Here is a 71,259-nt window from a genome sequence, read left to right as displayed (position 1 = left end):
CTGGGTGCTGGCACAGCCCTGCAGTTTCCACAGTAACTGGGACCAAAAATAGCAACCCAAACCAGCGGCCATTCCGCACAGGATACTATTTATATACTCTAATGGTATCCACGTGAGAAAAGCAGACGCATTCCTCGGCTAGCTGTCCAATTACTTTCAAAAAGATGAGCAGGACAGAGTCTTTGCAAATCCAATTACATGTCCACATTAATTTCACCTCTTTGAGCAATCGATCCTTGTGTTTGGAACAGTACATCCGAGAACTTCAAGGCTAGATACCAAGTTAACTAGCATACTAAACAGGCCTATTAATGTAACTCAGAATAGTGATTACACCCCCCCCCCCATGAGTTATTTTTTTAAAGACAAAAGCTTCTCCCTCATAGTACTTGATCATTATGCCATTGCTACACAGCACCTTGCTGTGAAAGATTTATTCAAATGGGCAAAATTTGCTTTTCAGTAGGGATGTCCCGCTTTCCCTTTCAAGACGATTAGATTCGTATCTATATACATGGACTCTGATACAATACAGGAACGATATGTTTTGATTGAAACGATTCAATGCGATTCGGTTTGATTAGAGGAACTAATCGATGCGATTTGGTTCGATGTGATACATTTGTTGCATGAACATGTCAGGTGTTAGTTGTGCAGAGGTGAGAACGGAGTCAGGCGCAGGACACAGAACTGAATAAAATAACGAACTTTACTCGGGAAAAATAATCAGGAAAATAAATCCACGCAGGGATCACAAACCCTAACACAAAAGACTAACACAAACCAGGAACAATCACGCAAGAAACATAATGGGAACCAGAGGGTTAAATAGGGAAATAATAATAACGTAATGGGAACCAGGTGTGTACACTCAAGACATAACAAATGGAAAACAGAAACATGGATCGGTGGCAGCTAGAAAGCCAGCGACGACGAGCGCCGAACGCCGCCCGAACAAGGAGAGGCACCAACTTCGGCGGAAGTCGTGACAGGACATTAATTTTCCATTCTAAATTCAAATCTGCTGCTGATGGAGCTCATGAGTTGGGCTTCTCTGAGCTGGATATGTCTGAGCTGACTTTTCTTTCTGTGTGTGTGTGTGTGTGTGTGTGTGTGTGTGTGTGTGTGTGTGTGTGTGTGTGTGTGTGTGTGTGTGTGTGTGTGTGTGTGTATTACGTGCATGTGTGGTGCATGCATGTGTCGTGCGTGCATGCGTATGTGAGTGCTTGCCTGTGTGCGTGTGTGCTGGCACGTGTGTATGTGCATGCATGACTGGGTGATATATACAGTAAGACGGGACGTATTGTTTCACCATGGTAACCGTAGCATCACACTGCTACAGAGAGCCAGAGAGGTTGAAGATGAAGACAGCACGGATTGGCAAAAAAAAGACAGAGATGACTTAATGACTTAATGGACTGGTGTTCATTGACAGGTTTACCCTGTTGATGGCTGCCGGTAGGTCAGGTTTACATTACATATACACTATGAGTTCATTCCTTCCTCTCATCATCTTCCCCTCTCTTCAGACCACGGCATCTAACTCTCTCTAACAAATCTAATTTGTGCATCTAATTGTAGCCTAATTGTGATAATGTACCGATATATGATTTTATGTGATGACATTGGATTTGTGCATCTAATTGTAGCCTATGATATTTGTTTGTGTGATAATGTACTGATATGTGATTTTAAGTGATTTTCAATTGGTTATGTATTTTCTTTCTTTCCGTTTGTTTCCATAAAAGCCCATCTAGGGGCAGCTGTTGAAAATGAGCGTAAGCTAAACACAATAGAGCAGTACATTGGACGACTGTTTGTTCGATGTGTTTGTACTTGTCCCTATCCAAATAAGACGAATAGAAAATGTTATGAGATTACAGTGGCTCTGCTTGTGCATCGATCTAGATGCAGCAGCCTGTGTCTCTAAATAAATAGACTTGAGAGAGATTCAAATAACCCTGAACATTGAAAATGATAACTGTTTTTTTTTTTTATTCTCATTCCTTATTGTTTGTCATAGAATAAACACAAATGAATCTAGGACTACATCAACAACAACAAAAATCAGGACAGTCTGAAAATAACTATCCACATAGCCTATTGATTGATGTGAAGGCAAGTGCCTATTCCAACTCAGTGCAATACAATATAGGCCTGTATTACCTGCATGTGGAGACAGGTAGACATATGCCATTGTTAGTGGTGATGATGATGATGATGATGATGACTTGGATTCTAAAATTTAAAAAAAAATCCCAGGCTACTCAAATATACATTATCTAGCCCTGTTAAAAGTTCTGTCTTCCAAAGAAAAATGCATTATTCTCATCAAACCAGGGTTGCCATGTCCGTGGTTTTCCTGGAATTGGAATTACTATGAAAACAATGTCGCTGGTGAAAATGTATTGGTCACGGTTTGCGAGTTTTTGGGCTACTTCTAAGTTGCACCACGGCCGCCATCAAAAGTTTGGACACACAAACTCATTCAAGGGTTTTTCTTTATTTTTACTATTTTCTACATTGCAGAATAATAGTGAAGTCATCAAAACAATGAAATAACACATATGGAATCATGTAGTAACCAAAAACGTGTTAAACAAATTAAATTATATTTTTACTTTGATATTATTCAAAGAGGCCACTAGGGTTGCAAAGGGTCGGAAACTTTCCGGTAAATATCCGGAATTATTGCTTAAATTGGGAATGGGAATATTGCTTAAATTCCTCAGAAAGGTTAGCTTATAACAGTGAACCTTTTTTTGTGAAATACACATAAGGCAATTCTTGGTCTTGTGGCATATTTTGGTTAAACTAACCCAGATTCAATGGAATTGCAACCCTCTGCATGCCCACTGCACTCTTCCATCACATGTACAGCTGATTCTCAAGATCTGCACACTAATGAGATGCTATTGAGCCCACACTACTACACTGTCTGAGCCAAGGACTACATGCTTTCTGGTAAGTTTTGATTACAATACTGGGTGGGGTGAATATATTTTATATGACATACATGATTTTTGTTAAAACTTCTTACGTATTCGGAAGTTCGGATGACTGACGTGCCCAAAGTAAACTGCCTGGTACTCAGGCCCAGAAGCTAGGATATGCATATAATAGAAAACACTCTGAAGTTTCTAAAACTGTTAAAATAATGTCTGTGAGTATGACAGAACTGATATGGCAGGGAAAAACCTGAGGAGAATCCATCCGGAATTTCTTTTTTTTTAGGTCACCACCAATTCAAACACTTGTCTATGGGATATTCAAAGGAAATCCTCCCAGATTGCAGTTCCTATGGCTTCCACTAGATGTCAACAGTCGTTAGAAAGGGTTTCAGGCTTGTTTTTTGAAAAATTAGCTAGAATTTGTAGTTTTTCAAGATGGCTCTCATTTGGACTGTAGTCTTGTGGCGTGCGTGGTTGAGGGTGCGCTCTTTGTTATTTATCTCCGGTATTGAACATACTATTCTCCGTCTTAAATGTAATTGTTTATCTACATATTAGGGTACCTGAGGATTGATTAGAAACGTTGTTTGACTTGTTTGGACAAAGTTTATTGGTAACTTTTGGGATTGCTTTGTCTGCATGTTGAACGACTGGAACGGGTGGATTACTGAATCAAACGCGCCAAATAACCAGACTTTTTGGGATATAAAGAAGGACTTTATCGAACAAAACGACCATTTGTTGTGTAGCTGGGACCCTTGGGATTGCAAACAGAGGAAGATCTTCAAAGGTAAGTGATTTATTTTATTGCTATTTCTGACTTTTGTGACGCCTCTGCTGGTTTGGAAAATGTTTTTAAGGATTTTGCATGCGTGGGCGCTGTCCTCAGATAATCGCATGGTATGCTTTCGCCGTAAAGCCTTTTTGAAATCTGACAAAGCGGCTGGATTAACAATAAGTTACGCTTTTAAATGATGTAGGACTATTTTCATGAATGTTTAATATTACAATTTTTATTTTGAATTTCGCACTCTGCAATTTCACCGGATGTTGTCGAGATGGGGCGCTAGCGTCCCACCTAGCCTTAAGAAGTTTTAACTAGTAAATAGTAGCCTACAGCAAAGTGTGTTTAAATATTCTCTAACTTGTTAACAATTTCTGCTAGTTAGTTTTTGCTATCATGTGGGTTTTAGCTTGCTTGAGCCTGCTAACTGAGGGGGGTTAATTCACCTGTTTCCATCATGTTTCATTTTAAAACATGTATCTTACAAAGGAGTTGTTTAATATAACTGCTTAACTATTTATCTGTACATGGAATTGTATTTGTTTTTTTCCCCCTTTTTTTCCCTAATCTTTACAGGAAAATGACACGGGCACTATCTGATGTGTGGAGACATTTCACTGCAGCAAATGGAGAAGGAAAAACTGTGCACATTTGCAAATACTGTGCCAAATCATATGTGAAGAATGCAACAAAGATGCAGAATTATCTGGCCAAGTGCATAAAGTTCCCTTAGCACTCACAACAAGCAACGTCTGACAAAGGTCCCTCTACTTCTATTCGAGGTGAAAATGATGAATCAGACACCTTATCGATAGCAACAGCTCATTGTCCTCCTGGAATCAGAAGTTTTTTTGACTTAATGGAGGAACGTAGTCAGAGAAATGCTGATGAATGTCTTGCTCAAGCTGTGTATGCAAATGGTTCAGCTCTGATGCTCACAGGCAATGTGTACTTCGCCCAGCATACACCCCACCATCCAGACAAGCTTCATCTACTAATTTGCTGGATGCAGAGTTCAACAGAGTTCAACTGAAGGTCAAGCAAATCATAGAGAAAGCAGACTGTATTGCAATCATCTCTGATGGGTGGTCGAATGTTTGTGGGCAAGGAATAATTAACGACATCATCTCCACCCCTCAACCAGTATTCTACAAGAACACAGACACAAGGGACAACAGACACACCGGTCTCTACATTGCAGATGAGCTGAAGGCAGTCATTCATGACCTTGGACCACAGAAGGTATTTGCACTGGTGACAGACAATGCTGCGAACCTGATGGCTGCTTGGTCTAAAGTGGAGGAGTCCTACCCTCACATCACACCCATTGACTGTGCTGCTCATGCATTGAATCTGCTCCTCAAGGACATCATGGCACTGAAAACATTGGATACACTCTACAAGAGAGCCAAGGAAATGGTTAGGTATGTGAAGGGTCAACTTGTTATAGCAGCAATCTACCTCACCAAGCAAAGTGAGAAGAATAAGAGCACCACATTGAAGCTGCCCAGCAACACCCGTTGGGTTGGTGTTGTCATCATGTTTGACAGTCTCCTGGAGGGGAAGGAGTCTCTCCAAGAAATAGCCATACCACAGTCTGCCGATATGGACAGCCCCATCAAGAGGAACCTCCTGGATGATGTATTTTGGGAGAGAGTGGTAAGCAGCCTGAATCTCCTGAAACCTATAGCAGTAGCCAATGCATGGATTGAGGGAGACAATGCCATCCTGTCTGATGTTCAGACTCTGCTCGCAGATGTAAGAGAAGAAATCCGTACTGCCCTGCCCACTTCACTGTTGCTCCAAGCAGAGGAGACTGCAGTTCTGAAATATATCAAAAAGCGTGAAGAGTTCTGCCTGAAGCCCATACACGCAGCAGCGTACATGTTGGACCCCAAGTATGCTGGCAAGTATCCTGTCTGGTGCAGAGATCAACAAGACCTATGGTGTCATCACTACCGTCTCTCGCCACATTGGCCTGGATGAGGGCAAGGTTCTTGGCAGTCTGGCGAAGTACACTTCCAAGCAAGGGCTTTGGGATGGAGATGCAATATGGCAGTTATGCCAACATCTCATCAGCCACCTGATGGAAGGGATTTTGTGGATCTGAGGCACTTTCCCCTGTTGCCTCCATCCTCCTCCAAATCCCACCAACATCAGCCGCCTCAGAGCGCAAATGGTCCTTTTTTGGGAACACACACACACACCAAAGCATGCAACAGGCTGAAACATTGGTGTTCATCCGGGCAAAATTGAGCCTGACAACAAGCCATCCTCAACAAGGTTGGAAAGTCACAGTGAAGATGAGGCCTCAGAGGCTGATGTTCAAGAGGTGGACATTTTTATCCTTTATTTAACTAGGCAAGTCAGTTATGAACAAATTATTATTTACAATGACAGCCTGGGAACAGTGGGTGAACTACCTTGTTCAGGGGCAGAACAACATATTTTTACCTTGTCAGCTCAGGGATTCAATCTAGCAACCTTTCAGTTGCTGGCCCAATGCTCTAACCACTAGGCTACCTGCCGTCAACATAAAGGAGGTTCAGGGAGAAGACTTGGAAGCCTGAGAGGAACACAACCAAAGCTTTAGTTTCTAGACTATAATTTTACAGATGTATGTTGAAAACGTATTTGGGAGATGTGATGGATCATTGGGGACCATTCAATATTCCCTTTCTTTTGTTGTTCAGTGAAATCATCCCATGTGAAGAGTCAACTCATTTAATTAAAGTTCAATTAAATGTTTTTTTTATTTCTATTGGAAGGATTTAATCATTTGTAATTATGTCTACTTATGATAAGTTAAAAGGTGTCACGTTCTGACCTTAGTTTCTTTTTTATGTCTTTGTGTTATGTTGGTCAGGGCGTGAGTTGGGGTGGGCAGTCTATGTTATTTTTTCTAGGTTGTTTGTTTTCTATGTGTTTGGCCTGGTGTGGTTCCCAATCAGAGGCAGCTGTTTATCGTTGTCTCTGATTGGGAGCCATATTTAGGTAGCCTGTTTTCCATTGTGTGTTGTGGGTGGTTGTTTCCTGTTTAGTTTCACCTTTCAGGACTGTTCGTTTGTCGTTTTTGTTGTTTGTCAAGTGTTTTCGTATTTTATAAAAAAATATGACCACTTACCACGCTGCACCTTGGTCCAACATTTCCTACTCCTCCTCAGACGAAGAGGAGAATCGTTACAGAACCACCCACCAGAAAAGGACCAAGCAGTGTGGTAACCAGGATCAGAGGGTTCTGGACTCCTGGACATGGGAGGAAATTTTGGACGGCAAAGGACCCTGGGCACAGCCGGGGGAGTATTGCCGTCCGAAAGAGGAGCTGGAGGCAGCTAGAGCGGAGTGGCGCCACTACGAGGAATTGGCGCGAAGTAACGGGCACGAGAGGCAGCCCCAGATTTTTTTTGGGGGGGGTGTCGTGGTAATTTCCTGTATTACTCAATAAAGAGAGAGAGAGAGCCAACCACACACAAGTCAGAGTTAAATTATATATTCCATCTTTAATATATATACAAGCTTCACCAAAGCCCTTTTTGACTCTCAGATCAATTCAGTGTCTATAAATGAATTCTCTGAGAGTGCTTACAAAACAATTCTTAGTTTCATTTATAGCCAAGATACACCCCTCTCAACTTACAAAGAATCCTTTACCCGAAAGAGGAGTATCCTATCGCTAGACAGCATCAGCTATAAATCATCGTTCAGTTTGATCTCCCAAGACAAGGTTTCAATCTCATGCTTGATACTTCACTGTCTACCAAAACATTACCTCATCCAATGGCATATATCAATTGTCATTTCTAGATACTCCCAAACCTGGACAAACTCAAAATCAGACAGTGAGCTTCTTAGGTCAAATACTAGGTCAAGATAAGGGCAACCTCAGAGGGGAAATACAATGGTTCCAAACACTGCCAAACTCCTTCCCCCTATGAGAAAAGTAGGGAGTGACTGGCGTACAGACATTGTATGAGATAACTAACTGGTTCCCCAATTAATAACGCCATCCCGTCACATGGTTTAACATATACATTGACATATGAAGGCAAGCCTGACCTCTCCACTCTCTGGCCCCATTTTAATGACAAGTATCTCACAAGCATATGATGAAAATAACATCTTATCTATCTATGTTACTTAGCTAAATCTGATTCTGCCACGACAGGGGGCACACGGGTAGATTGGCGGACTCAGGTAGGAGGCCTGAGCCAACTCCCCGTGCTTACCGTGGCGAGAGAGTGACTGGGCAGGCACCGTGTTATGCGGGGGAGCGCACAATGTCCCCAGTGCGCACACGTAGCCCGGTGCGTTACATCGCAGCTCCTCGAATTGGCCGGGCTAGAGTGGGCATCGAGCCAGGAGGGATGATGCCGGCTCAGCGCATCTGGTCTCCAGTACGTCTCCTCGGCCCGGGGTATATTGCACCAGCCCTACGCACGGTGTCTCCAGTTCGCCAGCACAGCCCAGTGCGGCCTGTTCCAACTCCCCGCACTTGCCGGGCTACAGGGGGAATCCAGCCAGGACGAGTGGTGCTAGCTCTACGCTCGAGACCGCCAGTGCGCCTCCACGGTCCAGTGCATCCGGTGCCAAGGACAAGGCCTCCTGCATGTCTCCCCAGCCTGGTGAGTTCTGTGCCTGTGCTAAACACTAACCCTCCTGCATGTCTCCCCAGCCTGGTGAGTCCTGTGCCTTCTCCCAGAGCCAGGCCTCCTGTGTGTCTCTCCACTCCAGTGGGGATCCATGGCAAGAAGCCTCCAGTGGTGATCCATGGCACAAAGCCTCCAGTGATGATCCATGGCACGAAGCCTCCAGTGATGATCCATGGCACGAAGCCTCCAGTGATAATCCATGGCACGAAGCCTCCAGTGATGAACCATGGCACGAAGCCTCCAGTGATGATCCATGGCACGAAGCCTCCAGTGATGATCCATGGCACGAAGCCTCCAGTGATGATCCATGGCACGAAGCCTCCAGTGATGATCCATGGTACGAAGCCTCCAGTGATGATCCATGGTACGAAGCCTCCAGTGATGATCCATGGTACGAAGCCTCCAGTGATGATCCATGGCAAGAAGCCTCTAGTGAGGATCCATGGCACGAAGCCTCCAGTGAGGATCCATGGCACGAAGCCTCCGGTGAGGATCCATGGCACGAAGCCTCCGGTGAGGATCCATGGCATGAGGCCTCCAACAAAGGATGTCAGTCCGGAGCCTCCAGCGACGCCCTCTAGTCCGGAGCCTCCAGCGACGCCCTCCTGTCCGGAGCAGCCGGAGTCTCCCTCCTGTCATGAGCTGCCGGAGCCGCCCGTCAGTCAGGAGCTGCCGGAGCCGCCCGTCACTCTGGCGCTGCCGGAGTCTCCCGCCTGTCCGGCGCTGCCGGAGTCTCCCATCTATTCGGGGCCCGCTGCAAGGGTCCCCAGTCCAAGGTCGGCGGCGAGGGTCGCCGCTCCAAAGGTGCCACTTAAGCGGGCAAAGACTATGGTGGAGTGGGGTCCACGTCCCGCGCCAGAGCCGCCACCGCGGACAGACGCCCACCCAGACCCTCCCCTATAGGTTCAGGTTTTGCGGCCGGAGTCCGCACCTTTGGTGGGGGTACTGTCACGTTCTGACCTTAGTTTCTTTTTCTATGTCTTTGTGTTAGGTTGGTCAGGGCGTGAGTTGGGGTGGGCAGTCTATGTTCTTTTTTCTAGGTTGTTTGTTTTCTATGTGTTTGGCCTGGTGTGGTTCCCAATCAGAGGCAGCTGTTTATCGTTGTCTCTGATTGGGAGCCATATTTAGGTAGCCTGTTTTCCATTGTGTGTTGTGGGTGGTTGTTTCCTGTTTAGTGTTTTGTTTTTACCTTTCAGGACTGTTCGTTTGTCGTTTTTGTTGTTTGTCAAGTGTTTTCGTATTTTATTAAAAAATATGACCACTTACCACGCTGCACCTTGGTCTCCTCTATACGACGATCGTTACAAAAGGTTTATGTTTCTGTCTCCATATGGTAAATATATCCAATGCAAAAAAACATCTACATTTAAATGGTATTAATATTAATTCCCATATATTCCTGTTAATTCCCACGGAAAGTTTCCACCTCTGAATATTCCCCAAAATGAGTAAACCCTAGTAGCCTTGATGACAGCTTTGCACACTCTTGGAATTCTCTCAACCAGCTTCATGAGGCAGTCAATTAACAGGTGTGCCTTGTTAAAAGTCAATTTGTGGAATTTCTTTCATTCTTAATGCACTTGAGCCAATCAGTTGTGTTATGACAAGGTAGGGGTGGTATACAGAAGATAGCCCTATTTGGTAAAAGACCAAGTCCATATTATGGCAAGAACAGATCAAATAAGCAAAGAGAAACGACAGTCCATCATTACTTTAAGACATGAAGGTCAGTCAATCCGTAAAACATTTCAAAACTTAGAAAGTTTCTACAAGTGCAGTCGCAAAAACCATCAAGAGCTATGATGAAACTGGCTCTCATAAGGACCGCCACAGGAAAGGAAGACCCAGAGTTACCTCTGCTGCAGAGGATAAGTTCATTAGAGTTACCAGTCTCAAATTGTAGCCGAAATAAATGTTTCACAGAGTTCAAGTAACAGACACATCTCAACATCAACTGTTCAGAGGAGACTGCGTGAATCAGGCCTGAATCAGGCTGCAAAGAAACCACTACTAAAGGACACCAATATGAAGAAGAGACTTGCTTGGGCCAAGAAAAACGAGCAATGGACATTAGACCGGTAGAAATCTGTCCTTTGGTCTGATGAGTCCTAATCTGAGATTTTTTGTTCCAACCGCCGTGTCTTTGTGAGACGTAGAGTAGGTGAACGGATGATGTCTGCAGGTGTGGTGGAGGAGCATGGAGGAGGAGATGTGATGTGATGTTGTGGGGGTGCTTTGCTAGTGACACTGTCTGTGATTTATTTAGAATTCAAGGCACACTTAACCAGCATGGCTACCACAGCATTCTGCAGCAATACGCCACCCCATCTGGTTTGCGCTTAGTGTGACTATCATTTGTTTTTCAACAAGGCAATGACCCAACACACTTCCAGGCTGTGTAAGGACTATTTAACCAAGAAGGAGAGTGATGGAGTGCTTCATCAGATGACCTGGCCTCCACAATCACCCGACCTCAACCCAATTGATATGGTTTGGGATGAGTTGGACCACAGAGTGAAGGAAAAGCAGCCAACAGATGCTCAGCATATGTGGGAACTTCTTCAAGACTGTTGGCAAAGCATTCCAGGTGAAGCTGTTTGAGAGAATGCCAAGAGGGTTCAAAGCTGTCATCGAGGCAAAGGGTGGCTATTTTGAAGAATCTAAAATATGTTTTGATTTGTCTAACACTTTTTAGGTTACTACATGATTCCATATGTGTTATTTCATAGTTTTGATGTCTTCATTATTATTCTACAATGTAGAAAATAGTAAAAATAAACAAAAACCCTTGAATGAGTAGGTGTGTCCAAACTTTTGACTTGTACTGTACATATTATTAATATTTAATTCAGGGATTGAAATTACAACCCCATGCTCAGTAGTCTATTCCAGCAGGCTATTGGGGAACACAAGCACTTCTTACCTCGAAATCTCTTTGCTATTCATGTTGAATAAATTATTCTGTCAATCGTTCAGTTTACATCTTGCCTACATCTTGCCTAGGCTATCTCACATTAGATGTAGTTCTATCGGGGGCTATAAGATACCTGCATCTAGCGAAGCAATCCATTGCAAAGTTGAATTACAATCATAAACCCAGATTTTAGTCTGTAGCCTATGCCTATTGAAATGACAAGTCAATCTCACAAATGTGCCATTTACAGCTGTAGTCTTAACATCTGGCACATAATAGTGTCACAATTGCCAGAAAATAGCCCAACATTAGATTTTTAAGTTCGTCCCAGTGTTTCTTGCTCAGAGATTTTGCTCAGAGATTCTCTGTCCAACTTTCATGACTCAAACTCTCCTGTCGGATTTATAGTTATGCACATGTGCAAAAGGGATTTATTTAAGAAATAAGGCAGTAGGGGGTGTGGTATATTGCCAATATACCACGGCTAAGGGTATGTGTGTGTCTCTCAGAAACAGGGCACCTCTCAAGGAGGTTATATGCACAATATATTTTCTTATGCCAGGATACAGTCCTTAGCTGTGGTATATTGGCCATATACCACAAACCCATGAGGTGCCTTATTGCTATTATAATCTGGTTACCAATGTAATTAGAGCAGTAAAAATTAATATTTTGTTATACCTGTGGTATACGGTCTGATATACCACGGCTGTCAGCCAATCAGCATTCGGGGCTAGAACCACCCAGTTTATAATTGTAATGTTTTTCCTTTGTCATTATGTGGTATTGTGTGTAGATTGATGAGGGAAAAAAACATTTAATACATTTTAGAATAAGGCTGTAACAATAGTTTCCGAATGCACTTTACCATACCCTCTCCTGCTTTACTGCTTAATCATAGCAGTCAAACAAGGAAAATTATGGGAAAGGATCTGTCGAGTTTAGGGCAAATTATATTTTATCTGGAGTCATATTCAAATTCCTTTATTATGTCACTTCATAGCTTGCAATAATTATTATTTTGATGAAAACTCAATTTTGCTTCTAGCATCGTTACAAGTTATGGACGTTATGGAAAAAGGGTATATTGTATAAATGTGGCAAGTCCTCTCTTGCTGTAGGAAAAATTTGCTTGGCTAGTTTCAGGCCTTTTGTGCTGGTTTTCAGTATTCATTGGGCAAGAAATGTTGTTTGATCTGGCAACCCTGTCATCAGCTGCTCAGCCAGGAGGTGATTGAGGGGAAAGATGGCGAAGGCGGATGATGAAGTGGATTCTGAATCTAATGGCGGTAGAATCAAGGAGAATTGGAATATTGTCCAAAAGAAAGGAAAATGGAGCAAAGTAGAGTACAGTGATGAGAACGTTACTACGTATCTTGTAGGAGTACGGTTTGTAAATGAGGAGCAGCTGATTGAATTACCAATCTTGAGGAATCCATTTGAGATATCCAAACTGGTGGAGAGAGTGCTGGGTAGAATGAAGGCTGTGAGGATCACGAGAGGCAGGCTGGTTTAGATTTTTTGTGCTTCTGAGGATCAGAAGAAACGTGTGTTGTGTCTCACCCGATTTGATAAGTTTGAAGTGTTGTGTGTGTCTCTCAGAAACAGGGCACCTCTCAAGGGGGTTATATCTGGAGTCTCGTGGGAAGTAGATGTTGAAGAGATGAAAAATACTCCTGAGTGATTGATGCACGTCGGATGAATTGTGTGGTGAATGAAGCAAAAGTGAAGAGTCTGTTCTTTTATTTTTTGATATGGAGTCAGTTAGGGTGTATTAACTACAGAGTCGGAGCATTCATCCCAAGACCAATGCAGTGTGATCATTGTAAAGCTGTTGGTCATGTTTCAAGTGTTTGCAGAAAGGAGAAGTCGAGATGTCCAAGTTGTGGAAAAGATCATATTATGTTGTAAAAGTGAAGAAAATGTGATATGTTGCAATTGTGGTGGGAATCATGAAGCCTTGTCTTTCGAATGCCCCATAAGGGTGAAAGAAAATGAGGTGGCCAAAGTCAGGGATATCCAGAGCATATCATATGCAGCAGCTGTTAAACGGGTTGACGGTTTGAATGGTGCACTTGAAGAGTCCATGGTGCCTTCACTGCAGGCTGCAGCGGTTGCCTTTCACCCTAGAGGCCCTAGAGCCCAAGAAGGGAGATATGAGGAATTGAAAGAAGGAAGAAGTGGGAGTTTTGTTTTGTCAGTGTACTATTTTTATTTGGGTGGATTAAGTTAGTTTCCCTATCACGTATGGATTTTATTTGTACCTTCTTTTGGTTTCAACCCGTCCAGTAGGTGACAGCAATACACCTTTAGGGGTTGTAGTCCGCCATAAAAGCCACAGAAGAAGAAGAAGCTGCTCAGCCAGCAGACAGACTTGCATTAACTGCAGACCATTTCACCCTGTCACTCACGTTTGTCGAACCCGTACTGGTACAACGAATCGCGACGATGGATTTTGCTGACCGGGAGGAGGGATGGTTGGTCGGTCGTGGTAGTCATCGAATTTAGGGCTGGAAGTTCAACTCATGTGTAATTATCTTGGCTAGCAGAACTCGCTTTTGGTCTTTCTCAAGCCCACATTGTGACATTGTGGTTTCAATGATGGAGCAGGACGATTTAGTCTGCGTGTATGATTCGACGTGGGACACAGAGAGTGATGGAGACGATCCAGGAGAGAACCAAACGCGTCGCTCAAGCCAGGACAAAACTAAATCATGGACATCTGGTTTAGTACGTTGCATTTTAATTTTTATCTCTTGTGTAACCAACTATACAAATGTCGGCGTTAACACGGCGAACGAGTACGCGAAAACTAATGTTAGCATTAGGCCACTACTAGCACACATTAGCTTGCTAGCTAACGTTAGCAGCTGTTCAACTAATGGAATCTTAACGACCTAACGTTACCTCCAAATTTGGAATATTGTTTGCAGGAGAATGTAATAGTTTTAAGTGAGTTGGTAACTGCCATTATATTTGACAAGTTTCATCTATAATGCCTCGTTTAGTTTTTGGTTACAAAGCTAGCTACTATGCTAACTAACGTTAGCGTTTTATCTAGCCTTTAACCTGCTAACGTGCCTTTAGCCTGCTAACGTTAGCTTTTCATCCCCACTTTGTCTTGAGCTAGTCATTGCATTATAGCCTGCAGTGGCGATTTTAGCATGTGAATCTTGGTGGGGCAAACTCAGCTATTTTTTTTAGATGCATGCCAGCGAAGCCACTACGCAAGATTAAACAATACATTCAATGCACTATAACTGTGACTAACGGTGCCAACAAACAGTTAGGCCCTATAAAACCACTAGATATGTATTTAATTATATTTTTGTCAACAATCTACACAATACTATGTCAAATTGGAATAAGAATGTTAACATTTGTAAAACATTTACGATAAATAAAACTATATTACATAACTATTCGACCCCCGAGTCAATAGGCCTACATGTTGAATGACATTTGGCACCAATTACAGCTGTTTGAGTCTTTCTGGGTAAGTCTTAAGAGCTTTACACACCTGGATTGTACGATATTTGCACATTATCCTTACATAAATATTCAAGCTATGTCAAGTTGGTTGTTAATCATTGCTAGACAGCCATTTCAAGTCTTGCCATAGATTTTCAAGCTGAGTTAAGTCAAAACTGTAACTAGGCCACTCAGGAACATTCACTGTATTCTTGGTAAGCAGCTCTAGCAAAGCTTTTTTTTTTTACTAATTGAAGATAGACCACAGCCTGTCGTTTCCAATGAGAGCAAATGAATCCTAGTGGGCAAAACAAGCAAGGAAGTGGGCAGAGCCAAGCACGAGCTAGCTTTGTGTTTGCAGACATTTCCGCACGATGTGGGCAAGTTGGTGGCAGAACACTGGGGAGTTCTTATCCACCTCATTTTTGCTATGGGCACAGCCGAACAGAAGGGATGGATTCGACATCTGCTTTACTTACCTACTGAAGGTGGCAAACTTTCTACAGTAAATTAATTGGAGTCAATTTATAGAGTATAAAAGTGTAGTTGTATATACAGTCAAAAGTTTTGGGACACCTACTCCTTCAAGGGTTTTTATATTTTCTACATTGTAGAATAATAGTGAAGACAAACTATGAAATACTACATGGAATCATGTAGTAACCAAAAAAGTGTTAAACAAATCAAAATGTGAGATTCTTCAAATAGCCACCCTTTGCCTTGACAGCTTTGCACATGCTTGGCATTCTCTCAACCAGCTTCACCTGGAATGTTTTTCCAACAGTCTTGAAGGTGTTCCCACATATGCTGGGCACTTGTTGGTTGCTTCTCCTTCACTCTGCGGTCTGACTCTTCCCAAACCATCTCAATTTGCTTGAGGTCAGGGGATTGTGGAGGCCAGGTCATCTGATGCAGCACTCCATCACTCTCCTTGGTCAAATAGCGCTTACACAGCCTGGCGGTGTGTTGGGTCATTGTCCTGTTGAAAAACAAATGATAGTCCCACTAAGCCCAAACCAGATGGGATGGGGTAGCATTCTGCAGCGATGTGGTAGCCATGCTGTGCCTTGAATTTGAAATAGATCAGTGTCACCAGCAAAGCACCATAACACCACCTCCATGCTTTACGGTGGGAAATACACATGCGGAGATAATCCGTTCACCCACACCCCGTCTCACAAAGACACGGCGGTTGGAACCAAAAATCTCCAATTTGGACTCTTATTGGTGTCCTTTAGTGGTTTCTTTGAGGCAATTCGACCATGAAGGTCTGATTCACACAGTCTCCTCTGAACAGTTGATGTTAATGTCTGTTGCTTGAACTCTGAAGCAGTTATTTGGGCTGACATTTCTGAGGCTGGTAACTCAAATGAACTTATCCTCTGCAGCAGAGGTAACTCTGGGTCTTCCATTCCTGTGTCGGTCCTCATGAGAGCCACTTTCATTATAGCGCTTGATGGTTTTTGCGACTGCACTTAAACTTTTTTAAAGTTCTTAATTTTCCGTATTGACTGACCTTGATGGACTGTCGTTTCTCTGCTTATTTGAGCTGTTCTTGCCATAATATGGACTTGGTATTTTACCAAATAGAGCTATTTTCTGTATACCCCCCTACCTTGTCACAACACAACTGATTGGCTCAAGTGCATTAATCCTTATGTTGTCTTAAACAGAGTAGTTAGTCATTTTTTTACCGTTAACAGCGGAGAACCCCCTAAATTATATTTTTTCAACTTGAAATTGTATGACTTTTCCTAGAGTGACCCAACATTAGAAAAAGTGAAGCATCACCTTTGTTCATATTTCCATGAAAGCTGTACACCACCAGGATACATAGATTGTCTTAGGGTCATTTTTGACCCGGCAGTTATAAAATAATTTACGCACCACAAAAATCAGAGACATTCACACAATGAGAAATTGAGATTGTATGCTACTGATTGAATTCAGCCAGCAGCTCCTGAAGAGGAAGATCACCATGGTTGGCACAGTTTGAAAGAACAAGCCTGAGCTCCCCCCTTCACTCCTCGCGATAAGGGGGAGAGAGGCCTTCTCATCAAAGTTTGCCTTCTCCCCCACCACCACTCTAGTTTCTTACCTCCCAAAGAGGAACAAGAATGTGGTCTTCCTGAGCACACTGCACAAAACGGCTGAGATAAGTGATCTGAGGACAGGAAGCCAGCCATCATCCTGGACTACAACCACAACAAAGATGGAGTGGACAACCTGGACACGGTGATTAGAATTTACAGCTGGCCCCTGGTCATCTTCCATAACATCATTGATGTGTTCTCATACAATGCCTTTGTAATATGGCACAAGATCAACCCTACCTGGATGCCTGATAACCGGAACAAGAGGGTGTTCCTGAAGCAGCTGGGAAAGGCACTTGTAAACCCACACATTCAAAGAAGGGAGCACCTCCCCCGTACAGCAGCGCTTGTGAAAGCTGTTCAGGGGGCTGAATCGTGTCTTGATCCACCTGAGGCTGGGGCAGGCAAGAGGAGGAGATGCCTCCAAAGGACTGTAAAACAAATATGTGTTGCACATGTGAGAAATGCATCTGCAAAGTCCATGCACACACTTGCATACTGTCCTACAGTATGTTTTGTATCTATTATATTCTTATTTATTGTTTATACACCTTGTGGGTGGGGGCAATGGTTAAAAAAATGGGAGAATACTATTTTGTAGTTGAATTCCTCATTGTACAGTGTATATAAGAACTTTTTGGGCAACAGTGATATTTTCAAGACTGTTATTGTTTCTCTTCAATAAAATGCATTCAAAACTACTTTCAACACTTCTACTACTTTCTTAGGCTATACAAGTGCTATCTCTTGCTAAAAAAAAAGTTATGTTTACACCTATGCAGTACCTTTAGCAATAATACACCGCTACTTTAGTAAAGAAAACAATTATGACAGGTGTATTGTAATAAAAATGAGTAGTGTCCACTGATTTTAAATGCAGTCTTTCTGCATTGTGAAGAGGGAAAAGCCAGATATTCAAAGTTTGTGATGAATGACCGGTTGTTTCTTCATGTAAAATAGATTTGGTTTACAATTCAATTAAGCTGCTTTATTTTAGGGGTTTAGTGAAGGCGGGTCATTTTTTTAACCTTAGGACAAGGGGAGTATACAGAATGTTAAGACTACAGGGTTAAGGAGGAAAGAAATTCCACAAATTAACTTGGGTGACTACCTCCATGAAGCTGGTATAAGTACTGAAGAGCTGGGTTCTGGTGACTAAAAAGAAACTCCCAATAAACCATCTGAAATATCATTTCCACCACCAGAAATGAGCTCAATGTATTGGTGAAAGGATTATAGTATACATAATGCAATTAAATGAGTGCTGCAGCTATCTAAGGAAACACAAGAGACCTTTCTGAAAAAGTTTTTGACAAAATGAACAGAGGAACATTTGACTGAACATGAATCAGAGCCCACTAATTCATGTTCATCACAAAACGAGGGTGTTGGAAATCTCTTTCCAAGTTCTGACGACAACCTAGTTTTGACATAGTTTACAGCTTTTGTCAGAGCACTTTTCTTCTGGGCTTTTGGGGGAAAGATTTCCCACGCTCTCCTCTAATTGAGCTCCTTATTAATGGGGCGTTGATGGAGCGCCGCATGCAAGCGGCTAGATGCTCTCCCTGCAGTCTGCTCCTCAAGTCTGTTTTGACCTGCAACAAGAGAAGGGAGCGGGACAAAGGGGATCTACTTTCACATTTAAATGTTCTTACTCATTTCATTGCCGAAAAGTCCCTCTCGCAATTAACGGAAGACACTTTCAGTGCGATTGGGTCCCATCCGGATTGCCGGTGGTGCGCACTTGGCCTTATTCCTTTCTCTTCTCCTTTTATCTACTCCTGTTCTCATTTTCTCCTTCAATCTCCCCTCCTGGCTCTCCTCTTCTGCTCCATTCCGTCCCTCATGCAGCCCTACCTCACTCCCGGCATTCTTGTTATGAAAACGACAGCTTAAAGCTTTTGAAAGAGTTGGCTAACTAAAGAAAGTTTCTAATTTAACTCAGGCTGATTTGACGTCAGCTAGCTAAGTTAACGTTACCTGAAAGTCTTGTCCCTGCTCCCCCTTTCGCTGCAGTGGCTGGAAATATTTTTTAAACTCATCTGAGAAAGAAGAAAAAATCTCATCGAAGACGGATAAATTAAGCTATCTTGCTTGCACTTCACAGTTCCAACTGAACTAGCTAGCTAACTTGCTGAACTAGTTACGTTAGTTGACCATGTTTCTATCATCAACATACGTGTGGATATTGGATAGATAATTGTCGTTTCAATTGTGGCAGCAATATTATAGATCTAAATGACTAGTAGTTAGCTACATAAGCTAGCTATAACTTAACTAGTTGGCTACCGTATCTTTCTTGCCGTTTCTCACACAGGAGCACTGAGGTGATTTCAAGTGAATTGTGTTTCGCTCAGCTGCAGAGCCTCTGTATTGCACACTGGTCACTCGCGCACTGGTCCCTGGCGTGCCGTTTCTCGCACAGGTGCATTCTAAAGTGATTCAAGTGAATTGTGTTTTGTACCACAGGGCGTCTGTATCCGGCACTTGTCACTCGCGCACTGGTCACTGGCGCGCTGTGTTTCTTGAGTTGCAGGCTGCCTGCCACAGCTCACAGAGCTAAATAACCTTCAGAACTGTCTTGAACCCAGACAGATTATCAATTTACCAAGAAAAGTGAATGTGCTTTACAGAACTTTATTGAAACTATGTTTTGTAGAAAAAGGATGTTTATTTTGGTGTGGCGGCAATGATTCTGCCGTAGCGCAGCTCCACACTTAAATGAACGCAGAGGAAACACTATGGGGGCGAAAGGGCAGACTGTCGGCTTTCATGAGGCCATTTTCATCCGTATCGGGTGAACCGTTTAGTAGTATTTGGTATTTTCGTCACCATTTTTGTTGAAATTAACACTGCACCAAATCCCCCATGCAACTGTTCAAACAGGGAAACTATGGGGTGAAACTACAGCTATGGTGTTGGGACCTGTCTCCTCTTCGGTTCCACTGACTTACACCCAGGTCAAAATAATTTTAGGTACCCAAAAGAAAATAAATAATGCCTTTTTAAATGTATCTCTGCCAAATGTTTCGTCCAATATCGCTGTGCCATATCTTTCACAGTGGTCAAACACGTTCTCCAGGAACATGAGGGCTGCGAAGGACATGCAGAACTACAGAAAAGGTTATCCTGTAAGTCTGAAGGCTCTTGTTATTACACATGAATAGGGCCAGGAGTTTTTGTCCGTGTGAATTTGTCAGGAAAAAATGTTGGGTCTTAGTAAGCCTAGGCTAACCTGGTCTTACCAGAACCCACTTTTTCCCCCCCTCCTGACCAGGTAAAACTCCAGGCCCTACACAGGTCGTCTGTTTTTATCTTGTCATTGTCATGAGGCGTCATCTAGACATCTGACTGCTGCTTGTCTGCGTGTCTTCACAGAATCTAGCAGATGACGAATGCTCAGAAGAGAGAATGTTCAATTTAAAATTCTATCTCAACGAATACCCCTCCTCCCCTGACGGTAGGTCATTTGCTATTCTTCCAAGCCATTTTTCAGTGACTGGAAAATGTGCGGAATGGTGTATGTAATGCTCTATATTTTTGTTTAGACATTTTAATAGAATCTTTTCATAAAGAATGGAAGACGGACTATAAGAGGCTGGAGAGAGTTCACTCCTACATTCAGTGGTACGTATGATCCTAAATGCTCCGGTTCTGTTATGGGCTAGTTGTGTGTGTTTGTTTCTTATGTATCCCGATGGACATCTATAACAGCCAAATTAAAACTCACCTATGACAGCAACCAGAAGTAGAGGTAGCACAAGTTGAAAACTCTAGGGAGTTATACCGTTATACATGTGACTATATTACTTTATGACTAGGCCTATAATTTGACTGACTTACAATGATAACAGTACAGTAATCTAATCTCAAGTGTCATAAACTTGGATGGCGTTTACGTTCTGTTGCGATAAACTGTCAATCACCGACATTTTGTCACTTAGCCGCAGCACGGCGCAGGAAAGCTTTCCCAAAACACGATTGAAACATCAGTGACGTGATTTCACCGTGCTATTATTGATATCTAGCCATCGAAAGTTATAACCCACTGTTGCTCTCAGGTTGTTTCCACTGCGGGAGCCAGGAGTGAACTACATGGCCTCTGAGCTCACCAAGAAGGAGATCCTGGTGAGTGGTTCACGTTTTGCATGATCCTTGTGATGTATTAGGAGCACTGACGTGCAACGTGTGGTTAAGGGGTACAATAAAGCACTGTGAAATGCCCTTTTCATAAAATGAGTTACTGTTGAATGTAACAGTAAGCATACCCTTGGGTCCAGTGAGCAGACAAATGTTTATGAATGGAGCTTCTCTATCAAGGCGATGATAATGGTCTCTGTGCTCTTGCCCCACTGTGTCCTCAGGCCTTCAGGGAGAGCGAGGAGGCCAAGAAGAGGCTGGTGGAGTCCTACGAGCTCATGCTGGGGTTCTATGGTATCCAGCTGGTTAACAAAGACACAGGTGAGGTCAAACGCGCCGAGAACTGGAGAGAACGCTTCGCCAACCTTGAAAGGTGAGTTGCTGAAGTTACGCCTTGGTCATCTTTACAGGGTGTGATTTCTTAAGACCATGTGGAACCACTGATGACCGTTCTTTGTCATCAGTGGTGTTGTAAACTGTTACTAGTGGTCCTCCATCTAAATATTGGTTGTGTTTTCTGTCTCAGGAACATGCACAACAACCTCCGCATTACGCGCATCCTGAAGAGCCTGGGGGAGCTAGGCTTTCAGCACTACCAGAGTCCGCTGGTGCGCTTCTTCCTGGAGGAGACGCTGGTCAAAAGGAACCTGAGCAGTGTCAAGCGCAGCGTGCTCGACTACTTCCTGTTTGCCATTCGTGACAAGCAGAAGCGCAAAGAGCTTCTGCGCTACGCTTTCCAGCACTTTGAGCCCAAGGAAAAGTTTGTATGGTGCCCCAGAAAGATCCAGAAACAGCTGAAGAAGGCGGAGAAGGGGAACGGAGAGGGAGCGGAGGAAGGCCGCACACGAGCCAAGGCTAGAGAGGGAGAGGCAGTGGGAGCCCAGAAGGAGAAGGGTGTCACGGAGGAAGTGAAGGAGACTGCCAAGTTGAATGATGAAGCATTGAGTAGTGATGGAGATAAGCAGGCTGAGGGTTTTTCTGTTAATCCTTCGGGGCCAGCGATCTCCTCAGAGGACTCAGAATCACTGGGAAACGGGAACAGTAATGATCTTGACATGGACCATTCAGGCAGCCCAGACCCTGAGTCTGTTAAAGGAGATCACAGTATGGAGGAAGGACTCAAAGAGGATAGTCAAGCCAAGGACAGCGTCCAGGACTCAGTCAAAGTCAAGGCAGCTGCATCTGAAATGAAGTCTGAGAATTTGGCACAACCGACTAAGAAGAAAAGGGAAGGTGACAAGGTGGTGCCACGCAACGGTCCTACAGAGAACTGCCCCAACGGGTGGGAGAAAGGCACGGTCGTCCCCAACGACAACCACCCACATCAGACGAGCCCATCAGCGGCATCATCCCACAAAGCCAAGACTGAGGATCCCAAAAAGGATTCGCCGAAAAAGGACATCTCAGAACGAGGTGAAAAATACCCAAGGACTGACTTTAGTGATGTGTCTGATAACAAAGCAGTGCCAGTGGGTGGGGAGAACACAAAGAAAGCTGGAGAGGACCAGACAAATGGGAAAGAGGTGAAAAATGAAGTGGAGCCGATGGATGTGGAATCCAACTCCCAGCCAAGTTCAGGGAACTTCAGGGACATGGGAACTTCCTGAATATACGGAGGGAGGAATCATTTGCAGACTAAAGGGACATATGTTAAATTGTGTACACTTATGGCCAATCCCAAATCGACCCTGAGACCCTATCCCCTAGGCACTTCATGTGGATATGAAAGGCCCAGAAAAAATATATAAGTCATATGGTAATAGCTCATCCTTGCCGTCTGATACTGTAGGTTAGATGGAATTCTCGCCATATTGCTTACACTTCTCCAATCCTCAGAATGGCATAAATTCTGAGTTCTACAGAAGCTCCTAGGAGGAAGGGGCTGGGTGGTTTCTGGGCAGGGCTTTAACAGAAAAATAGTTTTCAGGCCTTATTATATTCTGCTGTCCTCCATGTTCACATTAGAGTGGGTTTGTTCTTTTTGTTGGTAAGGATGTATGCATTACTGAATTGATTTGTTCTAATGAAATTGTGTTGTGACAGGGAACGGGGATTCTGACTGCAATCAGTTCTCCATAGTTGATCCTGCAACTGCAAGTAGTTGGATACTTTGAACTGAGGAGGATGTAAGGATAGTCTGTAATTACAGTTCACATTGAAAAGATGAATTCCATCTCATACAATGAACTGATGCCTGCTTGTTACAACATTCTTTTTAAATACACCGCTCCGTTCAAAAACTGAATACAGTTTGAATAGTAATTTTGCACACAAATTGAAATGTACTTTGTATCTAGTATTATCTGTCAGTGTTGCGACTGCATTGTGTATTATATTTTATTGAAAGCCCCTATGAAATGGCAACAGGATTGTAATGTCATTTGTTTATTTCAAGAATTTTGCACTTTTTTTTGTTGTTGCGGAATGAGAGATATAGATGACATTGCCAAAAAAAGAAAAATAACATTTAACTGTTTGATTGTATTCTGTCTTGGAAGTTTTGAAATAATACGATATGTACCTCTTTGGTTGAACTCCTTTGGCTTTGCTGTAAGGACGACATAGTAAGTGTAATCAATAGAATGTGGGTGTTTTCTTATGTTCCAAGCAGGGAGGCTATTGTTATTTATTTTATTATTTTTATTCCAAATTATTGTATGGTTATACAAAGGCCCGATCCCCTTCGACTCGTTTATTGAATTGCAAATCTCAGGAAAACCCTGTGGGAGATAGTCAACGTTTCTTCCATTTCTGAGGTTGTGTTTGGGTAAGCTTTGTTTTCCACCCGTGTGGAGATTTCATCACGAATGTCTATTTTACAATTTTCAGCAAATGAATTAATATATTCATCATACGTGTATTGAAATTGTGTGTAAAAGGGTTGTAAATACACTCCACTTTGGTGGGGTGATGAATGGAATTTGAAAATCCTTTGTCCATGCAACTTACAAACTTGACCCCTTTCCTGTTACATGACAATAAAATAAAGATTGTGCAAGTTATTTACATTTGTTTGTCTAATTCATTTTTTTTCCTTCTAGAATTATTCAATTCTTCAGATTCTAACCATGATTGTCTGAATACTGTACTACAGTCATGGCCAAAAGTTGAGAATGACACATATTAATTTTCACAATCTGCCTCAGTTTGTATGATGGCAATTTGCATATACTCCAGAATGTTATGAAGAGTGATCCGATGAATTGCAATTAATTGCAAAGTCCCTCTTTGCCATGCAAATGAACTGAATCCCCCCCAAAAAACATTTCCACTGCATTTCAGCCCTGCCACAAAAGGACCAGCTGACATGTCAGTGATTCTCTCGTTAACACAGGTGTGAGTGTTGACGAGGACAAGGCTGGAGATCACTCTCATGCTGACTGAGTTCGAATAACAGACTGGGAGCTTCAAAAGAAGGGTGGTGCTTGGAATCATTGTTCTTCCTCTGTCAACCATGGTTAACCGGCAAGGAAACACGTGCCTTCATCATTGCTTTGCACAAAAAGGGCTTCACAGGCAAGGATATTGCTGCCAGTAAGATTGCACCTAAATCAACCATTTATCGGATCATCAAGAACTTCAAGGAGAGCGGTTCAATTGTTGTGAAGAAGGCTTCAGGGCGCCCAAGAAAGTCCAGCAAGCGCCAGGACCGTCTCCTAAAGTTGATTCAGCTGTGGGATCGGGGCACCACCAGTACAGAGCTTGCTCAGGAATGGCAGCAGGCAGGTGTGAGTGCATCTGCATGCACAGTGAGGCGAAGACTTTTGGAGGATGGCCTGGTGTCAAGAAGGGTAGCAAAGAAGCCACTTCTCTCCAGGAAAAACATCAGGGACAGACTGATATTCTGCAAAAGGTACAGGGATTGGACTGCTGAGGACTGAGGTCAAGTCATTTTCTCTGATGAATCCCCTTTCCGATTGTTTGGGGCATCTGGAAAAAGCTTGTCTGGAGAAGACAAGGTGAGCGCTACCATCAGTCCTGTGTCATGCCAACAGTAAAGCATCCTGAGACCATTCATGTGTGGGGTTGCTTCTCAGTCAAGGGAGTGGGCTCACTCACAATTTTGCCTAAGAACACAGCCATGAATAAGGAATGGTACCAACACATCCTCCGAGAGCAACTTCTCCCAGCCATCCAGGAACAGTTTGGTGATGAACAATGCCTTTTCCAGCATGATGGAGCACCTTGCCATAAGGCAAAAGTGATAACTAAGTGGCTCGGGAAACAAAACATTGATATTTTGTGTCCATGGCCAGGAAACTCCCCAGACCTTAATCCCATTGAGAACTTGTGGTCAACCCTCAAGAGGCGGCTAACAAACTCCAAGCATTAATTATGCAAGAATGGGCTGCCATCTTTCAGGATGTGGCCCAGAAGTTAATTGACAGCATGCCAGGGTGGATTGCAGAGGTCTTGAAAAAGAAGGGTCAACACTGCAAATATTGACTCTTTGCATCAACTTCATGTAATTGTCAATAAAAGCCTTTGACACTTATGAAATGCTTGTAATTATACTTCAGTATTCCATAGTAACATCTGACAAAAATATCTAAAGACACTAAAGCAGCAAACTGTGGAAATTAATATTTGTGTCACTCTGAAAACATTTGGCCACGACTGTATACTAACAGTTGAGGAGCAGTGTAGTGCCATGGCATGGATACTGTTAAAATGTCCCCTGGTGAATGTAGTCAAAGTAGGCTTGGTCCAGCCTGTGAATTTTACAAATTGTTGCAGGTTGGTGCAAGGGACGCTTAGTTGTGGACCAATGAAGGGTCCTCTCAGAAGTCTGATTTCACCTCCCACCCATTCCAAACCGACCCTACTGTAACACTTGATGTAGATCAGAATGATTTGGATGGGTGAAAGAGATACGGAGTAGCTCCATCCATGTCATCTTTAGGCCAGTGGAGCTTTCACCATACTGCTTTCACCGACCTTATAACTTCAGGATTCGGATTGGACAGTAGTGCCCCCGTGGATTGGCAAGAAAGTTCTAGCACAGCCCACTTTTACTGGCTCCGAAGTCGTGCACCTCTACCTCGCTCCCCCCTCCATCAGTTCCTCACCTCACAACTCCCCTCATCCCTCTCTACAGTGCGATCTGCCCCCCTCGGCTGGAGGCTCAGGTTTATCTGGAATCAAGGTGAAAGCCATTCAGGAGCCGCGCGCTGTAAGGTGAAGGAGCGGTCCGTCACGGAGCCGGGGGGAGAGCGAGCGATAAGGACTGGGAGCGGGGTTTGACTTTTTCTGCGTAAATTCTGATTTGAGGGGCGAGCGGGGAGCCATGTCTATATTCTCAGCTCTCGGGCTGCTCTTGCTGTGCCAGCTTTTGGCATCATCTACAGCCCAGGTAAGCGGTGGCTTTGGTGCGCCCGTTATCCATCCCTAATGTTTTCATCCGTCACCTTGTGCCCGGAATTGCTGTTTGTATAGCTTCTTTGTAAACTGCCTGAAGAATTTGTAGGCACTCAACTGGCCTGATGTTCTCATTTAGTTAATAGTTTATGCGTTCCGCTGTGGGTGTAAATGTGTCAGTCGAATCCTTCCATGATAATTAGGCTTCCTGCAAGGTGGTCATATATAGGCTATTTGTCATCCATTTTGATATGAACCTTTGACCCAGTTTAATACATAGGTTATATATAGACGGGTTCGATTTTTTTCCTACGTGTTAGTGCCTTTCTTGTTTTATAAGGTTGTATGTAGCCTAGGTGTCGATTTGTTCAAAGATTTCTGAATGAGTTATTGAAACAATGAGGACTGATGTCTTTTCAGTTACCTTTTTTAATTTACTTGCGTGTTTATGGAGTAGGGGTATGGAGTAGAGCCTAAAGAATGCAGAGCCCATGGATCAGTGGCCTGTTCACAATGACACCTTTGTTCATTCAGCCGTGCTCCTTGGAAGCCCTAGGAATCACCTAGGCTTATTAGTCCAGTCTGAAATTAAATAAAGTATATTTTTCATTATATTATTACACTTAAATTATTAGTTTGTGACCATAGAAATTATTTGCACTGCCTGTGCGTAATTGGGGTCATTTCTGCGCTCAAGAGCTCGGTTGTATAAAGGCTATTTCATGCACATAGCTTTGTCATCATATAATTTGTGATACATTTGAAATGTTTTTCACAAATTCTTGGAACGGAATCATCGAAATGTATTTTTTAAATATTTTTAGTTGATTGTTTAGGAGATTCGAAGCAATGTAATTAAGCAATAAGGCCCAAAGGGGGGGGGTTATGGCCAATATACCACGGCTAAGGGCTGTTCTTTAGCACGACGCAAAGCAGAGTGCCTGGACACGGCCCTTAGCCGTGGTATATTTGCCATAGACCACAAACCTAGAGGTGCCTTATTGCTATTATAAACTGGTTACCAACGTAATTAGGGCAATAAAAATAAATGTTTTGTCAAACCCATGGTATATGGTCTGATATACCACAGTTGTCAGTCAATCAACATTCAGGGCTCGAACCACCCAGTTTATAATATAATATAACCTGAAGCCTACCAATGTGGACACTTCTTTTTCGTTCTGAATAATGATGCACGATCAGTGCACACTATTATTGGAATACTTTCAACAACAAGCATTAAGACTTGGATATATATATATTTTTTTTTAGGTACAAGGTTTATCCTGTATATTTTTTCATTCTTAATGCGCGCATTCCTTCCATGCCCATTTGGACATAAAGCAGCTTGATTTTAGACCATTTATGAAGAATTATCACATGATAATACCTATCTGTCTTGCGGATATCTGTATTGATTTTTGACGTCTTGGTTTTGTGTCGCAGAGACCCGGCCCACGAGGAGCAGTCGGGCCGCCAGGACCCCTGGGACCCGCAGGGAAGGATGGTACTGACGTGAGTTAGCTAGCCAGACACCGAAGCATGAGGGGCTCTCTCATTGGGTTTGAGACCACTGTAAAGTAGTGGAGTGTAGTAGAGCTGGGTTTTGCTATCCAATTACCGAATGAAGTTGTCATCATGGCTGAGGCAATCAAGTAACTTGTTACTTTAGCACTCGCTTGTCAAACAAAACAAATGTACTTATGTGGACCTAAATTAAGATTTATGCCAACTTTTTATAGGGAAGGTGTTGTCTTTAATCCTAATAATTATCAAAGTAATTTTTACTTTTCGACAACGTTAAAGGGGAATTATTTTTTTAAAGATGAGTTTATTCAAATTGTAGTCTACTGATTAACAACAACAAAACTGAAATCAAATGGATTGAAAATCCAAGTATGACTGATATTCTATTTCTAATCCCAGCTGATCGAGTTGTATCAATTTCCCATCATTGATGACAGTGGTGTTTTAGTATCGGTCTTGCAATCAAATTGTGGTCAAATGCTCGCTAGTCATCCAGTTTATAAGGGATTGACTCCTCCCACTGAGAGTCTTAACCCTGCCTCACAGGTAGTTAGTCATCATTAAACACAGGCCTTTTATTGGCCAGAGGGCACCCGATGACACATCAGAGCCAATCATGATAGAAATGGGAAAAACCAAAGGTCGCAACTTAAACCAGAAATCAAGTTCATACTTGTGCTATGTGTTAGAGGGGAAATCGGATTATGTGCTCAAAAAACCAAAACATTAAGGCCTATGGTCTCAAACCGTACAATAACTTGATATGTTAATGGCCCCCAAACAGAGACTGCAACTTTTCTGATCTCATAACAGAAATTCAAATACATTTGATATTTTATGTCTATCAAACCTTTCGATGTCGGGGATTGAATAGCTGTGTTGCTTGAGTGGAGTAAAGTCAATTCACCACAGTTTGGAAGGCCAGCCAGCCATACAGAAGACCCATTCATTCATACATTCCCCAACCCTACGAGAGCATCTAAAGTTACCTCTCACACCTCCTTCCTCGCCACCCTTCCCTCCCTTCTCCTACCCCCTGTCCAAACCAACCTGAGGCTTTCATCATGTGACCATTCTGCTCAGTCTTTTAGCAATGTTTATTTTCCCCCATTGCCCACTGGGAGATTTCGGGCAGAGGGTAACTACAACCTCCTGTGCGTTAAAGCACTTCATACACACAGTCTGTATATCACTGGTAGCCATTCGATATATAGCTTTAGATGAGTTTCATTTCAGTTGTGTTGTGATTGACCTTTTATGAAAAAAATGGCCAGAAGGACGTCCGTATTTCACAGCTTTCTGCTGAGATGGTATTATTCGTCTTTAAACACACACACACACACACACACACACACACTCACCGTAATTTGGGTGGCATTTGTGACTGTGGACTTTTATTAACATATAACTTAATCACTTGTTATTTAAGGACATGATATGTCCAAAATCTGTCCAATTGCCAGACTGAAGTCAAAGGCCTTTGAGATATGTGGCCTTTTGGAATCTTATGTTGTTTCTTTTGATTGACAGGGCAAAGATGGCCCTGCTGGACTTTCAGGGAAAGCTGTGAGTATAACAACAGAACATAATCTTTTACAACAACAGATCAACAATAAGGTTTTGTAGGGTGTTTGATTGTTCTAACACAGACCTGTTCCAATGTTTTAGGGACCCAAGGGGAAAGCAGGGGGAGCAGGAGGACCAGGGAACCCAGGCCTGCCCGGCCTCCCAGGGGTGGACGTAAGTGACCCGTAGAAACTCACACACACACACACACTGGTCTTGTTATTGATGCGAAAGAGATTGCCTGAATTGCTGTCATAGATAACTCAGCATGCACCTATTAGATATGCAGTAGCTTGAGCTATTGATACCAAACTGTACTCCTTGACACTTGCTTCGACTGCTTCCCAGTATTCACTGTATCTCATCGTGTAATTGACTGCCCGGAGTCGACTGAATTGGACTGAACAGCCATTTACCTGCATACAGAACGAGTAGCCTGTCCTCTATTCAGTGAACAACTTGCTCATAGCTACCTCTTTGTTAGAGAACTTGAATGAATTATCCCATCAAATGTGTCCCCCCATCTAATCAAACAGTTGAATTGAGTAATTTAGACGTAAGAAATAGCACAATATAATGTCTAATAATGTTTCAATGATGTTGTGATTCTTCCTCAGGGATTGACAGGTGCTGATGGGCCTGCAGGGAAGGACGGTCCTCCAGGGGAGTTTGTAAGTGAAGCGCCTATCGGTCCCCCAAGGTCCCTGCGTGGCTGTTTGCCTCTGGATGTGCCTCATTAACTTTAATGACGTCTTTAACTAAAGACTGCCCCTTTGGCCTCCTCAATCAGCCACTAAAACACACAGATGCGTTCACACACATACATGGGTGTGCGCGCACGCACACACACACACACACACACACACAGTATGTACATAGTGACAAAGGCATTAACGATTTGAGGTGCCTCAGTTAGCTCAACTTGTGAAAACCCACCCAGAGAGCTGGTGTTGTGACCTTAGAATGACCTTAGGCTGAGGGAGGTGCCATCCAGTCCTCTGTGTATCATATCTGTATGACCCTACAGAATAGAGAGAAAGGGGGTTAGTTACATTGAGCTCCTTGAGACCTTGGTGGGCTAAAGCTGGTATCTACACAGGCCTCTGTTTTCTCCCTGTCGGGACGGATTTGTCGAGCTGGCTCTGGCTCTTTGTGGGAATGTTTTTAATGAGGGATAGGGTGACACTGAGTCAGATGTATCTAGCGCTGGCCGCTGCTTCCCTAATCCCGCCTGGAATGCGCACAGCTGCCCACCAATCAGACTATAGGAAGTAGAGGGATCTGCGGCTTGGATGCAGGAGGAAATAAATACAGTCATCCTCTGAGGAAGATGAAGCGCTGAGAATATGAAGGATGGCATGAAAGCAGTACAGCGCAGGAGAACGTAATGGTTTTACCTAGCACCCCCAGAACTGGGTATGAATTGTTGGGAGTCATGCATTAAATGCGAGCTATGAATGGATGTTAAAAGGGTCCTGTGATCACAACTTGAAGGGAGTAAATGGGTCCGCTGTCAAAAATGGAGGCAGCCCTCTGCAATTCAACTAATTAGTCACACTAATCAGGAAGTGAGTGTTTATTTCCTGGCTAACATCCATGCACTAATGGGATGAAGCTTGACAAGCTTGAACGTTCTCTCCCTCCCCCTGCTCACACTGAGGAAGGAATTTGGGCTGAAGCTGTTTTCAGAGCAAAACACAGTAGCTACATTTTCAGGAAAAAATACCTTTCGCTGTCAAGACATATCGACCACCTCCCCAAAAGAGTCACTAGATAATGAAGTTCACCGATGCTCTTCAACACACATAAGCAGTCTTTACTGCTTAGACTAGAGGAAGATACTGTATGTTCTTACTATTAAAGGTGCTACACATAGAAGTTTTGCATTGTAATTTCAGAAAATGTCCATAATATATCTGGTGCTAATAGTGGAATGATGTGTTTCACGGTATCACTTACCCGCCAGTGTTGTGATTGGCTGTGATATTCGCCTATTGATTTCTCCCGCCGGAGCAGCATCTGTTGTCAAACTGGGAAAGCTGTTCTTACTTTGTGGCTATGTTATCTAGTGGAAATTTTTCTGTCATTTCCTGGTTGCTAAAATTCTACACTGTTCGCTCAATTTCAGTTTATGTGAAAAAACAAGCACTGAATAGTGTAGGTAATCATTTTACCATCTAAATCGCTGTGAATATATATTTTCAATAAGAAAAAATATAGTTTTTTTTTACAGTTTTTTGAAGCTGGTGGTAACTTTCACATTTTGGTCCACCAGCTTCAAGTAGCTGTAAAATAATTCAAACAGAGAATACTAGAGATACTGAGAATAACAGTAGAGGGATGAAAAGTGAAAACAAACCACGACACATTCCCATACATCACAGGAGACATGCACGCGTGTGGCTCTGTGTGTGCAAGTGTGATACGTGCTCGTGTGCAGGTGCATGCGGGCGTAAGTGCTGTGTACTGTATATGTGCGTGCATTTATGCGCTTGAGTGCGTGCAACAGTGTCTGTGCATGTGCGTGTGTCTAACTGTGTGTGTGTGTGTGTGTGCGTGTGCGTGTGTGTGTGTGTGTGTGTGTGTGTGTGTGTGTGTGTGTGTGTGTGTGTGTGTGTGTGTGTGTGTGTGTGTGTTAGTGTGTGTATTTGTGCAGCAGTCTAGTCTACACTCATCCAATATAAAGTCAGTTGGAACAGTGTGGAATGCAGTGTTGGTTGCCATGACACCACTGTGTTAAGTCTCATTGTGAGTCTTTTTCTCCCTCACACCACACAAACAGTCCAAACACAGCTGAGATGGAATGTTGGTGGGGTTGAGTGTGTGTGTGTGTGTGGGGGGGGGGGCAGAGGAGGGGTTGGGGTTGGAGGGCAAAGGAGGGGGGCAAAGGGAAAGAGAGAGGAAACAGGGAGGGAGGGGGGAGTGAAAGAGTGAACAGGAAAAGGGGCACAAAATAAGGAGAGGGGGGGGGCATCTTTATTATTCTGGGTCATATCAGGTCACAGCAGCACTTTTCAGCGTAGGAAAAGTGTACGCAGTCTACATTTGTAACATCTTTATAATAATGTAATCATTTCGATTGTTTCCCACCTATTTGGACCAAGGCAGTTGCTCTAGTTTTGGCTCACTGATACATGACTCGATGTTGACACGTCATCCCCTCCCAAAGACCTCGAAACCCAGTTTTGGCACAAGAACATGCAAATAATGTTTTAGGTTTTTAACCTAGTTCTCACCTAGTTTCATTGTATCTGTTGAAGTTGTCTGAGGGGTCGTGTGTCTTTGCCACTACAGGGCGATGCTGGACCTCCCGGGCCAGGTGGACCTCCTGTAAGTACAAGTTCATCTTCCACCTCTGTGACATGCCCAATAAGATACCGACGTAGCCTTTATCACCGGCCCATGTTCATAACCTCTATTACACCAGACGGATCACTAGAAATATAGATGTTGTTGATTACACACACTCACCTGTCAACAGCTAAATCCATAACTAGGGCCCAGAGTTTCCTGGTCGAGTCACATGGTCAAGACACATACAAATGTTCCCAGTTATAACATAACACAAACACACACACACACACACACACACACACACACACACACACACACACACACACACACAAACACACAAACACACACAAGCACACACAGCTGTCTATCATCGTATACATACGGTGTACTGTCACAAGCCTTCAATTACACCTATACGTTTGAACCATGATAACATCAGCTTGTTATGACACGATGGCTCATAAGTTGTCTTATGTGTATGTATGTATGTCTTAGTATGCCTTTCCCTGTCTTCCGTAGGGCAGAGGGAGACCGGGAGCTCCAGTGAGTACAGATGATCAAAACCAGTTTTCACTTTGCTTTTGTGTGTGTGTGTGTGTGTGTGTGTGTGTGTGTGTGTGTGTGTGTGTGTGTGTGTGTGTGTGTGTGTGTGTGTGTGTGTGTGTGTGTGTGTGTGTGTGTGTGTAGATATTTTTGCATGTCTATATATGACTTCTTCTAGTTACGCATGTGTTTGTGTATGTCCGTGCCTGCTGCGTGTGTGTGCTCTCACCCAACCCATTTCTATTGTTTCCAGGGGCCACCAGGAGCAAATGGGCTTGCGGGCGGAAGCGGGCCACAGGGACCAGCAGTGAGTGTTAAGACCAATTAATGAATTCATCCCGATTAAGAAAGATGTACAACAGACAGAAAACAGGGAAATATACACTTACACTTAATCACCTCTTTGACTGCCACTACTGGGTATCTAGTGGACTCCCTGGTAATTCATGACGAAGTAATCAAGTTTGCAAGTTTGATGTTTAAGTACTGAATGACAAGTAAAATCTGCAGTACCAGAAGCAGTATCACTCCAGGACCAACACTAGAGATCCCTGAGACAGAGAAGACAGGCACGTCTCTCCAATCCACTCGGTTTCCCATAGTGGAGTAGGGAAAGGCCCCTGGAGAGAGAACCAGGACTGATTGGAGTGATCGTGATGAGGCATGATTTCAGTTGAGCTTCATATCGGAGACGCTGGTCAGAGGTTCAGCAATGGAGCGTCAGCTTTGATTTCCTTTATTTTAACATGATGATAGTATGGGGAAATCTATGTCTATGCAGTGATTTTGGTACAGTTTATATGCAAATGAATCAGGTTGATTGATTGACTGACTCTAGCCTGTGTGTTCCTTTGCCTCTCTCCCAGGGCCCTGAGGGTCTTGCAGGATTGGCTGGGCTTCCCGGCCCTGACGGACCCCCAGTAAGTACAGAACATCTACATGATCTGTTGATTCTCCACCTTAGTGACATTGTTATTGCTGCCATCAGTCAGGGATGGATATGCGTGGTCACACAGATGTGGGGTGAAGAAATGCTTAAAGAAAGACAGATGGAAGTGTTACACATTCATTTGGGCTCCCGAGTGGCGCAGCGCTCTAAGGCACTGCATCTCAGTGCTAGAGGCGTCACTACAGACCCTGGTTCGATTCCAGGCTGTATCACAACCGGACGTGATTGGGAGTCCCATAGGGCACAATTGGCCCAGCGTCGTCCGGGGTAGGCCGTCATTGTAAATAAGAATTTGTTCTTGTCTAGTTAAATGAAGGTTAAATAAAATAAAATAAAATATATATATCAATCTGAACTTCATTCTTCATTCTACCTCTCTAAGGGTCTTCCTGGGGCTCTCCCTGATGGCAGTGGAGATCTGTTGGTAAGTATCAGGACGTTTTTTCAGACCCAACACATTTAAGTACATCAACCCTGTACTGTGCTGCATTGCTATGCACACCATTGAACAGCAATGGGACATTATTTTTACTACATGCCTTTGCCTAATGCTGTGTTGTCTTTCCCCTTTATAGTGTCCTGCCATCTGTCCTCCTGGCCCCTCCGGCCCTCCAGGAATGCCTGGATTCAAGGTGGGTATAGTACATTGTTGCTCTACCTTACTCAGTGTGCCTTTTAAAGCTCTGAAATGTGTGCTTTTCAAATGACAGTTTCCCCCAGGAACATGACAGCTAAACTAACTGTTGTGTATCTCCCATTCTCATGATCTACCCTTCTTTGTCTTTCTTTATATCTCTCGCCATCCCTCTCTAAATATGTTTCCCTTGCTTCTTCTGTATGTCTTTCCTTCCATCCCCTCTCGCTCGCTCTTCATTTAGGGTCACACAGGACACAAAGGAGATAAGGGAGAGCTCGGGAAAGACGGCGAGAAGGTGAGATCAATAAGAATGAAACTCAGAGAGCAGAAAGGTTTACTAGTCTGAAGTGTTAATCCAGATGTGAAATACCTATTGTTTAACTGTGTGTCCTGTTGTCTCTCCCAGGGTTATGCTGGCCCATCTGGTCCTCCAGGTATTCCCGGCACTGTGGGCCTGCAGGTGAGGGATGTCACCTAATGTGGCTCGAAACACAGACATTTTTATCTGTTGCCTGTTTGTTTAGATTGTCCATTGCTATGCAGTGTTGATTGTTCTGATTGACTCTTATGGTGGTTGTGATTGATTCTGATTGGTTCTTAACCCTCCTGTGGTGTTGTTTCCCAGGGTCCTCGTGGTTTGAGGGGACTTCAGGGCCCGATGGGGGCAGTAGGAGACAGGGTGAGTACCATGCCTCTGAATGTCTTTGTCACAGACCTCTCTGTCTTTTGTCTGGAACTTACAGACCAGCACTTCAATAGGCTGCAGTGGAAACGCTATGTCAGTTTCCCTGATTGTAATGCATCTACTGTCTCTTTCTCATTTTTCTTTTTAGGGTTTACCTGGTTTCCGAGGCAAACCTGGTATTGCTGGCGTCATCGGCAAGACAGTGAGTCTCTCCTTGTTCGTACTATCTGTTGAGTAGTGTATAACTCGTACCTCACTTCGGCACTGGTGTTTATGTCATTGCGTTAGCTGTCTGCCATTGGTCCCATCAATAAAAAGCTCTGTGTGTGTCATTTGACAATTCCAGGGTGATGTTGGAGAGAAAGGACCAGAGGGATTTAGAGGGCCAAAGGGCGAGATTGTGAGTAAATAATACACACATGCTGTACATTTTTGTATTGATATTTGCATGTCTGACTGAACATCCTATTTACAGGCAACTCTGATCTCTAATGAAATAGCAGACTAAACAGTCATGTGACGGTACATGGTGTGAGTACAAGAGATTGTAAAGGATCTAATGGTGTGCTACAAACTGTTCAGATAATGTAACATTGTTCCTTGTCATTTCGCAACAGGGCAAAATTGGTCCAAAGGGAGTTCCCGGGGGATCAGGACCCAAAGGGGACCCTGTAAGTCTTAAAATGCAAATCTCTTCAAATACACATCCATAATCAAATGTAAATCTCTCATGAAAACAGATATTGCAGATCTCGGACCCCCTGACCAACAGAGTGTTTCTCTCCTCCACAGGGCATCCCTGGCAGAGACGGGAAAGATGGCACCCAGGGACTGGATGGCGAGAAGGTAAAGTGGCGCCCTTTCCTCCCAAAATGCTCTCTGCTCTGCTGACATTTCCCATGAGCCCCCGGTGGGTGTGGCTGATGTCATAGTGACAGTGTTTCTCTGCGTTGCCAGGGCGACGCCGGGCGGAATGGGGTAGCCGGTGAGAAAGGACCCAACGGCCTTCCTGTGAGTATCAAACCCAGTGTGTCTCCCTCCCCGTGCCCGTAGCTGCTGTGTAAAGCATGACATTATCTAGCGTCCCACTGTGTAAAGTTGGCCATTATCTGTCCCACTGTATCCTACTAGGAGATGCCCTTAAACCTGCACACTCGGATTCTCTTACACACTCTAATGACCACACAATCACATCTAACTCAGTCTCTCACAGTGTGTTTACTAGGCCCGTCCCATATAATCATAGTACTACTGTGGAAACTACCCCAGAGTCATGTTTCTATGTCTGTATTTCAGGGTTTACAAGGAAAGGCTGGCGCAAAGGGAGCCACAGGAGGAGTTGTGAGTATGACAACAATGCCTAACCAGGTCATGAAGACAGTGATTTCATAAAGACACGGATATGATGTATACAATGGGGCCATAAAGAGAAGGATATCATCGTTTTTACCACCGCAGAGATCATATTAAATTATGCAGTTCTAATATGTAATTCTATGGTTAAACCCCAAGTCGCTATTCACTATTTCCACACCGTGGGGGAAAAATTGGGGGAGTTCTCATAGACGGCCAGCAAAAAAAGCCTCCATTTACATGTTGCTTATGAGTGCATTTCACACTAGTTTTTGGTTCTAATTGGATTGTAGGGCTTGTATGGATGTCCTGCTTAATATAATGTTTGTGACGTCGTTGTAAATCAACTGCATTATACAACAACAACAAAAAACACTTCAACTTAACCTTCAACCAGTAAAATGGCTCTTTGACTACAGCCTATGACAATGAGCAATAGCATTTTAGGTAACAATTGCTGCATCCAAAATAGGCATTTTGTAATTGTAATGTAATTTTAGCGACTTTAAAAGCAACAATCAAAACAACATTGCAAGCATATGAGAACTCCAAAAAGTGTTTTTGTTTCAAAGTAAAAATGACATAAATCTTGGCTATTTTCTTAGTGATGTCATAAAGCCATTGATGTCACAATGATATTATGCAATCAAAAGATGGAATCATACAGCTAATATTACAACTGAAATCATAGACCCAGTTGGTATTAGATATAACGTCACAGCCCTGCCCGCCTGTGGGGAAAACACAGCAGCTTTTCGCCATGTTTGTTTTCTTTTCTGTATAACAAAAAAATCGAAGTTGTCTCTTTTACAATAGGAGTCAAATGGAAAGAATGTTTGTTTCCCCCAATTTGTGGGCGTGGTCGAGGGGGATTCATTCTTATTACGTGAATACAGACTCAAAAGAAACAGCAAGTGGTGTCATAGTCAGTGATGTCATCAATGTGTACTGTGATGTCACACATCCAGTGACGTCACAAATGGTATCATACAATCATATAATAAACCATACAGACAGTGATTACACCAATTATGTCATGTCAATTACAATCAAAGGTTCCCTGCTCAGATGTTGCATGCATCAACCAATGGTTGCGTGCCACTTCATCAACTGTGCCGTCAGGAACCAGATTGCTATAACATATGATGTGGTTAGCTAATACTTAAAATACCTATGCAGGTGTTGTAAGATCTGGCAAGAATGTGCCCATTGGAACCATACAGACAGTAAAGTCACAAATGACATCACACTTTCAGAGGAAATACAGTGGTGTCACAAATGACATCATACAATTAGAGGAACCATTAAGCCAATGGCAGTGAAGTTAAGCCACCACATAACCCTTCTGTTAACCCTTTCCTTCCCAGGGCGACCCAGGAGAGATGGGAGAGGCAGGGCCGTCTGGAGAGCCAGGTATTCCTGTATGTATCTGATGGGCTTCTGGGACAGTAGGGTATTTTGGGGGTGTCTGTGTGTTGTGGGTTGTTTTGTTGCATTGCACTTGTGGTGTATCAGCTCGTCTCACCTGCCTGCACCATCATCTGACTCCTCCCACAGGGCGACATCGGTATCCCAGGAGAGAGGGGCGAGGCGGGACCCAGAGGAGTGGCTGTAAGTAGTCTAGGTCAAAGTTCAATACCGTATCCATGGAAACGTGGCAGCATCCACCTGTTGAGATGGCAGTGGGTAGAGTGGAGCCATGTACCAAGGCGGTAGGTAGTTTACTGGTTAGAGTGTTGGGCCAGTAACAGAAAAGTCACTGGTTTAAATCCTGGAGCCGACAAGGTGAAAAATCAGTCGATGTGACCTTGAACAAGGCACTTAACCTTAATTTGTTGTAAAACAACACATTTCACTGCACCTATCTGGTGTGTGTGACAATAACATTTTTTAAATTTGTTTTATTACCAAGTAGAATAGCAGTCAACATATCAGAAGTGTTTTTCCTGACCGTTAGAAAGTATGGTTAAAACAGAGCGTAAAATTTCTGCCCTGCCAGTCAACTGTAAGTATTGTTATTGTGAAATGGAAACTGCCTCTGGAAGCAACGTCAGCACAAGAACTGTTCGTCAGGAGCTTCATGAAATGGGTTTCCATGGCCGAGCAGCCGCACACAAGCCTAAGATCACCATGCGCAATGCCAAGCGTCGCCTGGAGTGGTGTAAAGCTCACCGCCATTGGACTCTGGAGCAGTGGAAACGTGGTCTCTGGAGTGATGAATCACGCTTCACTATCTGGCAGGCCGACGGACGAATCTGGGTTTGGCGGAGGCCAGGAGATCACTGGCCTCCGCCAAATGTCCAATGGCGGCCTGAATGCATAGTGCCAACTGTAAAGTTTGGTGGAGGAGGAATAATGGTCTGGGGCTGTTTCTCAAGGTTCAGGCTAGGCCCCTTAGTTCCAGTGAAGGGAAATCTTAACGCTACAGCATATAATGACATTCTAGATGATTCTGTGCTTCCAACTTTGTGGCAACAGTTTGGGGAAGGCCCTTTCCTGTTTCAGCATGACCATGCCCCCGTGCACAAGGCGAGGTCCATATAGAAATGGTTTGTTGAGATCGGTCTGGAAGAACTTGACTGGCCTGCACAGAGCCCTGACCTCAACCCCATCGGACACCTTTGAGATGAATTAGAACGCCGACTGCGAGTTAGGCCTAATCGCCCAACATCAGTGCCCGACCTCACTAATTGTCTTGTGGCTGAATGGAAGGAAGTCCCCGCAGCATTGTTCCAACATCTAGTGGAAAGCCTTCCCGGAAGAGCATGATTTTGGAATGAGATGTTTGACGAGCAGGTGTCCACATTCTTTTGTTCATGTAGTGTATTACCACATTACCTCGTGATGAGTCTGCTGCTCTCTCATTCTCTCCCATTATGCTTACAACAAGTCTGGAATGAAACAAGAGCACAGAGGCGTTATTAGAAGGCTTTCAACGGCCAACAATACTCAACTCTTTCCCTAAAGTTTGGGTGTGACATTCATTTTCAGGTCTAAAGCTTCTTGCCCATAAAAGATAAATCATAACTTCCTGGATTACTTGTATTGTTTTCATGTGGACATTAGCAAGAGAAAACAAGATGGTGTTACACATTTTATCCATCATCTTATTGTTTGTTTGAATGTACAGTATGATGATTGAGAGAGGATAAGGACGAAAACTTCCCCTTATTAGTTAAATGATAAAACACAATCGGTTGTGATTAACTAGGAGACTGTTGGATAGCAACATACAATATGAGTGAGAAAGGTACAGAGGAACAAAGATCATAACCCCCCCCCAAAAAATGCGAGCATCACAGCATTACTAATAACAGGGGAGGTTAGAATTTTGGGGGGGCGGTTAAGAGATTCTCTGGTTCGAATCCCAGAGCTTTGAGGAGGACACTTAACCCTAATGTATCCTGTAAGTCACTCTGGATAAGACTAAAATGTAAATGTAAACGGTAAAACAGATATGTATGAAAATACCCTCAAATTAAAGATGACGTTCTGTACTATCGCCTCATATGAAGGATTTGATCTCAAATCCGAAATGCCAGAGCATAGAGCCAAATGTACATATTTTAGCTTCACTGTCTAAATAAATACGGAGGGGAGTGTATATTCACACTATATACACACAGTGGCCAGTTTATTAGGAACACCATCCCGTTCACTAAAATGGTTTGCTCCTGCAGACAGTGTGTAACGTGGCCATGGCTTGCTATATAAAGCAGGCAGACAGGCGTCGAGGCATTCAGTTACTGTTCGATTGAACTTTTGAATGGGCAAAACGAGTGCGTGGTATAATCATCGGTGCCAGGCTTTCCGGTTACTGTATTTTAGAAAAGGCCAGCCTCCTAGGCTTTTCACGCACAACAGTGTCCAGGGTCTACTGAGAATGATGCGACAAACAAATAGCAACCAGTCAGCGGCAGCTTGATGATGAGAGGTCGAAGGAGAATGGCAAGAATGGTGCAAGCTAACAGGCGAGCCACAAACAGGCAGATAACAGCGCAGTACAACAGTGATGTGCAGAATGGCATCTCGGAACTCATCGGTCCTTGTCACGGATGGACTATTACAGCAGACGACCACACCGGGTTCCACTCCTATCAGCTAAAAACATAAAGAAGAGTCTCCAGTGGGCACGCGATCACCAACACTGGACAGTAGAAAAAGTTGAGAAACATTGCCTGGTCCAACTAATCCCGGTTCCTGTTGCGTCAAGCTGATGGCAGAGTCAGGATTTGGCATAAGCAGCATTTGAATAATAACATTTTACATTTAAGTCATTTAGCAGACGCTCTTATCCAGAGCGACTTACAAGTACATACATTCATACTTTTTTTTTTTTTTTTTTTTTGTACTTTTTGTACTTTTTTTGTACTAAAATTTGTACAGCATGAGTCCATGCCCCCATCCTGCCTGGTGTCAATGGTACCGGCTGGTGGCTGGGGTGTAATGGTGTCGGGAATGTTTTCCTTTGATTCTAATTGAGCAACGTTTCCGTGCCCTGACCAATTCAGGCTGTTCTGGAGACAAAGCGGAGTACGACTAGGTACTGGAGGGGTGTACCTAATAAATTGTATATAGCTATATTCTCCTCCAGTTAGATGGAGGCAGTGGTGAAGACAGGAGTGTATAAAAGAGGCATGGATGAAAGAGGGTCAGAGACACAGAGGGGATTTTGTCTTTGGTTCCCCATCAGAACCCTAGAGGGAGGGAATTCAGGATACAGCCAGGATATAAAAGTGATTATCATGCTCTACACCAGGGTTTCCCAAACTGGGTCCTGGGCCCCTCCCCCTCCACGGCTGACCTTTTTGGTTTTAGCCCTAGCACTACACAGCTGATTCAAATAACCAACTCATCGTCAAGCTTTGATTATTTGAATCAACTGTGTAGTGCTAGGGCAAAAACCAAAACGTGCACCCAGGCTGGGCCCCAGGACCGAGTTTGGGAAACCCTGCACTACATCAACAATGACTCGTGGACCTCTTTCTTCAAGCGCAACTGCAATATCCTCCTCTTACCAAGTTATAAACAATCATGTCCTTCTTTATTGGAGTCTCTTAAAAAGGTCAGGTTTGAATAACAGATCATATTGGATGAGGGAAGGCAAACGGTCAAAGGTCCGGATGAGATGTACTTCCTGTGTCTGCAGGCCCTGATGTACTTCTTGTTGTGCTAACATTATGTTGTATATTTCCCAGGGGGGCATCGGACCAGCGGGCAACATCGGGGTTCGGGGCAGCAAAGGCTTCCAGGTCAGTGGTATGATGGGATACATCCTTTCTGGACAATCCCTGAATGAAATTCTGTGTCATGTGTTGGAGGTCTTCTGATGGTGTCTATGTCATGTTCAACAGGGAATAAAGGGGGCTCTGGGGGACCCTGGCCTTCCTGGACCAACCGGAATCCGCGGCGGATTTGGTGAGAGGGTGAGTGTGACCCCGAACAGAACGCTTGCTGGCCAAAGGCTGCAGAAGTGACCAACAGTGATGTTCACCCTGGGGATTTGAACATTTCACCATCGGTTTCCAAGCCCACGAATCCCTATTCACCACACAGATGTCCTTGTGGGAATAAACAAGGCCTTTTATTTGTAGCTAAGCTTAAGACAGATTACAGCTATTGACCATCTGACCCAATATTGGACTGCACACAAACACGCACACACATAGCTCCTCCTGCCACACCCATTTAGATCAGAGCAGTGTATGCTCATAACCTGGACAGTGTGGGCTTACTCACTCCAGCCCTAACGGTGTGTACTGTACTGTACCCAGGAGAGAGGTGAGAAAGAAGAGTCCTGTTCAGTAGCCGAGGGCAGAACAAAGCCAGGCTTTATCCAGCTTCCTGCTCTGGTCTCCACAACCACTGACTCTTTCATTCAACAGTCCCCTCTCTCTCTCTCTCTCTCTCTCTCATTCTGTTCCTCCTGCAGGGTCCAGTCGGAGCATCAGGCCCTAAAGGAGACGTGGTACGTACACATGTACTACACTTGTAGCTCCCTACAGTAGGGGTCAAAGGTCAAATTAAGTTGAGAATTATAATACCATAGAAACCCCGTTCCAACTGTCTTCATTCAGTGTGCTCATGGAGTTACCCTGCTTCTTGCCTAGTTAAATATATATATATTTTAAAATAAAGGGTTTAGAGAGAATCTTGCCATTGATAATGGGAATGGTTATAGAGGTGGGAATATGGTTTTATGGGCTCATTATGGAAGATATTGTGGGGTTATATTTTACTTTTGTAGGCACATAACCAAAGATGGATGTGATATTTTCTATGGAAGCTTCCATGCACACCCAATTATTGTTATTCAAATGAAAAATGATAACCACTAACTAAGTGGCATCAAAAAATGCTTATTTTGTTTTCTGTTCAGGGTGTGGCAGGAGCTGATGGTTTGCCCGGGGAGAATGGAGAACCTGTAAGTTATCTTTCATATTTTAAGTTCAGCCAAATGAATATACATCCAATCAACATGAAAACACGTGTGTCATCCAATTTCTTTTGTCTTATTTGTCATTTTCAGGGTCCATTTGGTCCAGTTGGCCAAAAAGGAGAGGTGAGTAATCTCTTTATCTTCATCCAAACTGTGGAGTGAGTCCTTGTCAGTGTTGAATGTATGTTTGACAAACCACAATATGTTTAGAGCCTAGATTCAATCAGGTCCAAGCGTTAACCGGTGATAGCAGACACTCGCATTGCGGATGTTTTGGTGGTGTCAGAGATGGAACTGTGTTTGAGCAGTCAAATCGGTGAGCAGCTGCTCTTGCGATCATTGTCACAAAGCCACACCCGCCCCACTCCTGTTACAAGTTCAGAATGAGAAAGTGTAAGCTACATAGAAATAATTACACTCAAATGAATTTTATTTTTATTTTTAAGATTTATGATTTCTATTACCCAAATCGAGGTGTAGATTACATCTCATAATCCAGTGTTCGAACTTGTAAAGAAGGCTATATGGGATTTCTGTTACTGCGACTCCATGCAGTGGGAGCCACTTGTGGATTTGACAGCTCTAGCTAAAGTGGATCTGATTGAATAGAGCCCTAGGTCCAACTCCATTCATTGACACATATTTTACTGGCAGGTTTGTCCCTCTAGATAACGACCGCAACAGTTGTGATCACATTCACTAGGCGTACAGTCAAAAACCCTACTTAGTTGGGCTTACTAGACCAGTCTATCATTGACCCCCTTTTCACAATCTCACACATCTTTAGCGGCTCTTTCCCTTATTATGGTCTCTCTCCCCTCTCTATCGTTTCTCTCTGATGTGTTGCCAGAGATTTGGTGTTTGCACTAAGTGCTGGTGCCCAGGCCAGACTGCAACACACTAACTCATTGTACGGGATCCCAGCTCACATTCCAGGATTAGCTGGATTAATTAGCCTGCCGTACGATTGCTTAGCCCACTCTCTGCCATGCTAAGCTGCAGCACAGTTTACCTCACAATTAATGTCATTACAGCCAAGGCACCGATGTGGCTCGCTAACGCTAACTGCTGCTAGCTACAGCAGCTCTCACACTTAGGATTTGTTGTGATCATTCAATGAATGATCAAATGAGACGTATGTACACTCCCACACTGATGTTCTCAAGGAAGAACACAACTACAGTGTTTACTTTCCCAACGCTCTTTGATAAGTCAGGTTGTTTCTTATTCTGGGGTCATCTCAAATTAACTACTGAACCAGAAACAGTTGCGCTGTCTGATTCCCTCAGATCATAATGTTGGAGAAGTTCGAAGTTTTGCCACAGAGTGCAATAGACCTCCACTTTCTTCCCTTACAACTGAACACCTCCACTGAATTTAACTCTGTTTGACATTTACACAAGAGTTGTATATTTGATTTCGTTTTTTGTTGTTGCGTTTACAGTCTGGGAAGCGTGGAGAGCTGGGACCCAAGGGCGTGGTGGGACCACAGGGAGAGCTCGGAGCCAGAGGGGTTCCTGGGAAACCAGGCCTCATGGGCTTTCAGGGTGAACAGGGTCTGTCCGGAATCGCTGGCAAGATTGGTGTTCCCGTGAGTAACCTCTTTGAGTAACTAGGGTTAATGTGAACTTGGCAAGTTGGTGTCCCTGCACCAAGAATGCCTTGGATCGACTGAACTGTCACTGACGACACCTGCTGAATTAAATATGTCTTCTCTGCCTATGTTTTCAGGGTAAACTGGCAAGCGAACAGCACATCAGAGAATTGTGTGGATCTATGATTGATGGTGAGGATTTTGGAGATCAAAAGGGTTGTAGGGTGCAGTGTCCTTGTCTTTCTTTAAATTACCAAAAAGGGACATGAACTCCTTTTTGACAAAAATATATTTTGCAAATTTCTGTTCCTCTGTCCTGCCTCTCTCAGATCAGATTGCAAAGCTGGCTTCCAACCTCAGAAGACCCCTGTCCCCTGGCCAAGTGGGTCGCCCCGGCGCTGCCGGATCTCCAGGGAAGCCAGGCGAGACCGGGTCTATCGGTCACCCCGGCTCCCGTGGATCTCCTGGCTACAGAGGACTGCCTGGAGACCTCGGAGACCCCGGTCCCAGAGGTAAGTAGCAGGAGATGCACAGGGCCATGCCGAGAAACATACAGCTCAAACTGCCTATGTGATCAGCACAGAGCAATGGACTAACAGATAGTAGCTTTGCAGCACAAAACGTATGAAGTGTACAGACAGGTGTGACCATCTCTAGTATGTTAGGCATATTGCACAGTTCTCATAGTAGTGCCTTTTTTTAAACATTGTTTTCCGTCTCTTCCACAGGTGATCTTGGTGAACAGGGTGACAAGGGACCCATTGGAAAAGCCATCGAAGGGCCCATTGGAGACCAGGGATACCAAGGTATGACAGTTTATACACCGAGCATTCACAGAGTGTGGTTTGGGCTAGAATGATACACGTTAATGGGTAGCGAAGGGGAGTTGTATCAGTAGACTCTTTTTGCCACAAACCCCTTCTTTGTGGGACATCTGAGCCTCTATTTAAGAGTAACGCAGGTTTCCCCTGTGTGTTTGAATTAGTGCGTACTTGTTGGGAGACTTGGCTCATTCCCTGCACTCTTGTTTCTGTGCCCGTAGGTATCCCAGGAGTATTTGGAATCGTCAAAGACGGGCGTGACGGATCCCCAGGAGATCCAGGAGAACCCGGAGAGGCAGGTAGGACAGGAAGGACCGGGCATTCGGGCTCCCCAGGAATCTGCGACACTACCGCCTGCCAGGGGGCAAATGTCCATGGGAAAACCTCCAATCCCAAGAACCATTAAACATTACTTCCCTCATCCCGGAACGAGCTACCCCTGGGAGGAGAAAAGATGAGGAAGAGATGGAGGAGAGGAGAGAGACGAGTCACATAATGTCCTCTTTCAATGTATTTAAAACAAGACGGGAACAGTAACGACAGATTTATTTTTGAGGAAGAGAAGAACGTCCCAAGAGTGTTAAGAGAAGGAAAACAGCAGTTTGGGAAAACAAAGAAACAAACTGAGACTAAAAATCTAGACTCCACCCATCCATGAAGTGGACAAAGCTGAGTAAACATTTGACAAGAGAACTAGAAAACACCAGCATTGCTCCGAATACCATCAAAAGTGAATAACATTTTTTTTTTTTTATTAAACAACTGAAAAACAACTTTACTGGAAAAGTGCTTATGTGCCATTATTTTTCAAAATCATTTATGTGTGTAAAAGTATGTACTTGTGTTCTTTCACTCCCTAAACATCTTGCGTCACATACCCCCCTATGAAAGACAAGTCTCCAAAACACGACAACCGTGATTGTCCTTGCAGTGAATGTGTATGTGTCAAGGTCCTTTCTGCATAGACCGCGGGTGTTACCTCACAAGACAAGCTTACGAAATGTCAAATAGGAAGATATGTGCCAGTGAGCAAAGTGAAGTTTGCCAAGGAGCTTTGCGTGTACCGCAACAGGCGATGAAGAAACCTAAGTGCCCAGATATTTTGTATATTGATGCAACCACAGTATTTTCCAACTCTTGATAGATTCGTTTTCTTTTCAATCAGTTTGTGACAACTGCTTTTGTCAGTTTCCTTTTTTTTCATTCGTTTCACTTTTCATGATTACATGTTTGATTTTAAAATCTCCCCTTCCAATATGTTTTGAAAATAAATACAGTTGTGGATGCATCAGAAATTGTAATTGTACAATAACACAATTTGTGCTCTTTATCTTTTTCATTTTGCAATGACCACATCCACTATATACCGGTGCTGTAACTATTAAATATACATGACTTTAAATACTATTTATTATTTGTGGGTGGCTGTTGTAAGATGCTACAGCACCATGTTGTAAGAAATAACAAATAAAGCCACTTTTCAGTGAAATATTACTCTTTTCTACATACAATGCCTTGCAAAAGTATTCATCCCCCTTGGCATTTTTTTCTATTTTGTTGCATTACAACCTGTAATTTAAATGGATTTTTATTTGGATTTCATGTAATGGACATACACAAAATAGTCCAAATTGGTGAAGTGAAAAAAAATCCTTGTTTAAAAATGAATCTAAACAGAAAAGTGGTGTGTGCATTTGTATTCACCCCCTTTGCTATGAAGCCCCTAAATAAGATCTGGTGCAACCAATTATCTTCAGAAGTCACATAATTAGTTACATAAAGTCCACCTGTGTGCAATCTAAGTGTCACATGTTCTGTCACATGATCTCAGTATATCTACACCTGTTCTGAAAGGCCCCAGTCTGTAACACAGCTAAGCAAGGGGCACCATGAAGACCAAGGAGCTCTCCAAACAGGTCAGGGACAAAGTACAGATCAGGGTTGGGTTAGAAAAAAGTATCTGAAACTTTGAACATCCCACGGAGCACCATTAAATCCATTATTAAAACATTTAAAGAATATGGCACCACAACAAACCTGCCAAGAGAAGGCTGCCCACCAACACTCCAAGACCAGGCAAGGAGGGCATTAATCAGAGGCAACAAAGAGGGCAAAGATAACCCTGAAGGAGCTGCAAAGCTCCACAGTGGAGATTGGAGTATCTGTCCATAGGACCACTTTAAGCCGTACACTCCACAGAGCTGGGCTTTACGGAAGAGTGGCCAGAAAAAAAGCGATTGCTTAAAGAAAGAAATAAGAAAACACGTTTGGTGTTCGCCAAAAGTCATGTGGGAGACTCCCCAAACATATGGAAGAAGGTACTCTAGTCAGATGAGACTAAAATTTAGCTTTTTGGCCATCAAGGAAAATGCTATGTCTGGCACAAACCCAACACCTCTCATCACCCCGAGAGCACCATCCCCACAGTGAGGCATGGTGGTGGCAGCATCATGCTGTGGGGATGTTTTTCATCGGCAGGGACTGGGAAATTGGTCAGAATTGAAGGAATGATGGATGGCGCTAAATACAGGGAAATTCTTCCAGAGATTTGAGACTGAGATGGAGGTTCACCTTCCAGCAGGTCAATGACCCTAACCATACTGCTAAAGCAACACTCGAGTTGTTTAAGGGGAAACATTTAAATGTCTTGGAAAGGCCTAGTCAAAGCCCAGACCTCAATCCAATTGAGAATCTGTGGTGTGACTTAAAGATTGCTGTAGCCCAGCGGAACCCATCCAAATTGAAGGAGCTGGAGCAGTTTTGCTTTGAAGAATGGGCAAAAATCCCAGTGGCTAGATGTGCTAAGCTTATAGAGACATACCCCAAAATACTTGCAGCTGTAATTGTTGCAAAAGGTGGCTCTACAAAGTATTGACTTCGGGGGTGAATAGTTATGCACGCTCAAGTTTTTTTTGTGTGTCTTATTTCTTGTTTGTTTCACAATAAAAATAATTTTTCATCTTCAAAGTGGTAGGCATGTTGTGTAAATCAAATGACACAAACCCCTCCAAAAAATCTATTTTAATTCCAGGTTGTAAGGCAACAAAATAGAAGAAAATCCAAGGAGGGTGAATACTTTCGCAAGCCCCTGTATCAAGTTAATCAACTGAATGTTCATGCACTAAAACAACCAGTAGATAAACACTAACCAAAAACAAGTAAATTGTCACATTTATTTTTTAACTATCCAATATAAGCAGGGTAATGTGAAAAACTGTCACAATAACATAGTTTTGAACAGAGTATATACAGAGTGAAGCATCATTGAACAATATATATTTAGTGTATTTACTGCAGACACAAGTACTAAACAAACCTGTATAAAACACAAAAAAATATTGCACAAATATTAGAATTGAAAGATGCACATACGATTAAGAATAACTAAACTGAAATCTAGTCAGTGGATCACCACGTTTTCATCATGTCTTCAATGCTAGAGAAACAGTGTCATCTGTGCACGATATTCAGTAAATCGCTCTTATTTTTTGGGAAAAAGGTTTGTTGCCTCAGAATCAACTATGTAAAGTTGTATAAAAAACATCTCTCCTTCATTCTACAGTAACCTGATCTATATGACCCCTTGAGTGCAGTTACACTTGCATTGTATAACCCAGGCCCTCAGTCAAAATGTTGGAATGTTACTTGCATGGTCTGAAACTTAAAACTTTCCCCCGTTTAATTATTGTCGTTCATGAGGTTTGGAAGTGAAGCTAATTTGAAATAACAGTCGAACTATCAGGACACTTTTTATCAAAATACAAATTTATGAAATCTGACGAAAAATTATGGCCAAATGATGAAGATGGAAAATTACATGTTTGAGTACATGCCCTGTTAAGGAGGCTAATAATCACATTGAGGTACAATTATATTTCATATAATAAATAGAATAATAATTAAATAGGTGTTATAACTCTAAAGCTGGCTGTACACAACGATTTTGGCCACGATTTAGCTGTCCCAGACAAGTGTGAGATTTTTTTCAAAACTTGTCATTGCACATCTCACACTAGAAGAGAATTGTAGATTTTGTGGCAATAAAATCAAACCTGGATGTCTGGGACTGCTCGGTAGTCCTCAGATTGCGTCTTTGACACACTCACATTAAGCGAGCGTCGCTGACGGCCGCACGCCATGAGTAGGCAACGACATTGGGGATTTTGTCTCCGATCTCAAAAACTTGTCTGGGACAGCTAAATCGTGGCCAAAATCATGTAGTGTCCACCCGGCTTAAGACGTTGTTTTCACTGCTCCGATGCCTGTGGGTCACTTGGTGGCTCTGCGGTCTCCTGGCGGACCATGACCTGGCATGAGACACTGCTAGGCTTGATCCGCTGACCAGTCTTACCACAGATTGTGCTCTGTAAATCCGGAGAGGAGAAAGTCACCACAGGAGAATAGCACTCTATGGCAGGGTTTCCCAAACTCTGTCCTGGGGCCCCTCCGGTTGTATGTTTTTATTTTTTTTGTGCACCCAGGGTTGGCACCAAGACAGAGTTTGCGAAACCCTGCTCTATGGTACCTCAGGACACTACAGCAGCACGACACAAAAATGTGTCTGTTCAGGGCTTGACATTCACTTTTTTAGACACAAGTAGGCCAGATTTTTTACTTGTCCAAAAGCTCAATTAATTTGCCCCCCCACCTTTGTTCAGGGAACCATTATTCAATTTCTGTTAGTCACATGTCTGTGGAACTTGTTCAGTTTATGTCTCAGTTGTTGAATCTTATGTTCACACAAATATTTACACATGTTAAGTTTGCTGAAAAGAAACGCAGTTGACAGTGAGAGGACGTTTTTTTTTTTGCTGTGTTTAGTTATGTTTTGTAGGCAGTGCTTAATTTGAGCCAGAGCCTGTCGGAAAAGAATCCCACACCTCTCAGTTTTGGACTGTTTCGTGCTGGAACCTATTTTCCCAGATCTGGTACATCTCCTGACATGACAAATCATTTTCACTATTTGCAATGTAAAACTTCCTTTGAAAGCGAATAGCTTTAATTCGAGTTGCCTCCTCTGTAATTTTCCTGCCTCCTTAATAAACGTAATGTGAAAACGTGCCTGGTATTCTAATTGATTTGTGTTGGGCTGTTCGGGTTTATGGTTTGTGCAACATTGTAGGCTAGCCTAGAGACTGTCCAAACGCAGCCGTTACTGTTGTGAGAGAGAGAAGGGCGTCTGAATCTCCCACATAACTACAGTGAGATTCACTGAAATAATTCTGAATTCTAAATCAGGAGTAGGCCTATAATTTAGCCACAGAGTATTAATAGCTTTTTTTCTTTTATAGCCTAGCTGTGGGTTGTGTGTAGCCCAATTAAATGGTATAGCCTAGTCGGGAATGGGCGGCAAATCTGTCAGTGAACAGAATGCAGCCAAAACAGGCCTTTGGCAATATTTCAAATAGAATCGCGCGAAAACGCTGGTTGGATAGCAAATCTGCCCTACCAAGCAAAAAGGCAGTAAGTGCTCGTGTGGTCGAAAATTAGTTAAAGTAATTTACATTAAATACAGGCTTAATCATGTGGACAAATATCCTACCTCTATTGTATTGTGTTTTGGAGAAAATGGGGGTCATGTTAGCAGTAACTGCGTAAAGTTACTGTGAAACCAAGGTAAATACAAGCCATTTTTCTCAGTTCCACTCAATGAGCAGTTACTGGAAACGTTGTACAATATGTGTGTCTTCACACACTTAGGCCTGGGTTCAAGACAAGGTCGTTGTGGTTGATCTCAGATTCTCAGTTTGTCAGTGTCAAAGTAGCCTGTCATTTACATCATTTGTGCGGTAATAAAAAAGATTCAGTCATGTAAAATGATGTAGAATTGCATGAAATGCGTTATAAAAAGCCACATTTTTCCCAGGACCCTCGGGTACAAACATTTTCCCCCATGTGTGCAACTTCTGCAAGCCCCTCCACTCTACTGCCCTATGCCACTACGCAAAAGCAATGACAATGCATGCAATGCTTTATTATAAATAAATAAATTTTAAAAATTAATGCGTTCTGGTACCTCAGAGCCCGCCAGATCTACCTTAGTTATTGTTATTTTTAATAAGATTGTGCAAGTAGAGTAACCCAGTTTATTGGGCCATTCACAATGAATTCAATCTTTTTCTGACTGCACAGCTTGTGATTTTAATGAAATGTTTCATACATGTTTTCCCGTGGTAGAAGTGGGCAGAAAGTGACGTCACTGGGCACAGACATCAGTTCAGTCTTTTCCATGTTGGTTTAACATCATTTCATTGAAATGACGTTGAAACAACGTTGATTCAACCAGTGTATGCCCAGTGGGACTTTTTTTAACCCGAATCTGCCGATAGAGGTGCTCTAATTTGACAGATTTTGCATACTACACCTCCGCATGAGACATACACATCTTCATCATTGATAAACGGTTGAGTTTGATATCATTTGAAAGCCATCCAACTGAGTCTTCAAATAATTTCATAATTTCTTTAACTGGTAGAAAATTGACATTTTAAATTGAATTTACTTCAAATTACTAGCTCCATTCCACCCGACGTCAAATGTCAACTTGAATGGGAATGTCGATTCTATTACCTGTATTTCTAGGATTTCAATACGTTTCCTATGGAAGATTGATGTTATAATTTAAAACAGTGGATATTCCCACTCAAGTCAACATTCTGTGATGTGTGGACTTCCAACCATCTTTGCGGTGCCATATGAAATTGACATTTTATTCACATTTTAGTACATTTATTATAAGCGAAAACATGACACACACATGACATATTCAAGAGTATGCCGTGTCTTATAAAACTCTTTGATAACCCTGACTGTAAGCTTTCAAACTATAGCAAACTCAGCTGTTCATCTTTTTCAGTGATGAAGACATGGATGTCTCATGGTAGGGTGGGGTATGGAAAATGGAGCACCATCTCCTGAATGTTTTGGTAAATGTCAGGTCCCCCCCCCCCCCAAAAAAAAATCCCTTTGTGACCAATTCTACCATGGGCAAACATTTATGGAAGGTCAAAAAAGTCAAAAAAGTATTGAAAATATATGTAAAAGACCCTATTGTGAGACAGTTTTTCCCCTTGTGTAATTTCTAAATGGGGCGCAAAGGCCCCCAAAGCCACAACAAGAGGAGCAAGAGTTGGTATTGAACTACAGTACAGGGCTGAGTGGATAACTCATAACTGAGAAAGTGCTTTGGCTGTGGGCCTAAGTTTAGGTTAATAATGCCCCAGTGCTTGACCAAAAATAATATGGCATGACCTTTCCATTATGCATAGGCTACACAATACTTCTTAAATTCACTAAATGTACATTACAAGCAAAACTCAAAACGTATGCAATTCTTTAAAATATTAGGAAACAATTTTATCAGACAAACCTGATAATTGATTGTGGTTCCAAATTCAAAAGGCACTCGCACATCTGGGCTATCTTTGTTGCAAGTGCATGGTAACAGTTGAATAAGGTGAGAAAAAAGAATACGGAAAGCTTAATAAAGAGCAGTGATACTAGCAAGAGCAGTGTGCGGGTTTCTTCTTTCTCAATTGATTGTGGTTCAAATGAAATGCAAGTAGGATAATTCCTTACGTTTTTATTGGCCTGCGTTCAACAAATTAAAACATAATACCAAAAAAAAAATGAAATTAAGTTTTCATTTATTCTAAAACATTTAATCATGAGATTAACCAAAATGAAGGCTTTATAACCAGTGAACAGATGACAGCAGTATGGTCTAATACGTTTGTAGGCCTACTTAGAAAGAAAAATAATAATCTAGAAACACAATGTGTGACTTGACATGAGTTTTAATCTGGAAACTCAGAAAGGCAAGTCATCTGGACCATTTTAAAACTGTAAGATGAATGAAACAAGGTACGATCAGTCGTGACATTCCAAAAATTCTGGGTGTTTTATGATGTGCTGAAAATGACTACGTAGTACATTATGAACTGAACCAACTTCAAACTTAGTCGAGGATTTGTGAAATAATAGCACTAACACGTTTCAGACATTTAGTTAAAATGGCAATACCAGTCAGATCTTTTCCATCGTTTTCCATCAATTCTGCATCAATCACTTTTCCCGCAGATTTTCTTACTGTATTCACATGATATATTCAATGTGTGTAGTGCTGAAAATGGCCCAACAGGTTAAAAAAACGGTCAAAATCCATGCATTTATGTTAACCGTAGTCTCCAGTCAAGCAGGTCCTTAACTCTCCTGGGAGGTATCTGTCTGGGGGGTGTCTGTTGATTCAACCTTGTTACCATTCCCCCCCATTTCTTCTTCTTTCTTTCCACTTCCATCCTTTAAACTGTTTCTGTCGCTGTCTTTTGAAAGTGAACGTTTGTGCAGACTAGTGATAACTCTGTTTGCATCTCCTTCCATGCTTGTGGCTCTTCCAATGTCTTTGTCGTTTTCCGCGGGTGTCTTTTTCTTTTCACCCACCTCCTCTCTGGGCCTGTCTGCTTCCCTCCCTCTAACCCCTTCGCTCTCCCTACTCATAGGCCTACCTGTCCCCCTGCCCCTCTGCCTTCTATGACTGCCACCCCACTCTCTCCTGTTGTCCTCAGGCAACTGCCGCTCCTGGGACAAGCGGGGCGCTGAGCCCTGGAAGTTCCCCCTGTCTCTAGGGTTACCAGAATGGCCACGCTCCTCAGAGTGGCTTTCTCTGTCTCCATAGTTTCTCATTTCACAGTCCTCTCTGGGTAGGCTTGTTCTCCTCGTATCAGGTGATTGACTATTCTGCCACTGGTCTTCTTTAAAAGCTTCTGGGCTGTTGTTCAGCAAACTAATGAGACCCTCCGGGGAAGTGGGGAGTAAACCTCCTTTATGCCTCAACGGTCTTACCACTGGCTGTGGACTGTCAAACCGTGGCTGCCCCCGGTTGTCTGCGAAATGCCCTGGAGATAAGCCTCTGGGCTGGTTGAACCTCAAGGGACGAAGAGCCCTGGGGCCATGGAAACCAGGACTATGTACTTCCCTCGGTCCTCCAAAATTGTTTGTTGTGAAGTGGTCTCTTCTTATAGCTGGAATTCTCATGTCTGGATCTGGGCCTGGCATTTCTGGACACCTGTCTGGGCCTGAACCACTCATATCTAACTGTAAGATGCTCTGGATAAGAGCGTCTGATAAATTACTCAAATGTAAATGTAAAATGTCTGGCCCTGGACCTCTCCTGTCTGGCCCTCTCCTGTCTGGCCCTGGACCTCTCCTGTCTGGCCTTGGACCTCTCCTGTCTGGCGCTGGACCCCTCATGTCTGGCGCTGGACCCCTCATGTCTGGCCCTGGACCCCTCATGTCTGGCCCTGGACCCCTCATGTCTGGCCCTGGACCCCTCGTGTCTGGCCCTCTCCTCTCATCCCACATGTCTGGCCTTGGACCTCTCGTGTCTGGCCCTGGGCCTCTCCTATCACCTCTTGTGTCTAGTCCTGGACTTCTAATGTCTGGACCTCTCTTATCACCCCTTATGTCTGATTCTGGATCTTTCATGTCTGGACTGGGACCTCTCCTGTCTGGCCCTCTCCTATCACCTCTCATATCTGGCCCTGACCCTCTCCTATCACCCCTTATGTCTGGCCCTGGACCTCTCATGTCTGGCCCTGGACCTCTCGTGTCTGGCCCTGGAACTCTCGTGTCTGGCCCTGGACCCCTCATGTCTGGCCCTGGACCCCTCATGTCTGGCCCTCTCCTCTCATCCCACATGTCTGGCCTTGGACCTCTCGTGTCTGGCCTTGGACCTCTCGTGTCTGGCCTTGGACCTCTCGTGTCTGGCCCTGGACCCCTCGTGTCTGGCCCTGGGCCTCTCGTGTCTGGCCCTGGGCCTCTCGTGTCTGGCCCTGGGCCTCTCCTATCACCTCTTGTGTCTAGTCCTGGACTTCTAATGTCTGGACCTCTCCTATCACCCCTTATGTCTGATTCTGGATCTTTCATGTCTGGACTGGGACCTCTCCTGTCTGGCCCTCTCCTATCACCTCTCATATCTGGCCCTGACCCTCTCCTATCACCCCTTATGTCTGGCCCTGGACCTCTCATGTCTGGCCCTGGACCCCTCATGTCTGACCCTCTCCTATCACCCCTTATGTCTGGCCCTGGACCTTTCATGTCTGGCCCTGGAACTCTCGTGTCTGGCCCTGGACCCCTCGTGTCTGGCCCTGGACCCCTCGTGTCTGGCCCTGGACCCCTCGTGTCTGGCCCTGGACCACTCGTGTCTGGCCCTGGACCTTTCGTGTCTGGCCCTGGACCCCTCATGCCTGGCCCTCTCCTCTCATCCCACATGTCTGGTCTTGGACCTCTCATGTCTGGCCTTGCATCTCTCATGTCTGGCCTTGGATCTCTCATGTCTGGCCTTGGATCTCTCATGTCTGGCCTTGGATCTCTCATGTCTGGCCTTGGATCTCTCATGTCTGGCCTTGGATCTCTCATGTCTGGCCTTGGATCTCTCATGTCTGGCCTTGGATCTCTCATGTCTGGCCTTGGATCTCTCATGTCTGGCCTTGGACCTCTCATGTCTGGCCTTGGACCTCTCATGTCTGGCCTTGGACCTCTCATGTCTGGCCTTGGACCTCTCATGTCTGGCCTTGGACCTCTCATGTCTGGCCTTGGACCTCTCATGTCTGGCCCTGGACCCCTCATGTCTGGCCCTGGACCCCTCATGTCTGGCCCTGGACCCCTCATGTCTGGCCCTCTCCTCTCATCCCACATGTCTGGCCTTGGACCTCTCGTGTCTGGCCCTGGGCCTCTCCTATCATCCCTTGTGTCCTGCCGTGGACCTCTGATGTCTGGGCCCGGCCCTCTCCAATCACCTCTTGTGTCTGGTTCTGGATCTTTCATATCTGACCCTCTCCAATCACCTCTTGTGTCTAGATCTCTCATGTCTGGACCCGGACCTCTCCTGTCTGGCCCTCTTCTATCACCCCTAGTGTCTGGTCCTGGTCCCATCATATCTGGACTTCTGATGTCTGGCCCTGGGTTTCTCCTTCCCTCACTAATATCAGGATCTCTCCTCTCTAAACTGCTGGACCGCTCCCCCTGGTTGTTTGGAGAGGCCCTGTGGGGAAGACCTTGTGAGGGTATCTGGCTTTCTTTCAGAGTGTCCGAAGGGCTCTGGATACTGTGCTCCCTTGATGTTACAAGCGAGACAGGAACAGGTGTTACCACTGGCTGTGGACACTCAAAACGGAACTGTGGCTGCTCCCCATTGTCTGCAAAACGCCCTGGAGGTAACGCTCTGGGCTGGTTGAACCTCGAGGGACGAGGACCCCTGGGGCCATGGAAACCAGGATGATGTGTTCCCCTTTGATCCTCAAAATGTCCTCTTTGAACAGATGAGGAAATCTTTGGACTGTTGAAATAAGGCGATGGTGGCCTCTGTCCTCCGAAGTTAGCTATAGGTGTGAAGTGGTCCCCTCTCATGTTTGGACTTCTCAGGTCTGGATCTGGGCCTGGCATTTCTGGATCTCTCATGTCTGGGCCTGAACTCCTCATGTTTGGATTCCTAATGTCGGGTCCTAGATCCCTCATATCTGGGTGTCTTCGTTCTTTTCTCATATCTGGACCTCTCATGTCTGGCTCTGGACCTCTCATATCACCCCACATGTCAGTCTCTGGCCCTCTCATCTCTGGCCCTGGACCTCTTCGATCATCCAAGATGTCTAGCCCTTTCCCATCACCCCTCATGTCTGGCCCTCGACCTCGCATGTCTGGGCTTCGACCTCGCATGTCTGGGCCTGGACCTCGCATGTCTGGGCCTGGACCTCGCATGACTGGGCTTCGACCACTTATGTCTGGGCCTCGACCACTCATGTCTGGGCCTGGACCACTCATGTCTGGGCCTGGACCTCTCATGTCTGGGCCTGGACCACTCATGTCTGGGCCTTGACCACTCATGTCTGGGCCTGGACCTCTCATGTCTGGGCCTCGACCACTCATGTATGGCCCTGGACCACTCATGTATGGGCCTGGACGTCTCATGTCTGGGCCTGGACCTCTCATGTCTGGGCCTCGACCACTCATGTATGGCCCTGGACCACTCATGTATGGCCCTGGACCACTCATGTATGGCCCTGGACCACTCATGTATGGCCCTGGACCTCTTCTATCATCCCACATGTCTGACCCTCTTCTATCATCCCACATGTCTGGCCCTGGACCTTGCATGTCTGGCCCTGGTCCCATCATATCTGGCCCTGGTCCCATCATATCTGTCCCTCTGATGTCTGGGCCTTGGTTTCTTCTCCCCTCCCTCCTATCGGGAACTGTCCTCTCTAAACTGCTGGACCGCTCACCCTGGTTGTTTGGAGAAGTCATGTGGGGAGGACCTTGTGAGGAAAAATGTTTCTCTCTCATCATCTCTGAAGGACTCTGTACAATGTGTTGCTCCTTTATTTCTGATTGAACAGGCCCACCTTCACTGTCATGATGCTGGTTGTTGGCGTCTCTTGTTGTTCCTAGCAGCCCTTGAAGTCTGATCACGGGCTGATGTGGACCATCAAACCAGGACCGTGGTGGCTCCCCTTTGTCTGGGAAATGCCCTGGAGATGAGCCTCTGGGCCGGTTGAACCTCGAGGGACGAGGACCCCTGGGGCCATGGAAACCAGGACGATGTGCTCCTCTTTGGTCCTCAAAATGTCCTCTTGGAATGGATGAAGACATCCTTAGACTGTTGAAATGGGGCGATGGCGGACCTCCAAAGTTAGTTGTTAGTGAGAAGTGTTCCCCTCTCATATCTGGACTTTTCATATTTGGTTCTGGACCTGGATGCCTCATTTGCAGCCCTCTCCTTTCCCCCCTCATGTCTTGCCCTTGTACTATCATATCTGGCCCTTGGTTTGGAGACGCCTTGTGGGGAGGACCTTGTGAGGAAAACTGTTTTTCTCTCATAATGTCTGATGGGCTCTGTACAATGCGTTGCTCTAGTATTTCCCGTTGAGAGGCCCTATCCCTATTGTCTTGACGCTGTAAGTTGAGGCCTTGCTGGTTGTTGAGGCCTGTTGGTGGTGATCGCAGCAAGCTTTGAGGAGGTTGTTGATCCCCAGGTTGCTGGGGAGTGGGATTTTCATGGGGCATTTGATGGCCTGCGTACTCAATCTTTCCCTGTGGTGGACGTCCAGACTCAGAACGATCACACAGTGATTCATTAATGTCCTTTCTATCAAGAGGGGGCTGAGGTGAGTCATTAGTCTCCATGACCAGTGCTGGAGCTGGGCTCGTAGGACCCATGTCTTCAGGAGCCTCTGGACGCTTGGAGTCTTCTGACACTGGAGGAGGAGAAGACTCCCTTTGACCCTTTGAGACTCCCCTAGAGGCGGAATCTAGTGTTTTTCTTGGTGTAGATGGGGATCTTCTACGGCTACAAGAGCTGCGCCGAGAAGTGCTCTCTTTATGAGGGAGATGGCGGCCTGTGCGGTCAGAGTGGTCACAATCTCTGTGATACGGTTGGCTCCTCCCACCCCGTCTGTGTCTGTCCCTTTGCCTATCAGAGCGTCCAGGGGACCGCCTGCCAGATCGACGAGGAGGGCTTTTGTGGCGGTCCTTGATTTTACGGTCCCGTCTTTTGGGTGAGTGAGTATGCGGTTGGCTGCTATGCTTACGCCTCCTATCAGGAGTGTCATTGCGCGATGTGCCACGACACGAGCTAGACACCGAGGAGTCACGAGACCGCCCAGAACGCCTTGCTGAATGTGGTAGAGTTTTCCCCTTCTCTTCTACATTCATGTCTTGCAGCTCATCAAAGATAGTGTCATCCTCTGGGTCGTAAGCTACATCAGAGTCCTGGATCTCACCAGCTTCAGGATCTGAATTGTCGGTTGCCTGAATATTTTCCTTTTTAATCTCTTTTACCCGCTTCGCTGTTGCACTGGGCATTTTCACATTTCTTGACTCTGAAAGAGGTACAGTCTTGGTCTCTGTCTTAATCTCTTGTTTTATTGGTACTTCTGTTTTCAAGAGACCTTTCAAAGCTTTTTGATCCGCTGAAGGATTCGCCTCAGACTGCTGTGTTTGAAATTGAGACCGCCCAGATTTAGGAGGGGGAGACATCAAGGCATCAGAAACAGAGAAGTGGGCCATGAACATGCCCACTGCCTCTCTCTGCTGACGCAGTGCCCACTCCTGCTCCTTCAACTGCTGTTTCTGCTCCTCGATCTGCCTGTTGAGCTCCTCAAGCATTCGCTGTTGTTCAGTCAGAGTAGCGGCCGAGACAATTACATCACCAGTAATGGGGAGGCACAGAGGGGCTGGAGTGGGAGCTGGGACTGGGGCTTGTACTGTGACTGGGGAAGGAGCTTGAGCTGGGGTAGGAGTTGGAGATGGGGCTTTTGCTACACTGACCCCATCATTGTGCATATCCTCAAAGATAGTCTCATCCTCAGGGTCGTAAGCCACGTCGTCATCATCAGCACAAACGGCCAGAGAGGCAGCTTTCACCTCAAACATTTTATCCGTACAAATTGGGGCAACCAATCCATAGCCCATTGCTGGACCATACTCTTCCCCTGGGTCGTATGGTCGATCATATTCATTTTCCTCCTCCTCAATCTCTTTGACTTTGGATTTCTGCCCGTACTGCTGGACTATTGGATCCACCATTGGGAGAGGGGGAAGAGTGGATGGAAGGGGCACTGCAGCAACTGCTGGGACTGCAGGAGAGTCCATCCCAAACAGTGACTTCAGGATGGTCTGCAGGGGACTGGTGGCGGTGCTGCTAGGTGCAGCGGAGGAGCTAGTGGTGGGGGGAGGGGCAGAAGCTCTAATGGAGGACAGAAGTGATGGGCTAGTCAGTGAGCCAGAGGAGGAGTGTGACAGGGATCCAGTGGAAGGAGGGGAACCAGGAAGGGTGGACATGGGCATCTCTGGGTCATAGGGCAAGAATTCCTCCATTCTAGGGTCAGACCCATACAGCGAAGGGGGTCTAGGGAGGCCAATATCTCTGGGGTCTTTGGACATACGGATCTTGGGTCTCTTCTCTTCAACCGCTTGTGGTACGCTTTCCGCACGTTTGGGTTTCTGGCAAATAACCAGTCCCAGAAGAAGATTGGGGCGATTTTTCTCAAGGCCTGTTACATAAAGAGGGTGTAGGGAGATTAGTTTTGAATGTTTTCTTAAATAATGCTGGTGTGTGCAGACTTCAGTGTGCCATCTGTATGGCCTTCTACATGTTGGCCTAAATGACAGTATTTTCTTACCTGATCCTTCGAAAGGTTGGAGTTTGGATGGAATGGACTCCTTCGCGCTGACTGGGATGAGGTAGATATCCTTGATGCTGCGGCTTTTGTTGGCCACCACCCCGAAGCGCCGTCTGCTGCTGAAGTAGGAGAACAGAGACGCATAGGCCACCTCCTCCTCTTCTGTCGCTGGGTGGAACCGGATCACACTCAGCTCCTGTGGACCGACAATCATCTCTTTAACATTGAGATACCAACACATACACAGACCCCATCTAAATTGTATAGGTTTTCCCATAATGACAGAGGGAGGGCTTGCCTTTGTAACAGAGGCCTTCACTCTCCCGATGTAGTCCCACACAGTTTGAGGCATGATTCTTCCACCAATCTGGATGGTATCAGGCAGGTCCTGAACAAAATAAACTTGTTGTAAATATCCACATAGCCAAAACTGCTATGTTTGTTTATGAGATGAATTGTCTTAAATGTTCAGAAAGAAACTATCCAAAGAGACTGTATCTGACAATGCCCTCTTATTTTGTCTCTTGCAGTCACGGTAGCAAAGTTATGTTCTGTTATGTTTGTTACCTCTTTGAGGTATTCGGAGGGCCCTGAGACCAGATAGCCCTTGGTGACGAACTTGGCCACGCTGATCATGTTGAGAAAGCCCTTCCACAATACTTCCTGCTTGGCCAGGAACTGGGCCGTCTCACCGTCTGGAGGGGTGTGGGAGTTCATAGCCCTGCAAACACAACATCACAATGAGAGCTCACTACTACCCATTCACTCAGCTGTAAAGCAAATATAGCTCATGCACAGAGGACAAAACAAGACTCATATTATGACTGAAATGAACATGCACTAATGATCTTAAAACCCTTTCTTATCAAGGTTCACTGGTAGTGATGGTGGCAAGCTGAGAGGAGATACCTTGAAGAGGATGCAGATGATCCATAGAACGATGAGGAGGATGGCTTCGTCAGGATAGATTTGGGTAATGCTGGCATTGGTGGCAGGGATGGGGGGGGTGGCAAGGGCATGAATGGCTTGCTCAGAGTACCACTCTGTTTCACAGGGGCATGAAAGACTGGTGGAAGTGGGGCTGTAGACAAGGCGACACTTGCCATGGCAGGAGTGCAGTTATCTGCTGTGCGGGGGTCACCATACAGAGCAGCAGAACGGTTGCCAATGGTGCGGGGGTCACACCTTGTGATGGTTACCGTAGAAACAGCCGGGATCATGACTGGGGTATACATTCTGGACGGTGTCTTGGCTTTGCAGTTTTCCAGAATAGGGGAGGCGGGAGAATCCATAACAGGGGAGGCAGGGGATTCCAAAATGGGGGAGGCGGGAGATTCCATTGTTGTAGAAGCGGGAGATTCCATTGTGGGAGAAGTGGGGGATTCCATGATGGTTAAGGCAGCGTCATCCTCCATTACTGGGGAAGCAGAGGAATCCATGGTGGGGGAGTCGGGGGGTGCAAGGAGGGGTGATTCATCTCCAGCTGGAGTTCTCCATCCTCTCTCCTCTGTTCTGAGATCTGTTCTGGCATACATCCAGGGTGGCCGAGACGGCCTGTCTCTCCATTGGTCTGGTTTGGTGGAGGACGACGATGACCCAGAGAGTTTAGACTTCTTGGCTAAAGGCTCCGCCTCATCCTCGACTGATATCTGACCTGAAGGGCAGAAACGGACACCAACCCATACAAAACATCTGTTAGCAGCATCACCCTCTACAGAATACAGAATGCTTTAAATCATTAATTTGACGTTGGGAGTGATTGATGTCAACACTGGATGTCAACACCTTCACAATCATAGTTTGACACATTGCAAAAGACAAACATAATTGTATGGTGTTTGTTGGATGTTGTGATGTGTACACTGTAATTGTGCCTTCTCTCTTCTCCATTTACCTGTGCAGATCTTGCACTTGAGGTCAAACAGGTGAGCTCTGTGCTCGGCAGTTGTGTCTTTCAGCATGGAGCTGAGGATGTCTGGCACTGAGCTGCTCCGGCTCGACTGGCTAGGTCTGGCCTTAGGGGCAGCGTGGAGAGTGGTCTTCTCCTGAGAAAAGAGGATCATGTCACACTCTCATTTACTAAAATGTTACACACAGACTCACACACTCACGCACAAACACACACACACAAATCTAATAAAACGTATGGCACATTTGAAGATTAAACAAAACATCTAGGAATCAGTTCATCAATATGACCAAACAATACATGTTAGATATCACGTAAAAGGTACAGCCATGCAAGATGTGGAGGTCATGGGCAATTCCACGGTAACATAATGATGCTTTGTGAGGTTTGTGCCGTCCTTCTTCTACCAAACATCTGTAAAGTTAATGTGTTTTTGTCAAATTTTCTGTGGAAATTCTTAAAAGTCGTCCTTGTGCATAGAGTTTTGTTTAACAACTTTGCAATCATTGTTTTTTGTTTGGCATACATTTGAAAGTGAACACCTTCATATTGAGTTGCGCACTCCCACCATACAACCCAGCAGCGTTGCAGTTCTTGACACAAACCGGTGCGCCTGGGAACTCCCCTGTTCAAAGGCACTTAAATCTTGTCTTGCCCATTCACACTCAAATGGCACAGATACACAATCCATGTCAACTGTCTCAAGGCTTAAAAACGCTTCTTGAACCTGTCTCCTCCCCTTCATCTACACTACCGTAATTGCTGGACTATTAAGCGCACCTGAATAGAAGCCGTACCCACTGAATTTTTTACAAATATGTATTTTGTACATAAATAAACCGCACATGTCTATAAGCCGCAAGTGCCTACCGGTACATTGAAACAAATGAACTTTACACAGCCTTTAAACGAAACACGGCTTGTAACAAAAATAAATAGGCTTTAACGAAATACGGCTTGTAACAAAAATAAATAGCAGTAAACAGTAGCCTACCAAGAAAGTCAAACTTCATTGCGGTGGCGATTGTTTTGGCTTTCAGTCGGATCTGCACAGTTCCAACGTCTTATCATCGACTCATTAAGGCCAAGCTCCCGTGCAGCAGCTCTATTTCCTTTTCCAACAGCCAGATCGATCGCCTTCAACTTGAAAGCTGCATCATATGCATTTCTCCGTGTCTTTGCCATGATGAGGGTGACAAAATGACTACCGTAATCAGAATGATGGCAAGTTTGAGCGCGCTCGATTTACGTCACATTATGTGACGGTGCTCAGTTTTTTGGCGGCATGAATCTTGTGAAAAAAAAAAAAAACATAAATTAGCCGCGTCATTGTATAAACCGCGAGGTTCATAGCGTGGGAAAAAAGTAGCGGCTTATAGTCCGGAAATTACGGTAATTGGATTTAACAAGTGACATCAATATGGGATCAGAGCTTTCACCTCGATTCACCTGGTCAGTCTGTCATGGAAATCAAATCAAATCAAAAGTTATGTCACATGCGCCGAATACAACAGGTGTAGACCTTACAGTGAAATGCTTACTTACAAGCCCTTAACCAACAATGCTAAAAAATTGAAAATAAAATTGAAAATAAAAGTAACAAATAATTAAACAGCAGCAATATAATAACAAGCGAGGCTATATACACAGGGGGTACTGGTATAGTGTCAATGTGCGGGGGCACCGGTTAGTTGAGGTAATATGTACATGTAGGTAGAGTTAAAGTGACTATGCATAGATAATAAACAGAGAGTAGCAGCAGCGTAAAAGAGGGGTCTGGGTAGCCCGTTGATTAGCTGTTCAGCAGTCTTATGGCTTGGGGGTAGAAGCTGTTAAGAAGCCTTTTGGACCTCGACTTGGCGCCAGTGATGTACTGAGTCGTACGCACTACCCTCTGTAGTGCCATGCTTGTCGGAGGCCGAGCAGTTGCCATACCAGGCAGTGATGCAACCAGTCAGGATGCTCTCGATGGTGCAGCTGTAGAACCTTTTGAGGATCTGAGGACCCATACCAAATCTTTTCAGTCTCCTGAGGGGGAATAGGCTTTGTCGTGCCCTCTTCACGACTGTCTTAGTGCGTTTGGACTATGATAGTTTGTTGGTGATGTGGACACCATGGAACTTGAAGCGCTCAACCTGTTCCACTACAGCCCTGTCGATGAGAATGAGTTGAGCACCCCCAGCATACAACCCAGCAGCACGGTGCTCCTTTTCCTGTAGTCCACAATCATCTCCTTTATCTTGATCACGTTGAGGGAGAGGTTGTTGTCCTGGCACCACATGACCAGGTCTCTGACCTCCTCCCTATAGGCGGTCTCATTGTTGTCGTGATCAGGCCTACCGCTGTTGTGTCATCAGCAAACTTGATGGTGTTGAAGTCGTTCCTGGCCATGCAGTCATGAGTGAACATGGAGTACAGGAGGGGACTGAGCACGCACCCCTGAGGGGCCCCCGTGTTGAGGATCAGCACCTGGGGGTGGCCCATCAGGAAGTCCAGGATCCAGTTGCAGAGGGAGGTGTTTAGTCCCAGGGTCCTTAGCTTAGTGATGAGCTTTGAGGGCACTATGGTGTTGAAATCTGAGCTGTAGTCAATGAATAGCATTCTCACATAGGTGTTCCTTTTGTCCAGGTGGGAAAGGGCAGTGTTGTGGATCTGTTGGGGCGGAATGCAAATTGGAGTGGGTCTCGGGTTTCTGGGATAACTGTGTTGATGTGAGCCATGACCAGCCTTTCAAATCACTTCATGGCTACAGACGTGAGTGCTATGGGTCGGTAGTCATTTAGGCAGGGTATTTTAGTGTTCTTGGGCACAGGGACTATGGTGGTCTGCTTGAAACATGTTGGTATTACAGACTGGTATTACAGGTTGAAAATGTCAGTGAAGACACTTGCCAGTTGGCCAGAGCAAGCTGGGAGTACACGTCCTGGTAATCCGTCTGGCCCTGCGGCCTTGTGAATGTTGACCTGTTTAAAGGTCTCACTCATATCGGCTACGGAGAGCGTGATCACACAGTCATCTGGAACGGCTGGTGCTCTCATGCAGTGTTACTTTCCTCAAAGCGAGCATAGAAGTAATTTAGCTCATCTGGTAGGTTCGTGTCACTGGGCAGCTCGTGGCTGTGCTTCCCTTTGTAGTCTGTAATAGTTTGCAAGCCCTGCCACATCCGACGATTCAATCTTAGTCCTGTATTGACGCTTTACCTGTTTAATGGTTCGTCTGAGAGCATAGCAGGATTTCTTATAGGCTTCCGGGTTAGAGTCCCGCTCCTTGAAAGTGGCAGCTGTACCCTTTAGCTCAGTGCGGATGTTGCCTGTAACCCATAGCTTCTGGTTGGGGTATGTACGTACGGTCATTGTGGGAACGACGTCATCAATGCACTTTTTGATGAAGCCAGTGACTGATGTGGTGTACTCCTCAATGCCATTGGAGGAATCCCGGAACATATTCCAGTCTGTGCTAGCAAAACAGTCCTGTAGCTTAGCATCTGCTTCAACTGATCACTTTCTTATTGACCGAGTCACTGGTGTTTCCTGCTTTAGTTTTTGCTTGTAAGCAGGAATCAGAAGGATAGAATTATGGTCAGATTTGCCAAATGGAGAGCGAGGGAGAGCTTTGTACGCGTCTCTGTTTGTGTAGTAAAGGTGGTCTAGAGTTTTTTCCCCCTCTGGTTGCACATTTAACATGCTGATAGAAATGAGGTAAAACTGATTTAAGTTTCCCTGCATTAAAGTCCCCGGCCACTAGGAGCGCTGCCTCTAGATGAGTGTTTTCCTGTTTGCTTATGACCGTATATATGATTACTCAGATATGAGTAATCAACGTACTTTACCCAAAATATACAAATACAAAGCAATATAGCAAGCCCACAATAACAGACCGATGTACAACGAACAATCACTCACAAACAAACACGGGGAACAAAGGGTTAAATAATAAACAAGTAATTGGGTGAGTGAAACTAGGTGTGTAAGACACAGACAAAACAAATGGAAAATGAAAAGTGGATCGGCGATGGCTAGAAGGCCGGTGACGTCGACCGCCGAACGCCGCCCGAACAAGGAGAGGGACCGACTTCGGCGGAAGTCGTGACAGGAACATATTCCAGTCTCTGCTAGCAAAACAGTCTGCTTCACGGATTTAAGTTTCCCTGCATTAAAGTCCCCGGCCAACAGGAGCGCCGCCTCTGGATGAGCATTTTCCTGTTTGCTTATAGCCGTATATAGCTCATTGAGTGCGGTCTTAGTGTCAGCATCAGTCTGCGGTGGTATATAGACAACTACGAACAATATAGATGTAAACTCTCTTGGTAAATAGTGTGGTCTACAGCTTATCATGAGATACTCTACCTCAGGCGAGCAAAACCTCGAGACTCCCTTTGATTTCGTGCACCAGCTGTTGTGTACAAATATGCATAGGCCGCCTCCCCTTGTCTTACCAGAGGCCGCTGTTCTATCCTGCCGAAAAAGCTTAAAACCCGGCAGCTGTATGTTAATCATGTCGTCGTTCAGCCACGACTCGGTGACACATAATATATTACAGTTTTTAATGTCCCGTTGGTAGGATATACGTGCTCGTAGTTAATCTATTTTTATTATCGATTGATTGTAAGTTGGCTAATAGGACCGATGGTAAAGGTAGATTACCCTCTCGGCAACGGATCCTTACAAGGCACCCGGACCGTCGTCCACAATACCTCCGTCTTTTCCTCCTGCGAATGACGAGGATGAGGGCCTTGTCGGGTGTCTGGAGTAAATCCTTCCCATCCGACTCGTTGAAGAAGAAGAATTCCTATAGTACGGGGTGAGTAATCGCTGGCCTGATGTCAAGAACCTCTTTTCGATCATAAGACACGGTGGCAGAAACTTTATGTACAAAATAAGGTTACAAATAACGCGAAAAAACATACACAATAGCACAATTGGTTACGGGATCGTAAAACGGCGGCCAACGCCTTCGGCGCCATTGTAACAGATAAGAGCATAATGTTAATATTCATAATGTTTTGTATACTCAGTGTACATACCATGTGTCTATTTGTCCTGGGGGGAAGACTGGGTAGGTCAACCTTCACTGGCTCAGGCGCTGGGTTTGGAAGTACACATGGGGCTTTGGGACCAGACTCCCGGACCTGCAAGACACACCGACAACCGACAAATCAGGGAATTAGAACACAGCACCTCAAACAACTAGTCAAGTTATGGATGATCAATACAGTTCTCATTGAAGTATGATAATGGTCTTCTTTAGTCATTTGTTTGGTAACACTTCATTTGGATAGTCCCTAGCAGATGCTTTGTAGATGTGCAGTAGATTTTCAATAACTGTCAAGAACATTTCAACTAACTATTCACTAACCCTAAACTAAACTAAACCCTCACCCAAACCTTTATTCTAAACCTAACCAAGCAGTTGCTTATAAACAGACAGTTTGTTGATAGTTTGGCCACCTGTAGATCATCTACATGACTCGACCAAAAGTATGTGGACACATGCTTGTCAAACATCTCATTCCAAAATCCTGGGCATGAATATGGAGTTGGTCCCCACTTTGCTGCTATAACAGCCTCTACTCTTCCGGTTAGGGTTTCCACTAGATGTTGGAACATTTCTGTGGGGACTTGGTTCCATTCAGCCAGAAGAGCATTAGTGAGGCCGGGCACTGATGTTTGGCGATTAGGCCTGGCTCGCAGTTGGCGTTCCAATTCATCCCAAAGGCGTTTAATGGGGTTGAGGTCTGTGCAGGCAAGTTAAGTTCTTCCACACCGATCTTGACAAACCATTTCTGTACGGACCCCCATGCCTCCCGTGTTATGGATTCTCAAGCCTCCCCTATTCCGGAAAACTGCAAAACCAAGACACCGCATGGGGACATTGTCATGTTGAAACAGGAAAGGGCCTTACCCAAACTGTTACCACAAAGTTGGAAGCACAGAATTGTCTAAAATGTCATTGTATGCTGTAGCATTAAGATTTCCCATCACTGGAACTAAGGGGCCCAAACCATGAAAAACAGCCCCAGACTATTATTCCTTATCCACCAAACTTTATAGTTGGCACTATGCATTCAGGCAGGTAGCGTTCTCCTGTCATCCGCCAAACCCATATTAGTCTGTCCAATTGCCAGATGGTGAAGCGTGATTCATCACTCCAGAGAACGTGTTTCCACTGCTCCAGAGTCCAATGGCGGCCTAAGATCGTGATCTTAGGCTTGAGTGCAGCCGCTCGGCCATGGAAACCCATTTCATGAAGCTCCCGAAAGAACAGTTATTGTGCTGACGTTGCTTCCAGAGGCAGTTTGGAACACTGTATTGAGTGTTGCAACCGAGGACAGAGGATTTTTATGTGCTTCAGCAGTCGGCGGTCCCGTTCTGTGAGTTTATATGACCTACCACTTTGCGGCTGAGCCGTTGTTGCTCCTAGACGTTTCCACTTCACAATAACAGCACTTACAGTTGACCGGGGCAGCTCTAGCGGGGCAGAAATTTGACAGACTGACTTGTTGGAAAGGTGGCATCCAATGACAGTGCCACGTTGAAAGTTACTGAGCTCTTTAGTAACGCCATTCTACTGCCAATGTTTCACTATAGAGATTGCATGGCTGTGTGTAGCAACGGGTGTGGCTGAAATAGCCAAATCCACTAACTTGAAGGGGTGTCGGCATACTTTTGTATATATTGTATTTGGGACTATCCAAATGTGGTGTAACTGACTGCCATACTAAAAAAGATAAAGCTATCATAATTATACTTTACCGCTAGAGAGTCCCTTTTGCTCGGCTCAGACACCTTTGTGGCCTGCATGTCCCGCTGGCTCATCCTGGCCAGTCTGAAGGGACTGACTTCACCACGGATGACACTGTAGAACAAACCCTGGAGACCCACCCCACCACAATCAGTGAAGCGTACAACCACATAGTGAACTAGATGTCTACTTTGTGAGAAAGGGGCACATTTGTTAAACTGAATAATGGATTTGACAACTTTTTGAATGAAATGCACTAACTGTATAGCAGATAGTTTTATTATATAACTGGAGTTGAGATTGTATTCTTATGATAAGGCACGTGTTATTTCTGCCATCTGAAGACCAACCTTATTTTGGGGGTCTTTAAGGTTGAACATGATGGTTCGGTACTTGTTCATGTACTTGCTGTCTGTATTGTTAAATATGTTAAACATCTCCGTCTCGATGCTGGTGACCAGCTTTCCCACTTCACTCTCAGACCTCTCCAAATCGTCACAGTCGCACACCCTTATAAAATCAAAATGAAATTAGTCATCTTTCAATAAAAATGTTGTCCTACAATCAAAAGAGCTCAAGCAATGCTGCTTTGTCAATCAATGTCATCCTGTGTGTGTGTGTGTGTGTGTGTGTGTGTGTGTGTGAGAGATAAATGCTATTCATCATCTCTATATGCTTGCATCTCTCTATATTCACCTCTTGAACAGGATGTTGGTAAGAGAGCGTTGGATGCTCTGCCTGACCTGGTTATTGGCTGGCTGGGGGGGTCTGGAGGAAGGGGCGATTGGGGCTGGGGACACAGGCAGGGTTCTGGTTTCATTCAGTGGGACTGGAGGTGAAGGTGAGGGCGGGGTGGGGGTGACAGGCTGCTTCTTGGGGATGGTGAAGGAGGTCTTGACGATCCTCAGGGCCCCTGTTTCATGGTGTCTGGAGACTGAGGTGTTTGGAACCTCAGGGGACGGAGAGAAGCTTGATTTGGGGGGGTTGGGTTGTTTGACAGGGGGAGTATCCTCAGAGGGTTTCTTGGAGACACTGCCGATGTTTGCTGGTCTCTTGGTTTTTCCTGGAGCACCTCGCAGAGGAGGAGCGGACTCAGTGATGTTGTCTGAAGGAGAGTTTTGTGGAGAATGTGTCTGAGGAGCCATGGGCTCAATCTCAACCTGCTCACTGGCCCTTTTTGCTGTTAGAAAATAGAATAACAGGGTAGCTGAATCAGTGCTGATAAGTAAATATGGCATCTGGTAGCTATGACTGGAATCAACAAAGCTTGTTATAGGAAGTCAGTGTAATAAGCTGTGAGGTAAATTTGTAAGCGTATGTATAAGTGTGTTTTAACCAGTTAAGCATGAATAGTGCATGCATGTGATTAACCACTACCATTAAGACAGCTTCACTACCATTGACTAAGACAGCTTCAATATGGTATTTCTTGGCCTGAGAAATCAGTGTGAATGTGTACTCTCTCTAAAAGTGAATACTGCAAGGAAAAGCAGTAATATAATAAACCCTGAGAGAAAGATTTTAAAGCCACCGTCTAATATTAAGACTTCGAGTAATGTCAACTGGTTAAATACACCCCTCCATAATGACAAAGCATAAAGAGGTTTTTAGAAAATTGTGCAAATGTATTAAGATTAAAAAACGGAAGAATCACAATTACATAAG

The 71,259-nt window shown here is 44.5% G+C and overlaps 3 protein-coding genes across 4 annotated transcripts; 2 read left to right on the top strand and 1 right to left on the bottom strand.

The window, feature by feature from the left end:
* The first annotated feature begins 13,655 nt into the window (after positions 1 to 13,655).
* On the top strand, positions 13,656 to 24,013 carry LOC120059489 (opioid growth factor receptor-like). Of its 2 annotated transcripts, XM_039008590.1 has the most exons (7): positions 13,656 to 14,028; positions 19,925 to 19,993; positions 20,241 to 20,322; positions 20,411 to 20,489; positions 20,924 to 20,990; positions 21,227 to 21,375; positions 21,529 to 24,013. In XM_039008590.1, exons 1-7 carry the CDS (start codon positions 13,897 to 13,899, stop codon positions 22,607 to 22,609), a joined length of 1,659 nt encoding a protein of 552 aa, XP_038864518.1. In that variant the 5' UTR covers positions 13,656 to 13,896; the 3' UTR covers positions 22,610 to 24,013. The 2 variants fall into 2 exon arrangements, with proteins under 2 accessions (XP_038864518.1, XP_038864519.1); XM_039008591.1 differs by lacking the exon at positions 19,925 to 19,993.
* A 2,276-nt stretch (positions 24,014 to 26,289) lies between these two features.
* Positions 26,290 to 46,174, top strand: col9a3 (collagen, type IX, alpha 3). The gene is made up of 30 exons (XM_039007484.1): positions 26,290 to 26,355; positions 27,807 to 27,875; positions 29,556 to 29,627; positions 30,071 to 30,124; positions 31,894 to 31,905; positions 33,544 to 33,597; positions 34,157 to 34,210; positions 34,622 to 34,663; positions 34,815 to 34,871; positions 35,118 to 35,171; positions 35,283 to 35,336; positions 35,502 to 35,555; positions 35,710 to 35,763; positions 35,908 to 35,961; positions 36,179 to 36,232; positions 36,354 to 36,407; positions 36,519 to 36,572; positions 36,858 to 36,902; positions 38,282 to 38,335; positions 38,472 to 38,525; positions 42,113 to 42,166; positions 42,269 to 42,340; positions 42,847 to 42,882; positions 43,294 to 43,338; positions 43,444 to 43,476; positions 44,798 to 44,944; positions 45,085 to 45,139; positions 45,277 to 45,459; positions 45,676 to 45,753; positions 45,990 to 46,174. The coding sequence occupies exons 1-30, from the start codon at positions 26,290 to 26,292 to the stop codon at positions 46,172 to 46,174; spliced, it is 1,953 nt and encodes a 650-aa protein (XP_038863412.1).
* A 12,499-nt stretch (positions 46,175 to 58,673) lies between these two features.
* LOC120058742 (death-inducer obliterator 1-like) lies at positions 58,674 to 70,762 on the bottom strand. The gene is made up of 12 exons (XM_039007483.1): positions 70,291 to 70,762; positions 69,945 to 70,104; positions 69,606 to 69,722; positions 67,877 to 67,981; positions 62,839 to 62,989; positions 61,854 to 62,598; positions 61,512 to 61,665; positions 61,243 to 61,332; positions 60,945 to 61,140; positions 59,352 to 60,815; positions 59,115 to 59,257; positions 58,674 to 59,018 (listed from the first exon to the last, which is right to left on the bottom strand). The coding sequence occupies exons 1-12, from the start codon at positions 70,737 to 70,739 to the stop codon at positions 58,674 to 58,676; spliced, it is 4,119 nt and encodes a 1,372-aa protein (XP_038863411.1). The 5' UTR covers positions 70,740 to 70,762.
* Between the last annotated feature and the right edge of the window lie 497 nt (positions 70,763 to 71,259).

This window comes from Salvelinus namaycush, chromosome 14 (assembly GCF_016432855.1).
Source record: "Salvelinus namaycush isolate Seneca chromosome 14, SaNama_1.0, whole genome shotgun sequence".
NCBI lineage: Eukaryota > Metazoa > Chordata > Actinopteri > Salmoniformes > Salmonidae > Salvelinus > Salvelinus namaycush.
This window is presented reverse-complemented; position numbering and strand designations above follow the sequence as displayed.

Excerpts from the sequence above, each read along its gene's own strand:
- col9a3 (XM_039007484.1), top strand. The coding sequence starts at position 26,290 with ATGTCTATATTCTCAGCTCTCGGGCTGCTCTTGCTGTGCCAGCTTTTG. Across the intron at positions 33,598-34,156 it reads GCGGGCCACAGGGACCAGCA|GGCCCTGAGGGTCTTGCAGG; the intron begins GTGAGTGTTAAG and ends CCTCTCTCCCAG. Across the intron at positions 36,573-36,857 it reads AAGGACCCAACGGCCTTCCT|GGTTTACAAGGAAAGGCTGG; the intron begins GTGAGTATCAAA and ends TCTGTATTTCAG.
- LOC120058742 (XM_039007483.1), bottom strand. The coding sequence starts at position 70,739 with ATGGCTCCTCAGACACATTCTCCACAAAACTCTCCTTCAGACAACATC. Across the intron at positions 69,723-69,944 it reads TTAAAGACCCCCAAAATAAG|GGTTTGTTCTACAGTGTCAT; the intron begins GTTGGTCTTCAG and ends GTGGGTCTCCAG. Across the intron at positions 60,816-60,944 it reads CCAACCTTTCGAAGGATCAG|GCCTTGAGAAAAATCGCCCC; the intron begins GTAAGAAAATAC and ends TTTATGTAACAG.
- LOC120059489 (XM_039008590.1), top strand. The coding sequence starts at position 13,897 with ATGATGGAGCAGGACGATTTAGTCTGCGTGTATGATTCGACGTGGGAC. Across the intron at positions 14,029-19,924 it reads AATCATGGACATCTGGTTTA|TGGTCAAACACGTTCTCCAG; the intron begins GTACGTTGCATT and ends TATCTTTCACAG. Across the intron at positions 20,991-21,226 it reads TCACCAAGAAGGAGATCCTG|GCCTTCAGGGAGAGCGAGGA; the intron begins GTGAGTGGTTCA and ends CTGTGTCCTCAG.